The 72,089-nt window shown below is 43.7% G+C and overlaps 1 protein-coding gene across 1 annotated transcript; it reads left to right on the top strand.

The window, feature by feature from the left end:
- Window positions 1-16,430: 16,430 nt before the first annotated feature.
- Window positions 16,431-61,515, top strand: TBC1D2 (TBC1 domain family member 2). Its single transcript, XM_075850010.1, has 13 exons — window positions 16,431-16,859; window positions 21,178-21,319; window positions 23,398-23,530; window positions 25,884-25,975; window positions 28,622-28,794; window positions 38,927-39,307; window positions 39,395-39,505; window positions 39,768-39,958; window positions 41,797-42,267; window positions 49,878-49,998; window positions 50,292-50,477; window positions 55,096-55,217; window positions 60,416-61,515. The coding sequence occupies exons 1-13, from the start codon at window positions 16,431-16,433 to the stop codon at window positions 60,615-60,617; spliced, it is 2,754 nt and encodes a 917-aa protein (XP_075706125.1). The 3' UTR covers window positions 60,618-61,515.
- The last annotated feature ends 10,574 nt before the right edge of the window (window positions 61,516-72,089 follow it).

Here is a 72,089-nt window from a genome sequence, read left to right as displayed (position 1 = left end):
GTAAAAGCCACTTATCGTGTGCACATACCCTAATACTACCCATGTGATATATTTGGTGACATGTTTAACCGCTTCCCGACCGCCCACTGTATATTCACATCGGCGCTTGCTGGGCTCTGTGCAGCGCCAACGTGAATTCCAGGTGGGTGTTAAAAGCGCGATCCGGGTGTCTCAGAGTAGCGCTGACACCCGGATCGCGCTGTTATCACCTGCCTCTGGTCCCGGAGATATGATCGGGACCTGATTAGTTCAGGTCCCGGTCATGTGATCGCAGGGAAAGTGTGTTGTAGCAACGAACTGGAAAGTTTGTTGCTATAACAAACTGGAAAGTTTGTTGCTACAACAAACTTTCCCGGGGACCGATTGCAGGTGCTGCAGTCGGTTATAAGGCAGAACCGGAGGCTATACAACAGCCCCCGGGTCTGCCATGAACAGCAGCCTATGAGAACCAGCCGGAGGCCGGTCCTCATAAGCTTCCTGTCAGTGTGACTCTCAGCGTCACACTGACAGTTTATAATGCGTTACACTACCTAGTAGGTAGTGTAATGTATTATAGCAGCGATCAGTGCTGCAGGTCTTCAAGTAAAACAAGTAAAAAGTAAAAAATAAAGTAATAAAAATGTTTTTATAAAAGTGTAAAAACAAGTTATAAAAGTTACAAAAACAAAAAATGCTTTTTTTCCTATAATAAGTCTTTTAAATGTTAAAAAAAAGTACACATATTTGGTATCACCGCGTTCATAACGACCCAAACTATAAAACTATAATATTATTTTTCCTGCACGGTGAACACCGCAAAAAAAATAATTAAAAAACAATGTCAGAATCACTATTTTTTGGTCATCAACCCTCCCAAAATATAGAATAAAAAGTGATCAAAAAGTCGCATGTACCCCAAAATAGTACCAATAAAAACTACAACCCGTCCCGCAAAAAACAAGCCCTTACACCGCTTTTTTGACTAAAAATAAAAAAATTATGGCTCTCAGAATATGGTGACACAAAAAATAAATAATTTTATCGAAAAGTGATTTTATTCCGGAATCGCCACAAAACATAAAAAACCTATATACATATGGTATCGCCGTAATCGTACCGACCCGCAGAATAAAGTAAAATGTCATTTATAGCGCACGGTGAACACTGAAAAAAAAATGCAAAAAACATTGTCAGAATTTATGTTTCTTTGTCACTTTGCTTGCCAAAAAAATCTAATAAAAGGTGATAAAAAAAATCACATGTACCCTAAAATGGTACTAATGAAAAGTATAGATTGTCCCGCAAGAAATATGCCCTCACACAGCTCCGTTGGAGAAAAAATAAAAAAGTTTTGGCTCTCAGAATATGGCGATGCAAAATGTGCAGAGTGTTCCAAAAGCGGATAAGATCGGGCGCCATTTATCAGTGCGACACCGGCCACATATCTGCGAATTATTATTTATTTACCCCATTATTATACCCTCTTATTATGCCCTGATGTACTCTGCCCAGTTTACACATACCCCCACATTATAAATTGAAATACCAGCAAAACCCCAAACAGAACAGTTACCAAGCAAAATCTGCGCTCCAAAAGCCAAATGGTGTTCCCTCCCTTCTGAGCCCCACAGTGTGCCCAAGCACCAGCTTACGTCCACATATATGATATTTTATATCCGGGAGAACCCGCTCAACATTGTATTCGGTATTTGTCTTCAGTGGCACAAACTGGGCACAATATATTGTGCATTAAAATGGCATATCAGTGGAAAATTTTAATTTTCAATTTTCACCATCCGCTGCGCATTAACGCCTTCGCGCACCACGACTTAATAGCATGTCGTGGTGCGAGGGGTTATATATGGAGCGGGCTCACGCGCTGCGCCCGCTCCATATTCTGCAGGTATCAGCTGTGTATTACAGCTGACACCCGGGACTAACGGACAGGAACAGCGATCGCGCTGTTACAGGAGCCTGTAAAATGACATTATACTGCAATACATTAGTATTGCAGTGTATTGTACCAGCGACCTAATGATCGCTCGTTCCAGTCCCCTAAAGGGACTTTTGGGAGGTTTCCACTGTTTTGGTACCTCAGGGATTTGCAAATGCAACATGACACCCGAAAACCATTCCAGCTAAATTTGAGCTCCAAAAGCCAAATATTGTTCCTTCCCTTCTGAGTCCTGCCGTGGGTCCAAACAGCAGTTTATTACCACATATGGTATATTGCTGTAATCAGGACAAATTGCTTTACAAATTTTGGGGTGATTTTTTCCTTTTATTGATTGTAAAAATTAAACATTTCTATGTTTTTTCAGAAAAAAGTAGATTTTCATTTTCACGGCCTAATTCCACTAAATTCAGCAAAAAAACTGTGGGGTCAAAATGCTAACAATATCCCTAGAAAAATTCCTTGAGGGGTGTAGTCTTCAAAATGGGGTTAGTTTTGGGGGGATTCCACTGTTTTGCTTACTCCAGGGTGTTGCAAACGCGACATGGCACTGAAAAACAATCCAGCAAAATCTGCGCTTCAAAATCCAAATGGCGCTCCTTCCCTTCTGAGCTCTGCCGTAGGTCCAAACAGCAGTTTAGTACCACTTATGGGGTATTGGCGTAATCGGGAGAAGTAGCTTTACAAGTTTTGGGGTGCTTTTTAATCTTTATTCCTTGCAAATTATTTTTTTTAATATTTTTTTTTTTAAAAAAAAGTAAATTTTCACTTTCACAGACAAACTCCAATAAATATAGCAAAAGACCTGTGGGGTCAAGATGCTAACTATACCCCTAGATAAATTCCTTGAGGTGTGTAGTTTCCAAAACCGTCTCACTTTTGGGGGATTTCCACTGTTTTGGCACCACAAGACCTCTTCAAACCTGACATGGTGCCTAAAATATATTCTAAAAAAAGGAGGCCCCAAAATCCACTAGGTGCTCCTTTGCTTCTGAGGCCGGTGTTTCAGTCCATTATCACACTAGAGCCACATGTGGGATATTTCTAAAAACTGCAGAATCTGGGCAATAAATATTGAGTTGCATTTCTCGGGTAAAACCTTCTGTGTTACAGTTTTTTTTTTATTACAAATGAATTTCAGCAAAAAAAATAAAATTTGTAAATGTCACCTCTACTTTGCTTTAATACCTGTGAAGCGCCTAAAGGGTTAAGAAACTTTCTGAATGCTGTTTTTAATACTTTGAGGGGTGCAGTTTTTAATATGGGGTGATTTATGGGGTCTATCTAGTACATAAGGCCCTCAAAGCCACTTCAGAACTGAACTGGTCCCTGTAAAAATAGCCTTTTTAAATTTTCTTGAAAATGTGAGAAATTGCTGCTAAAGTTCTAAGCCTTGTAACGTCCTAGAAAAATAAAATAATGTTCAAAAAACAATGCAAATATAAAGTAGACATATGTAATATGTGAAATAGTAACTATTTTGTGTGGTATTACTATCTGTTTTACAAGCAGATACATTTAAAATGAGAAAAATCATAATTTTTGCAAATTTTCTCTAAATTTTGGTGTTTTTCACAAATAAGCAATGAATTTATTGACCATATTTTTCCACTAACATAAAGTACAATATGTCACGAGAAAACAATCTCAGAATCGCTTGGATAGGCAAAAGTATTCCAGAGTTATTAACGCATAAATTGACACATGTCAGATTTGAGAAAATGGGGCTGGTCATGAAGGCCAAAATGAGCTCGGTCTGGAAAGGGTTAAACTCTAAAGTACGACATGTGGGCTGTACAATACAAAGATTGCAGGACCGTATTTCAGATCTTCTGTCAGATATTTGTCATGACAATACGAGAAATCCATCTTGTTTAACCCCTTGGAGACACAGACAGTTTTGGCCTTGTGGACACAGCCTATTTTTTCAAATCTGACATATGTCAATTTATGTTGTAATAACTTGGGAATGCTTGTTTTATTGTGACACATTGTATTTTATGTTAGTGAAAAAATGTCATTGATGAATTCAATATTTATATGTGAAAAACACCAAAATTTAGGGAAAATTTTGAAAAAGTAGCATTTTTCTAAATTTAAATGTATCTTCTTGTAAGACAGATAGTAATACCACACAAAATACTTACTAGTTTACATTTCTCATATGTCTACTTTATGTTTGCAACATTTTTTGAACGTTCTTTTATTTTTCTAGGATGTTATAAGGCTTAGAACCTTAGCAGCAATTTCTCACATCTTAAAGAAAATGTCAAAAGGCTATTTGTAAGGGACCAGTTCAGTTCTGAAGTGGTTTTGAGGGCTTTATATATTAGAAAGTCCCCATAAATTACCCCATTTTAAAAACTGCACCCCTTAAAGTATTCAAAACAGCATTAAGAAAGTGTCTTAACCCTATAATACTACATTATTATCGTAATGTAGTATTATAGTAATGTAGTATTGTTATAATAATGTAGTATTATGGTATGGTTGAAAATCTCATGCCCACACTACGCAGCGAAAATGTTAATAAATTAAACTGTGCGTTTAAATCCGCAGCATGTCCATTTATGCTGTGTTTTTGTTGTTTAACTATGACCAATTGTTGTCATGGTTGCATTTTTTAGCCAACATTGAGCAACAGCCATTTTAACAATCCAGAGACGTGCAAAAGTATATATTACATACATAATGACTGACTCACTGCCTGATTTTCACAATACCAGAGGTCAGCAGGAATGGGCTTGTAGGAATGGTATACCCTCCCCTGATACTGGGAGTATTTCCTCAAGGAGACGTCATTGTGTGAATGGTTGAGACATACAGCAGCATTGACAGGCAGAAACATGCCAGAACAGGTGGAGGAGACAGTCAGGAAAGTACTGGGGAGGAGAGTGAACTATTGAGGCAAAATAGCTCTCCTGCAGAAGGAAGGAAGGAAATGTGATGAGGTAAATGTGTTCTGTGCTAGCTGGTCCAGGTATTTCACAGCTCATAGCAGGAAGTCTGCATACGCTTCAACCGGGGGAGCTGCCCTGACTCCGATAGGCAAGTACATATCTATCTCCTTCATTATGGCTGTTACAGTCACTGTATACAGAATAGGCCTCTAGTATATTCTACATCCTATATTCTCAACCTGTGATACATCTACCCCAGCCGGTACACCATGCCATGTCTCTAGGTGGTAACGACAATATCCTTACTCCGTACGGAAGAGTATATGATCACAGACTGGGGGTACTTTTAGTCATTTATTTTTTAGTAGGGTTACTTGGATTGGAAACCTCGAGAAACACTGTTCTAGATCATATATTATTATTCATTTTAGTATTGTTTTACTAACCGCTATAGGCTTATTTATGTGTATCTGGATCGAAATCTATCTGAATTGTTTTATTCGGTAGCTATGCTTTCTCTTTTTCCGTTTTGATGTACTCTAACTCAGTTTATATAGGTTTTTAGGTTGAATAGAGTTAAATTAAACATTACAGCTAGTGTAAAACCGGCTGTACAGTCTACTACAATTGTTGTCATTGCTGACATTCACCAGTAGAGGTTACCAAACCTCTATACTTGTAACAACTGAAATGATCTTCAGATTAGGGTCCAACAGCTTATGGTATAGATGACCCCTATGCGTTAAAGTCGGCTGAACGTATTGATTTTGTCTAATGTGTATGGATGTAACATGAGTCAGTGTTTTGCTGCGATTTTTGTAAGTACGGTAAAACAGCAAAAAAAATAAAAAATAATTGAAAAAAATACACAAAACAAAAACATCTGCTGTCAGAGGAGAAGATGAATGGGCATGTTTGATATCAAGGACCCGGATTCTTTGTTCCCTAGAAGATAAGCCACTGCAGACAGCTCTTGCCTTTGAAATAAACGCACACTTGACCAATCTGAATGTTTGCCTACTGCAATAGTTTTCTAAAGGGGGTTTTACACTGGACGATTATCGGGCAGACGAGCGTTCATATAACGCCCGTTGCCGATAATTGCCCTGCGTAAACAGGGGAACGATCAGCAGGTGAACGAGCAAACGCTCGATTATCTTCTGGTTGTACAGTTTTAAAAAAGTTTAATATTATCGTTGTCGGCAGCACACCTCCCTGTGTAAACAGGGAGACACGCTGTCGACATGATGATAATGTATGGGGACGAGCGATCAGAGTAACAAGCGTTCGTCCCCATCCATAGCTCTGTGTGACCGGAGCAAACGATCGCCAATCAATTTATGTCTCGTTGATTGGCACTCGCTGCACCGGCCTATTATCGGCCGGCGTAAAAGGGCCTTCAAGCTGAGAAGATTTAGAAACCACTTGCTTAGCGCTGTGTGAATAAATGACAGGTTACAGCATGACTCGCCGCACAGGAATGAAGTATTATTTGTGCCTGAATAATATTCTTAGCAAAAGAATCTATCGATCCCTCTAGCAAACTGAGGAATCCCAACACAAATCAGATCAACCCCATTATAAGTCGATGGGATCCGTCAGAATCTGTTAGTATCCATTTGAAAAACAAGGAAGCAACGTCGCCAATGTGAACACAGGCTAAGGGTCCATTCTTACTCTGCGGTTCAGGTGCAGTTGGAGCTGCATTAAAAACTGCATCAGAAAAACACATTCGTGTTTACCGCGATTTGGTACGTTTTTCAATGCAGTTGCTGTTTTTCGATGCAGTTCTAACCGTATCTCAACCGCAAAGTGTGAGTTGACCCTTATGCTGATCTGACCAGCTTACCACTATAGCTGTTTTGTTTGTTCTTTTTGGTTTTCTACTTGACCCTTGTACAGACTGAGTCCTTTTACACCGGCCATATATGGACAGTGACCTCTGGAGTTTCCTCCTGGAGCGGAATCCCCAGCCTGATTATCGGCAACGGGGATTCCGCTCAAGGAGTAGCAATTGACGTCACTGTCCATATATGGACAGTGACGTCAAGGGTTTCCCCGAGCTTAGCGCTTAAAGTAGCGCTGTGCTCGGGGAGTCCTCGGCGAGCGGAAGAGCTTCCTCTACTCCTCCGCTCTGAACTAATTCTGAAGCAGGGATTGCTTCAGAATTGAGGTCAACTGTATCTGCGTCCTGAGGATGCATATACAGTTGACAGCGGGACATAATCACGGCCGCCCGGGACACCGCCCGAAATCCGGGACTGTCCCGCTATCCCGCTGGTTGGGAGGTTTGAAGTTGTGCTGCCGACAACAATAATATTTTCTGTTGCAGAAATGATACGATCAGCCGATGAACTTGTTTGATCAGGAAAAAGCTTTCTGTGAACTCTCGTTTGCCTGATTATTGGCCCGTGTAAAATGGTCCTAAGGGTATGTTCACACAGATTATTATCAGGCTTATTTTAGAGAGTAAAAGGCTTGTATTTCGCTCCAAAATACACTCGAAATAAGCCAGCAAACAGTTTCCCATTGATTTCAAAAGCCTCGTAAAAAGAAGTAGCATGTCACCTTTTTGAGTCGTTTTGGTGCTGATTTTTTGTTGACACTACATAAAATACCTCAAAATAAGCTTCAAATGAAAAAAAAAAAGCTTAATTTTCAGCTTCAAAAGCGCCTTGAATTCAGAGGCTGTATTCCCTTAAAAACAGCGCCGTCATTTTCAGCCACTTCTTTTTGTACGTGTGAACATACCCTTAGGGTGTATTTAGACGTTGCTGTTGAGGTGCAGTGAAAACCACATCCAAAAACCACATTTATTTTTACCCCAATTTGATGCGTTTAAAAGGTATCAAAATGCGGTAAAAACACCTGCGGTTTTAAACTCACCTCAACGGAAACGTCTGAATTCACCCTAAGGACATATTCATACATTGCGATTGTTGTCACGTGCTAAAAAATACACGTGTAAATAGCTGGTGTTCTGCAGCTAGCACAGGTCAAGCTCATTAAACACACAGAATCGCAGCATGACCGCACCATCTAAATATACTCTTAGGGTATGTACACACGAGAACTGTCTTTTACGTCTGAAAAGACAGACTGTTTTCAGGAGAAAACAGCTGCGTCGTTTCAGACGTAAAAGCTCCTCGTATTATGCGAGGCGTCTGTGACGCTCGTAAATCTTGAGCTGCTCTTCATTGACTTCAATGAAGAACGGCACAAATTACGTTGCAAAGAAGTGTCCTGCACTTCATTGCCGAGGCAGTCAATTTACGCGTCGTCGTTTGACAGCTGTCAAACGACGACGTGTAAATAACAGGTCGTCGGCACAGTACGTTGGCAAACCCATTGAAATGAATGGGCAGATGTTTGCCAACGTATTGTAGCCGTATTTTCAGACATAAAACGAGCCATAATACGCCTCGTTTACGTCTGAAAATAGGTCGTGTGAACCCAGCCTTAGGGTATGTGCACACAACCTCTTTTCAGAGGTACTAGAGACGTTTTACGCCTCGAATTACGCCTGAAAAGACGGCTCCAATACGTCGGCAAACATCTGCCCATTGCTTGCAATGGGTCTTACGATGTTCTGTGCAGACAAGCCTTTATTTTACGCGTCGCTGTCAAAATACGGCGCGTAAAATGGCGGCTCGTCACAAGAAGTGAAGGACACTTCTTGGGACGTTTTTGGAGCCATTTTCTCATAGATTCTATTGAAAACCGCTCCAAAAACGTCCGTAAAACTCACGACATGTCCGTTATGTGTGCGTTGTTCGCGCATCACTCACCCATTGAAGTCAATGGGTGCGTGAAAATCACGCGCAGCACACGGAAGCACTTCCGTGTGACGCGCGTGATTCGCGCAACAGCAGTAAAAAGTATGAATGAAAACAGAAAAGCACCATGTGCTTTTCTGTTTACAAACATACAAACAGAGTGTCATAATGATGGCGGCTGCGCGAAAATCACGCAGCCGCGCATGATACGAGGGTGACACACGGAGGTGTTAAGTACCTTTTGCGCGCGCAAATCGCTGCATTTTTTGCGCGCGCAAAACGCACACGCTCGTGTAAGTCCGGCCTCAGTGTTACTAACGCCTGTGTTAACTTTTTGACCTGGGATATGATACTCAGGATGTATTCAGACGTTGCAGTTGAGGTGCGGTTAAAACTGTATTTAAAAACTGCTTGTGTTTTTACCGCGATTTCATACATTTTTTAATGCGGTTGCGTTTTCTACCGCATTGAAAAATGTGTCAAATCATGATTTCATCGCATGTGGTTTAAGGGTGCAGTTTTTTAATATGGTTTTAACCGCACCTCCACCACAATTTCTGAATACAACCTAAGGTCTTATTCAGACGAACGTGTATTACGTGCGTGGAAATCACGCTCGTCGCACAGACTTATGTAAGTCAATGGGGCCGTTCTGACAGGTCGTGATTTTCACACAGCGTATGTCCGCTGCATAAAACCCACGACATGTCCCATACTTGCCCGTGTTTCGCGCAGCACGCACCCATTGAAGTCGATGGGTGCGTGCAAATCGCGCTCGGCACACGGAAGCACTTCCGGGTGCCGCGCGTGATTCGCGCTACAGTAGTTAAAAAAATGAATGAACACAGAAAAGCACCTCCTGCTTTTAGGTTTGTAAACATAAAAACAGTGTCATAATGATGCCGGCTGCACGAAAATCATGCAGCCATGCACCATATACAGATGCCACACTGAACTTTTGCGCGAACAAAATGCAGCGTTTTTTGCGCGCGCAAAACGGACACGTTCGTGTGAATAAGGCCTAAGGGTATGTTAACAGGGGTCGGATTTGCTTAGAAAAATTTTGCAGCAAATCCCACCCAGATACCGCAGGGAATTCCAGACGAAAGTCCACACCAAATCATGTTTGATTTGGTGCTGACTTTCGGACGTATTTTCAACTGCGAACACCAGATGAGGGAATAAAGAAAAGTCCATACTTACCCGCACCTATCTCCTGAATTGGGGTCCTGCCTCACCGCTAGTTGCCGGATCCAGACAGAGCATAGATGTACGACAGGACCGAAATCTAGAAACAGCGTAGCTCGCTGAGCTACACTGTTTCCTTAAATCCCATAGAAGTGAATGCGAGTTACGGAAGAAATCTAGCACAGCGAGCTGCGCTGTTTCTGTAACTCCCATTCACTTCTATGGGAGTTACGAAAACAGCGCAGCTCAGCAAGCTACTGTATATGGTTTCCAGATTCCTCTCCTGTCATGCATCTACTGCTCTGCCTAGGTGCGGCAGCTAGCAGTCACCAGGCGGGTTGGGGTACCCCCATACGGAATATAGTGGTGGGACCCGCATATATGAGACATTTATGCCATATCTTGTGCATATGCCATAAATGTTTGTGGTTTCACAACCCGACAATTTTCCTTTTTTTTAAATTTATTTAAGTTTTTCCATTGTCGCATTTCAAGTGCTAAAACATTTTTATTTTTCTGTCAACATATGAGGGCTTGTTTTTTTGCAGGATGAGTTGTAGTTTTTAATGGCACCATTTAATATAATGTAGTGGGAATCAGGGGCGTAACTAGGAAAGACTGGGCCCCATAGCAAACGTTTGACTGGGGCCCCCCCCCTGGGTGTCACACAACCCCCCCTTGTAGATAGTGCCTTTTTTACAGCCCCCCCTGTAGATAACGCCATACAGTCCTCCCTGTAGACTGTATGGCATTATCTACAGGGGGGACTGTATGGCGTTATCTACAGGGGGGACTGTATGGGTGTTATCTACAGGGGGGACTGTATGGCGTTATCTACAGGGGGGACTGTATGGCGTTATCTACAGAGGGGGACTGTATGGCGTTATCTACAGAGGGGGACTGTATGGCGTTCTCTACAGGGGGGACTGTATGGCGTTATCTACAGGGGGGACTGTATGGCGTTATCTACAGAGGGGGACTGTATGGCGTTATCTACAGAGGGGGACTGTATGGCGTTCTCTACAGGGGGGACTGTGTGGCGTTATCTACAGAGGGGGCTGTGGCGTTATCTACAGAGGGGGACTGTATGGCGTTATCTACAGGGGGGACTGTATGGCGTTATCTACAGAGGGGGACTGTATGGCGTTATCTACAGAGGGGGACTGTATGGCGTTATCTACAGAGGGGGACTGTATGGCGTTATCTACAGGGGGGACTGTATGGCGTTATCTACAGAGGGGGACTGTATGGCGTTATCTACAGAGGGGGACTGTATGGCGTTCTCTACAGAGGGGGACTGTATGGCGTTCTCTACAGGGGGGACTGTGTGGCGTTATCTACAGAGGGGGCTGTGGCGTTATCTACAGAGGGGGACTGTATGGCGTTATCTACAGGGGGGACTGTATGGCGTTATCTACAGGGGGGACTGTATGTTGTTATCTACAGGGGGGACTGTATGGCGTTAACGCCATACAGTCCCCCTCTGTAGATAACGCCATACAGTCCCCCCTGTAGATAACAACATACAGTCCCCCCTGTAGATAACGCCATACAGTCCCCCTCTGTAGATAACGCCATACAGTCCCCCTCTGTAGATAACGCCATACAGTCCCCCTCTGTAGATATCTACAGAGGGGGACTGTATGGCGTTATCTACAGAGGGGGACTGTATGGCGTTATCTACAGAGGGGGACTGTATGGCGTTATCTACAGGGGGGACTGTATGGCGTTCTCTACAGGGGGGACTGTGTGGCGTTATCTACAGAGGGGGCTGTGGCGTTATCTACAGAGGGGGTTGTATGGCGTTATCTACAGAGGGGGACTGTATGGCGTTATCTACAGAGGGGGACTGTATGGCGTTCTCTACAGAGGGGGACTGTATGGCGTTCTCTACAGGGGGGACTGTGTGGCGTTATCTACAGAGGGGGCTGTGGCGTTATCTACAGAGGGGGACTGTATGGCGTTATCTACAGGGGGGACTGTATGGCGTTATCTACAGGGGGGACTGTATGTTGTTATCTACAGGGGGGACTGTATGGCGTTAACGCCATACAGTCCCCCTCTGTAGATAACGCCATACAGTCCCCCCTGTAGATAACAACATACAGTCCCCCCTGTAGATAACGCCATACAGTCCCCCTCTGTAGATAACGCCATACAGTCCCCCTCTGTAGATAACGCCATACAGTCCCCCTCTGTAGATATCTACAGAGGGGGACTGTATGGCGTTATCTACAGAGGGGGACTGTATGGCGTTATCTACAGAGGGGGACTGTATGGCGTTATCTACAGGGGGGACTGTATGGCGTTATCTACAGAGGGGGACTGTATGGCGTTATCTACAGAGGGGGACTGTATGGCGTTCTCTACAGAGGGGGACTGTATGGCGTTCTCTACAGGGGGGACTGTGTGGCGTTATCTACAGAGGGGGCTGTGGCGTTATCTACAGAGGGGGTTGTATGGCGTTATCTACAGGGGGACTGTGTGGCGTTATCTACAGGGGGGCTGTATGGCGTTATCTACAGGTGGACTGTGTGGCGTTATCTACAGGGGGGGCTGTGTGGTGTTATCTACAGAGGGGGACTGTATGGCGTTATCTACAGAGGGGGACTGTATGGCGTTATCTACAGAGGGGGACTGTATGGTGTTATCTACAGGGGAACTGTGTGGCGTTATCTACAGGGGGACTGTATGGCGTTATCTACAGAGGGGGACTGTATGGCATTATCTACAGAGGGGGACTGTATGGCGTTATCTACAGAGGGGGACTGTATGGCGTTATCTACAGAGGGGGACTGTATGGCGTTAACTTCAGGGGGGACTGTGTGTCGTTATCTAAAGGGGGGGCTGTGTGGCGTTATCTACAGGGGGGACTGTGTGGCGTTATCTACAGGGGGACTGTGTGGCGTTATCTACAGGGGGACTGTATGGCGTTATCTACAGAGGGGGCTGTATGGCGTTATCTACAGGGGGACTGTATGGCGTTATCTACAGAGGGGGCTGTATGGCGCTAAAGCCATACAGCCCCCACTGTAGAACGCCATACAGCCCCCCCTGTAGAGAACACCATACAGCCCCCCCTGTAGGGAACGCCATACAGCGCCCCCCCTGTAGGGAACGCCATACAGCGCCCCCCTGTTGGAAACGCCATACAGCGCCCCCCCTGTAGGGAACGCCATACAGCGCCCCCCCTGTAGGGAACGCCATACAGCGCCCCCCTGCAGGGAACGCCGTACAGCCCCCCTGCAGGGAACGCCATTCAGCTCCCCCCTGCAGGGAAAGCCATACAGCACCCCCCCTGCAGGGAACGCCATACAGCGCCCCCCCCTGCAGGGAACGCCATACAGCGCCCCCCCTTGCAGGGAACGCCATACAGCGCCCCCCCCTGCAGGGAACGCCATAAAGCACCCCCCCCAGCAGGGAACGCCATACAGCCCCCCCCCTGCAGGGAACGCCATACAGCCCCCCCCTGCAGGGAACGCCATACAGCGCCCCCCCCCCTGCAGGGATCGACATACAGCGCCCCCCCCCCTGTAGGGAACGCCATACAGCGCCCCCCCCTGTAGGGAACGCCATACAGCCCCCCCCCCAAAAAAAATGCGACCTATAGTGTGTCCTACAAATAACATGCATCCCCTATCCACAGGGAATACATGTGTGATCGCTGGCATTGATAGGGAGAACTGAAAGTCCCCTGAAGTTCTCCATGACTAACCACTGACTTCCGGCGTCTGTGTCGGCAGCGCAATAAAAATTAAAGGAGCGCTGGTCACGCATGCGCAGAAGCGTGACCGGCGCTCCATTCATTTCTACGGAGCTGCCGACACAGACCCCGGAAGTCCGAGGTTTGTGATGGAGAACTTCAGGGGACTTTCAGTCCCCCGCTCTCCCTATCGCTGCCAGCGATCACACATGTATCCCCTATCCTGTGGATAGGGGATACATGTCTATTGTTTAATTGCAGAGCGGGGAGATACCTCCCTGCTCTGCCGTAGTGTTCAGTGGCGTCCCGCTGTAGCAGCCATAGCGGCTGCTAGCGGAGCCTGCGGCCATGGTGGGGGCCCGTGCCGGCGGGCGACACGGGCCCCGTAGCAGTCGCTACGGCGGTAGTTACGCCACTGGTGGGAATCTGAAAAACATTGAGTGGAATGGGGACAAAAACAGTGATTCCTCCATTGGTGTTTGGGTTTTGTTTTTACGTTCAGGAGAAACTGTTAAACTGTTAACTTTATTCTGCGGGTCAATGATTACGGCGATACCAAATTTATATATATTTTTTTATGTTTTACTAATTTTACAAAGATTAAACTATTTGTTGAAGAAAAAATGTTTTGTATCGCCATATTCTGAGAACTTTAACTTTTTTTATTTTTCTGTCAATTGAGCGGTGTAAGGACTTTGCGGGGCGAGATGTCGTTTTTATTGGCACCATTTTGAGGTACATATAACTTTTTGATCACTTTTTATTACATTTTTTGGGGGAAACGAGGTGATCTACACCCAACAGGTTAAATAACATAATATTTTAATAGTTTGGACTTTTAGGCTATGTTCACACGGGGTATTTTGCCGAGTTTTTTGACGCGGAAACCGCGTCGCAAAACTCGGCAAAAACGGCCCGAGAACGCCTCCCATTGATTTCAATGGGAGGCGTCGGCGTCTTTTTCCCGCGAGCAGTAAAACTACCTCGCGGGAAAAAGAAGCGACATGCCCTATCTTCGGGCGCTTCCGCCTCTGACCTCCCATTGACTTCAATGGGAGGCAGGAGAAAGCGTATTTCTCGCTGTTTTATGCCCGCGGCGCTCAATGGCTGCGGGCGAAAAACGGCGCGATAATCGCCGCGAAAATCGGCGTGCAGGGAGAGGAATATCTGCCTCAAAGTTCCAAACTGAATTTTGAGGCAGATATTCCTCCCCCAAAATACTCTGTGTGAGACGTGGCAATACCAATTATGTTTCTTTTTTTATATCTTATATAATGTTTTGTGAAAAATTGGAAACTTTGGGCAAATTTTAAATTTTTAGTTAAAAACATTTATTTACTTTTTTTTTGTTCCCCTAGGGGAGCTAAACATGCGATCTATGGTTTATTTATGCTATATACTGCAGTTTTTATCTGTGCTCTACTATTAAACCTGCGATTTTGACATGGGAAGGGCGATCAAGGGACTGATTGCGGCATCTGAGGATTTAAACACCCAGGATCTGAGTAATCTCCGATCCCAGCCATTGCAGAAGGGTATTTGAAACAGCCAGAACCCGCCGCGTATGGTGGAGACTCAGCTCAAGACCCTACCCCATATTGTGATGGCGTATCTCTGTTGTGACAGTGCGTCAGATGTTGCCAAGGGGTTAAAGATAGACAGCATAAAACTAGACCAGATAGGAAGAAACTACCCCAAACTTATCACAGTGACACACTCTGTATGATAAATTTGGCGCATCTTGCTAGTCTTGTTCAGACATGTTTCTCTATTTTACCTGGCTTACTTTACCTCAATATTTTGTGCAAAAAAAAATAAAAAATGGTGAATGCCGTTTTCTACAAACTTTTCAAACTGTCTTTAAAGAGGCTCTGTCACCACATTATAAGTGGCCTATCTTGTACATAATGTGATCGGCGCTGTAATGTAGATTACAGCAGTGGTTTTTATTTAGAAAAACGATCTATCTTCACCAAGTTATTAAGAAAGTCATTAGCATAAAGCTAAAATAGGCCATAACTTGGTGAAAATAGATCGTTTTTCTAAATAAAAAAACACTGCTGTAATCTACGTTACGGCACCAATCACATTATTTACAAGATAGGGCACTTATAATGTGGTGACAGAGCCTCTCTAAAGGTGTAAAAAGTGTCTAAAACACATAAGAAATTGGGCGTCCACTTTTTTGGTGCAATTTTTGCCAGAATTATGGAACATTTTGCTTAGTAAGGGTAAGGCCACACGGTGTGTCGTTGACGCGGTTTTGTTGCTTTTGAAAACCGCACGCGGTCAACTGCATGCGTTTTTTGTCTCTATAATGCTGGAATTCTATTGCGTTTTTAAAGGAAATAATTGATGGACATAGTTTTCACCCGTGTTGAAGTTTGTTAGGTGTTTCCTGTATATAGTTCATTACAATGCATTGCAGAACTGTTAGCAAAAACGCAACCAGTTCAGCAACAACTTTGACGGCACGGTCATTAACTGCATGCGGTCGGACATTATGAAGATTCAGTTAACTGCACAAAAAACACATTGTCATATAATAGCAGCAGTCTGTTCCTAACCAAAATTTCACCATTGACTTCAATTTAAAAATGACTTGCTGAGGATTAAAAACGCAACATAAACGCACCGTGACTGCACCATGTGGCCTTACCCTTACAGTTTTGATAAATGAGACCCTGTATGTTTGTATTCATTCACAAAGATTATTGGATTGTCTCTTGAGGTTACATTTTTAATGCAAATAAATTACTTTAAGAACAGATACATTTTTTGTCATTTTATTTTTATTTGTAAACCTATTTTAATTAAGTCATAAAATAATTTTTTATTTGATGGATAAATACACTAACATATAAAAACCTCATATAGGAGCTTCCAGTTATTTACTTGCTCATTATTTCAGGTATATTTTTTGGGAAAAGATGAATGAAGTAGATGGAAATGACAAGGTAGCTGAAATCCATGAGCAAACACTTCCAGAAATTGGAATTCCAGATAGGCCTTTGAATTATGAGCCAATTGCTGAGACATCTATACATTGTGAAGAACATACCACAGGTGCTGCCATTGATGTTCCTTCCCTTACTCAAAGTAAAGAAAGTGGAGAAGAAAAGCCTAAAAAGCTATGTGGATATCTTTATAAACTTGGAATTAAAGGGCCCCTAAAACCTTGGAAGTACCGCTTTTTTTGTTACGATGAAAAGAAGTGCCATTTACTCTACTATAGAATGGCTACGGATGTTTGTCCGCTTGGAAATATAGATCTGCATGCAGCCACTTTTCATTTCAGCATGGAAGCTGAAGAAGGAATATTTGAAATTAAAACGCCAACAAAAGCCTATATCCTAAAGGTGTGTAACTGTTTCACTTTAGTTTTTCCTATTTTCACTGAAGGCACAACACACACATTGAATAGAAGTAAAATAGGCAGGTCACTTTGCAGGGGAAATGTGGATGTAGCATCTGAGGCCTAGTTCACATCGCCTGCCATCGAAGGTATACATTAACGTATACCTCCTACGGAAACCTGCAACGTACCCCACTGTGTAGGCATGCAGTGGCACACATCGCCATAACCCCCCCCCCCAGGCAGACCGCTGCCTGAAGCACTGTGCCCGAAGAAGCCCTTGACATTACTTTCCATATATGGACAGTGATGTCAGGAGTGTTACAATGCCGGAGTCCCCGGCCAGAGCATCAAAGCCCGTGGGCATATTGCTTCCGATGCTCTGCCCGGAAACTACGTGTCTGGGAAGCTCCTGACACCACTGTCCATATATATAGGAAGCTGACATATATGTTTATTGTATACCTGTGGCACATGCCATACAGTGGCATCCGTCACCGATAGGCTCCCAAATTAAAAAAAAGTATGTTTTTTTTAAAATGTAGTCTTAAGGTAAACTAATGTATACCAGCCCGATGAACACCAAAAGGATACTTATGATCTCCTTCGGACTAATGGAGCCCTATAGTCATGTTTAGCATGTGCATCATGAGCTTTCCTGATGTACGCGCTAAATGCGGGGGGCAAAAAACACAATGTGAACTAGACCTGATTGCTTGAGTTTCCAACAGGCAGAACTGCTTGATCACCAAAATGTCAAAAAAGGGGACTCAGGAAAGGGCAATTGACGAGGTCATACCAGGGGAACTATATAAATAGCAGGTCCCTAATATAGCATAATTATTGAACATTGGCCCATAAAAACATGCAGGTTTCAAGTAATTTAACCCTTTAACGACATGCCACATACATGTAAGTTTTAGCCATTAAGGGCAAGTATGGAGCGGGATCATGGGATGAGCTCGTTTCATACTTTGCAGGTGACGGCTGTGTAATACAGCTGACACCTCACTACAACGGTGAAATCAAAGAGCACCTTAATTCCATCCATTTAACCCCTTAGATGCCATTGTCAATCACGACCGCAGCATCTAAAGCGTTAGAATGAGGGGACTGCCCCCTCCGATGTGCTATCAACCCCCCTCCGCGACGCGATCTTTGTACTCCTATGAAGCTCTGCCTCAGAGACAGTAAGAAGCACGATATACTGCAATACGATCATGTAAGCGATCCAGTGGCGTAACTATAGGGGTCGCAGCGGTCACAATTGGGGGCCCGCCGTCGCCCGCACCACATCAATGAAAAGTTACTATAGTAACTGGGGCCTATGTATAAACTACACGGGCCTCCGTTACTATAGTAACTGACAGTGCTTACCTTGCTTGTTCCGTAGCGCAGCGGAGGTCCTGACGTCACAACGCTATGCACTACGCACAACATACCGACACTGGATGGGGTCAGGACCTTCACTGCGGCCGAAGACGAGGGTAAGTTTAATGCCACTGCTGGAGCTGATAGGTCGGGGTCCAACTCCCGGGACCCCCGCCAATCAGCTGTTTTGAAGGGGGTGCAGCTCTCATACGAGCGCTGCTTCCACTTCATTCCGGTCACTTTCTCACACTGTGAATCGCCGACACAGACGTGTCAGTGATTCACAGTGTGAGCAAGTAAGGGAAATGAAGGGGAAGCAGCGCTTGTACGAGCGCTGCACTCCCTTCAAAACAGCTGATTGGCGGGGGTCCCGGGAGTCGGACCCCGACCCATTAGCTATTGATGGCCTATTTTTAGGATAGGCCATCAATGTTTAGGGACAGGACAACCCCTTTAAGCCATAGGGTATGTTCACACGCTTAGCCAAAAATTTCTGAAAATACGGAGCTGCTTTGAAGGGAAAACAGCTCCTGATTTTCAGACGTTTTTTATTCAAACTCACGTTTTTCACGACCGTTTTTGGAGCTGTTTTTCTATAGAGTTAATGAAAAGCGGCTCCAAAAACATGACATGCACTTCTTTTTCAGGGGCAACTTTTTACGTGCCGTTTTTGAAAAACGAGGCATAAAAAAACGCCCCGTTGGAACGTAAACGTCCTGAAAAACGGCTGAAAACTCTACGTGTGCACATACCCATACTGTATAAGATTACTGTCTGCTGGACCCTGTATCCAAGCCTACCTTGTGGTAGGCTTAGACACAGGATCCAACAAACCGTATCACACATGCACATGGGCCCTGTATCTAAGCCTACTATATTTGTTAGGCTGTGTTCACAACACCGTTGCCCTTCCGTTGAGGGGTTCCGTCTGAGATTTCCGTCAGGTAACCCAGAGGCATAGCTAGGTTCTCCAGCACCCGGAGCAAAGATTAAGTTTGGCGCCCCCCCCCAACCTCTTTCCCAATATCTCCTTCCCCCTCGCCATGTTTGTTTTCTCTACCAATCAATGACGTGTCATTTATTTTCCACATTTCTTTTTATGTAACTCGAGCATAAAAACATTTGTACATTTTACAAGCAATATATTTCTATACACAACACCAGAACCAAGCTCAATACATATATACAGCACCAGCACAAATACAGCTCAATTTAGTGCAACCCCTGCCGTATAGGTTTGCACTAATTTGTTTCCAGCTCCCAGCATGGCCCGAACAATGGTAAGGATATGCCGGGAGATGCTGTTTCACCAAAAATAAATTATATCATAATCATACCACCCATCATCTCGCTGCAGATCATACAGTGACTACATTACTGATTAGAGGCAGAATAAACATTTACATTAAGTGACCCACCGGTGATGTCTCAGATTCTAGTTCTCTTTCTACATCCGGTCCAGACCTCTATGATGACTTCTCCCGGTCACGACCCATTTCTGCAGTTTGCCGCTCAGATGTCTTCAGCTTCTCACTATTCCAACATTTCTACACCTATAAACAAAGATAAAGTTCTCATTATACCACACACTACGTCCCTAAATATAATAGCGTACCATACACCATACACTGTGTCCCACAACCCCCCTCCACACACACACACACCGTGCCCCCTGTAGATAGTGCCTGCCATAAAGCCCCCGGTAGATAGTGCCCACCCCTGTATATAGTGTCCCACAAACAGCTCCCCCTATAGTGCTCCACAGATAGCCCACCCCTGTATATAGTGCTCCACAGATAACCCACCCCTGTATATAGCCCCCCTGTAGATTTAGCCCACCCCTGTATATAGTGCTCCATAGATAACCCACCCCTGTATATAGACCCCTGTAGATATAGCCCACCCCTGTATATAGTGCTCCACATATAGTCCACCCCTTTTATATAGTGCTCCAAAGATAGCCCACCACTGTATATAGCCCCCCTGTAGATATAGACCACCCCTGTATATAGTGCTCCACATATAGTCCACCCCTGTATATAGTGCTCCACAGATAGCCCACCCCTGTATATAGCCCCCTGTAGATATAGCCTACCCCTGTATATAGTGCTCCATAGATAGCCCACCCCTGTATATAGCCCCTCCAGTAGATATAGCCCACCCCTGTATATAGTGCTCCATATATAGCCCACCCCATTATATAGCCCCCCTGTAGCTAAAGCTCCCCCCGTAGATAAAGCCCCCCCTGTAGATAAAGCCACCCCCGTAGATAAAGCCACATACTTTTTTATTACAATAAAATAACAAACTATTTAAACTCACCTTAATCCCATCCGGCAATAGAGACCTGCTCTCTTCTGCGCAGGTCTCCTGGGGTTGAACGAAGCGTCTATGAAAGGCGCTGATTGGCTGGGCAGAACGACTCCCTGTCATTCAGCACCTTTCAACGATGCAAGCGGCGCAAAGTATCACGCCGCTTCACTCGTAGAAAGGCGCTGAATGGCCGGGCACGGAACGTACCCGGCCATTCATTGCTTCTAATTGTACCTGTGTCCTATAGATGCAGGTACAATTATACTGCAGGAGGGGGTGGCGCTGGCGCCCCCCCTCTAAGTTTGCGCCTGGGGTACGTGCCCCGCCTGCCCCCCCTAGCTACGCCCCTGGGGTAACCCCTCAACGGAAAGGCAAACTGAAACCGCAGCTTCTGTTTCCCTCACCATTGATCTCAATGGTGACGGAAAGGTTGATAAAGGTTTCCGTTTGTCACCGCTGTGACAGGGTTCCGTTGTTCTTGACGCAACCATTAGCGCAGTCGACTGCCCTATAGATTCTGTCAAAACAATGGAACCCTGTCACAACGGTGACAAGCGGAAACCTTTAGCAAACTTTCCGTCACCATTGATATCAATTTAGGTTATTGTCCCTCTAATCTAATTTGTATTTTCACTAAGGCAATTAACAATCATGCCAAGATGTACTGGTTGCAGCAACTGCAGCGAAAGAGATGGGAATATTGTAAAAATGCGTTGAAAATCCATACTGGAATTATGTCTTCAGATATTCTTAACAGTGAGGACAATCTTCACAATGCAGGTATGTATGGGATACAGCCTTCATCTTCATTTCAATCTGTTACTGTTTCTATACTTTCATCTTCATACAATTGCATAGGGCAAATATTGGACTAGACTTATAAGGCCTTGTTCATGTCTGCGTCAATGGCTGCACTATTTTGTCCAGCAAAATCCGTCAGGCGAAGCATACGGTACTCTTGTTGTTCTGCACCTACGATAAAGCAGAACAATGGAATTCAAAACACAGATGTGAACACAGACTTAGGCCTGATTCACACGAGCGCTGCGCATCTCGGACATGGAGGGATGCGTGATGCGCGAAAAGAACGGACATGTCCTATTTTCGCACGGACCCTTCACACGGTACGTTGAAACAACGGCTGTGTGAACGGCCACAATGATTTACATAGGTCCGTGGGACGGCCGCTGTTTCAATAGCCGTCCCACGGACGTTTAACACGTTCGTGTAAATAAGGCCTCATTGATCCATTTTGCAATCCACATATTTGAAAACTACATTAAAACTGTTAATTTTTAAAGAAACATTAAAAGCTTTTTCTTTAAAAAAATAATTATATACCCTATTACTTAGATTAATGGAAATAAACTTGGTTGTAAATAAGGTAGTTTTCTTTTTTTTAGTATTTTCTTTACTCTTAATAATATTGATTTCTAGGGAGAGATGGCTGCTTAAATGCGGTTATCTCTTGAAATGAGTGTCGGAATGCGTTTGTTTAGTACATCAGTAAAGATTTCAGCTCCTGCATATATATAATTGCTGTTTTAAAATATTTCTAACATATTTATATATTTATATAAAATGAAAGGGAAGGATTGATTGATTTATCCATTAATTACAATGAGATTTTACAGCATGTTGGATAATATCAAAACGGTCTCACTGAAAACTTAGCTTTTTTGCCCATAGCAACCGATCACAGCGCAGCTTTAATTTTTTTAAGAAGTGAAAGCTGAGCTCTGATTGAGGGTATGTTCACACGCTAGCTGTCATTTACGGCTGAAATGACAGCCTGTTTTCAGAAGAAAACAGCTGCGTCGTTTCAGCCGTAAAAGCAGCTCCTCGTAATATACGAGGCGTCTGTGACGCTCGTATTTCTTGAGCTGCTCTTCATTGAGTTCAATGAAGAACAGCTCAAATTACGTTGCAAAGAAGTGCCCTGCACTTCTTTGCCGAGGCAGACAATTTACGCGTCGTCGTTTGACAGCTGTCAAACGACGACGCGTAAATTACAGGTCGTCTGCACAATACGTCGGCAAACCCATTCAAATGAATGGGCAGATGTTTGCCGACGTATTGTAGCCCTATTTTCAGGCGTAAAACGAGGCATAATACGCCTCGTTTACGCCTGAAAATAGGTTGTGCGAACCCAGCCTGATTGTTTTAGGTAACAGGGCTTTTTCTGTTTTCTGACATTTTTTATAAATGAGACCTAATATCTCCCCAGACACAATGGAGGGCATCTTGATCCGTCCACTCGGGCTATAACTCATAGTGGAGTGGATTTGTGCCATAATTTGCACCAATTTCTGTCATAAATTATAGTAAATTGGTCGGGCTGCTGAAGGCCACATTCTCTTCCATTAACCCCATCCACTTTGTAGTAAAGTGCCGTGAATGGCATAAATGCCTCAAAAGTTTAAATTTTTTGAGCTAATTGCGATTTTTAAGGCATTTGCGCCTTTTGAATGTCATAAAATTAAATATAAATTCCCCCCAATATAATTCTCAGCCCAGTCATTAGTCTATTAGTAAGCTAAAATGGTAAGCAAAGACTGTAGTTTGTTTCCAATTTAAAATTCAGAAACTACATTAATTAAATTTTTGTTTGAAATATCAATAAAAGTAATCCTATTCCTCTGCCGGATCCATTGTGTATGGGGGCAGCTTGGCTGTCTCCTGAGGTCTGCTACCTGGGGAAAGAAAACTTTTTTCTTTCAGTAGATAAGGCGCTGCAGAATTTATTTATTTTTTACATCATCCATTCATTTTATTGAAACTAATGTTGAACTCTGGGTTAATCTGAGTATTTTGTATCTGAGTGTCCTAATAATAAAAAAAAAAAACATTTTTATCAGTAGATGGTGACTTTTTGTCTCCCGTAAAGACACCAACTGAAGTGGTGGGGTTAACTGTGGCTTCAATGCCGGTTCCACAGGAATCCTCATCCCTTCAAAATATTTCCCTCAAACACCCATGGAAAGAAATACAGTAAGTGGAATCCTTAATTGATCTTTTAGTTACTTATAGGCTATACACTTTTCACAAATAGCATTTTGCTATATGAAGTTTAGAGCAGTTTGTAATTCACTTGATATTAAAGGGCTTATCCAGTGACATAAAATTGATGGACTACCCTCAGGATATATCTGATCGGTGGGAGCCTAACTCAGCAAACCTGCTGATCAGGTGTTTGGAGCGGCCACAGCTTCCCTTTTACCACATACACAGCTACATACTGGCCAACGCAGTCACATTTCTGGCGACTATATATAGTATTACAGCTTCCTTCCTTCAAGTGAATGGTAGGAAACTGTAATACTGTGTACTGCAGCTACGAATGTGACGGCGTTGTGCTCACCACTACTGGATGTGCTAATAACACGCACAACTCTGTACAGTAGCTTTGAGCAGTTTAGGACCAGCTGCCGCCCCTCCTCGGTTGTGCATAAAAGCCTCAGCAATAGGTAGTATAAATAAAAACAGCGCCCAGATATCCTTGTTTTTTTACTTTATTTATGCAGATTTTGGTCTGAGTCATGAAGCTCTACAAGCCACGAGCATTTCATTTATGCAAATGGTGTCATTACAGAGATCCCCTACTGACCCCTACTAGGCCGCAGCTGAAGCCTGTACTGACTACGACAATGGAGTATTGTTGTCCTTCGCCGCTTGGGAATCAGTATATAAATATACGAAAGAGCATCATATAATGTTACAATGATGACTACTCTCCTGCAGGATACTAATAGGACACAAGTGATGATGGGGTTTGGATAATTTTAACATGTATAAATCCATACCTCCCAACTGTCCCGGATCCAGCGGGACAGTCCCGGTTTCTCACCGCTGTCCCGCCGTCCCGGGAGGTCTGCAAAATGTCCCGCTGGGCGCTGCATCAAAACAGCTGATCGCTGCTGACTGCAGCAGTGATCAGAAGAAGGCAGGAGTCTTGCGGCGGTGTTCTGACTGGGATCGATGCCAGCACGGGAGTGGACCAGTACAGTCACCTGACCTGTCATCTCACCTCACCGGTCAGGTGACTGGACTGGTTCACTCCCGGGCCAGCATCGACACCAGTGAGAATGCCGCTGCAAGACTCCTGCCTTCTTCTGACGGTGAGTGACGTCAAAGCAGAGCGGAGAGTGGCAGCAGTAGGGCCGGCTACCTCTACCGCTCTCCGCTCTGGCGGCAATGTGGCACAAGGTATTAGGGGGTTGTGTTGCGCTACGTACAGGGGGGCTGTGTTTGGAGCTATGTACAGGGGGGCTGTGTGTGGCGCTATCTACAGGGGGGCTGTGTGTGGAGCTATCTACAGGGGGGCTGTGTGTGGAGCTACCTACAGGAGGGCTGTGTCTGGCGCTTTCTACAGTGGGGGATGTGTCTGGCGCTATCTACAGGGGGGGCTGTGTGTAGAGCTAGCTACAGGGGGGCTGTGTGTGGAGCTATCTACAGGGGGCCTATGTGTGGAGCTATCTACTGGGGGGCTGTGTGTGGAGCTATGTACAGAGGGGCTGTGTGTGGCGCTATGTACAGGGGGCTGTATCTGGCGCTATGTACAGGGGGGCTGTGTGTGGCGCTATCTACAGGGGAGCAGTTTGTGGTGCTATCTACAGGGGGCTGTATCTGACGCTATGTACAGGGGGCTGTGTCTGGAGCTATCTACAGGGGGACTGTATCTGGAGCTATCTACAGGGGGGCTGTGTCTGACGCTATCTACAGGGGGCTGTGTTTGGAGTGATCTACAAGGGGGCTCTGGTGGATGATTTTTCCATTGACCGGTAGCAGAGTTACACATCTGGAAAAAAAAATCCCCATCATGTAACTCTGCTACCTTTCAGTTGAAAAGTCATCAACCACAGGGTCTCACCGGATCCATAATATCTGTTATATCCAGACAGTCCAGAGATCCGCAGTGAGAACGTGCGCTCGTTATTTGCAGAAGGATCTGTCTGTGATTTGATGTGTTTATGCGGGATATTGGACGTGGTTAGGGGCGTGGCTTAAAATGTCCCTCTTGTCTGAATTCAAAAGTTGGGAGGTATCATAAATCTCTCATGTTTTCTGTCAGTCAGGCTCCATGGCACATTGTTTCTGACTGCCAGTTTCATTTTCATAGCTGCACGTGCCCACTGATATCTATGTAAGGAGGGATAATAAATATGCAGCTGACTCAATGTCATGGAGATAGTGGCCCCTTAGTGCTGCAATGTGGAAAATCTATAGTACCAGGAAGTACAAATACTATACAATGTAAAAGTAAGGAAAACCTATATAAACATCATGTGCTGTCTGATTTTTCATTTTTTGACCAGAGTGTTCCTTTAATTCTTTGTTTTTCCAGGAACACAGTTCGTAATATCTGTGGTTCAAAGCCCACTCAAACAATAAGCAGGAGTGTTTTTCATTTTGAAGAAACCGATCCAGCAGCAGAAGGTATTTTTCAGTTTCATATTGTTTTGGTACTTTTTTCTACATATACCATGTTTGACTAAGACCCATTATAAACCACAACTTCAGTTTACCGTATCACAGACCAATATTGTTGGAGCAGATGACCCTACTACCCAACTTAAAGCAGATAATCAGCAACAAGCCTTTTATACGGGCCAATGATAGGGCAAATGAGCGTTCATTGTCCTGGGTGAACAGGACAACGATCAGCCGATGAACTAGAAAACGTTCATTCATTGGCTGATCTGCTCGTTTGTGCAGCATTAAAAATCATCTTTGTCGGCAGCTCATCTCCCTGAGATGTGCTACCGACATGATGGAAATGTATGGGGACAAACCATCGTAGTAACGATTGCTCATCCCCATACATAACCAATCATTGCTCCTTGTGAAAGGAGCAAACGAGCGCCGATCAACGAGCTGCCTCGTTGATTGGCGCTCGTTTCACGGCCCATGCAATAGGACCTTCACTGTCTAGCTCTAGTCTTAAAGGGCAGCTAATTATTTAAATTACTATTACATCTGACTCATGATTGTACTGCTTTTGTTATGTCACCCAGCCTTAGGTGTTTTCCAGGACTGTGAAATAATTACCTCTTGTATTTATTTACACTTGCTGTGTCATTGCTGTGCCACGCTTGTGTATACAGATCTTGGTCAGATCCTCATTTATAATTATCATTGACTTATTGTTTTGATATGTTACAGCTGGGTTAGATCTTCCTGGCACAAGCCGGTTTTCATTTATGCATCCCTACATTCTAAGAGACATAGCTTTTTCATTTTTCCATCAACACAGCCGTATGAGGGATTATTTTTTGCGGGACAAGTTGTCTTTTTAATTGCCAACATTTAATATACCATATAAGGTATTTGAAAACATATTTTGTAGGGTGGAATGGAAAAAAAATAGCAATGCCATTGTTATTTGGGTTATTTGGCCATATTCTGGGTTATTTGGCCATATTCTGAGACGTATAAATTTTTTATTTTGCCTTCAATAGAGCTGTGTGAGGGCTTATTTTGTGGGGCAAGCTGTGGTTTTTATTGGAAATATTTTCGGGCACAAATGACTTTTTGATCACTTTTTACTAAACAATTTTGGCAGGCAAGGGGACCAAACCGCAATTCTGGCATTTTTTAACTTTCTTTTTTAACTTTCTTTTTAACTTATATAAATATATTAATGGCACATACAAAAAATATGGTGAAATCCTGTTCCTTGTAAAACCCCCTCAAAAAACAAGGGGGCACTCCCTCCGTCTGGAGAAAAAAAGGTTCAAGCTGCAGAGGCGACAAGGCTTCTTTACAGTGAGAACTGTGAATCTATGGAATAGTCTACCGCAGGAGCTGGTCACAGCAGGGACAGTAAATGGCTTTAAAAAAGGTTTAGATAATTTCCTAGAACAAAAAAATATTAGCTCCTATGTGTAGAAATTTTTCCTTCCCTTTTCCCTTCCCTTGGTTGAACTTGATGGACATGTGTCTTTTTTCAGCCGTACTAACTATGTAACTATGTAACTATGTAACTATATGTATTTTTTATGACATTCACCATGTGAGATAAATAACTATAAATATCGCTACGGACGCAGTGATACCAATTATATTAATTTTTTATTGTACTTTTAATGTTTTGGAGGTTTTTTTGAAGATTTTTTAAAACTTTTTTGTGTTTATTATTTTTGGTCTCACTAGGGGACTTGAACATGCGATCACTTGTATAATACACTGCAATACTTCTGTATTTCAGTGTATTGTCCTGTCAGCATTATCCTATTAAGGGCCTAAAAGGTGTACTAAGATGGCAGACCTGGTGGGATTCATTTGGCCCTCAGCTGCTGTGACAACCCATTAGCACCCAGTGATCATGCAAGCTCCCTACTCTGTCTAACCGTTGATATGCAGCTATTGACAGCATCATCTAAGAGGCTAAATGGCTGGTAATGGTGTCAGTTGTATAAACAGCTGACACCCCCTATATATGGAACATCTTAGCTCCTGAGCTTGCTCCATACAGCCTCATAAATCTTGTAAAAAAAAAAAAAAAGTAAAAATAGTTGTGATATTCAAAGCGATTTTAAAGATATTATCGTTTAAAGAAGTGCATATCAGAAATTGAAAATTTGACCTGGACACAGGGGCATCAATGACCCTTGGTCATGAAAGGCTTAATAACCCATTGGTCATGAAAGGGTTAATAACCCATTGGGGAACATTTTACATAAAAAAAATAGTAGTAGTCATTACTTAAATGATCTAAATGAAACAAAAAAAAATAAAACAAATAATTGCAGGCACAAATTGTATAATTAATAGTGAGGTCTTAACATCTCTTAGGATAATCTAGATAGTTGAGGCATCGTTTTGACTGTACACTGGCAAATTTTACAAACTGCTGGAGCAAAGATGGACTTGTATTAACATATGCTAGTAATAAGTTATGTATTTATCATACTGGTTTCATTCTTTTTTAATGAAGGTTACTAGAAGTCTCATAAAAATAAATTGCTGTTATTTACAAAGTCCAAAGTGCTCAGTTATTCCAGTAATTCTCTCCGTGACTTGGCTTGGATATAATGTCTTTGCCAGGGTTAGTGTAATCAATTTTGTGTTTTTTTTTTTCAGTGGAAGTAACTGCAAAACAATTTGGAAAATTGTCTCCATCACTGAACTTTGCTTGGAAAGCAAGGAGACAGAATGGGTGCCTCCCGCCCAATCATGAAAACATTTCTCTTGAAAAGAGGAACAATCCGCAGCTCCAAATTCAAGCAGTAACTGAAGAATTGAAGTCTCAAAAGGTATACCTGTATTGTATTATTTTCTGTAAACCTTATTGCTTGCAGCAAAGAATTGCAATAAGTTCATCAATATATTATGCATAATTATATTTGACACCAATTAGCCATAACATAAAACCACATGACTAATATTGTGTGTACCTCTCATGCCACCAAAATAACACTGACCCATGGAGGCATGGACTCCACAAGACCTCTAAAGTGGTCCTGTGGTATCTCGCACCAAAACGATAGCAGCCGATCCTTTAAGTCCTGTATGTTGCAAAGTGGATCAAAATTGTTTTTCGAATTGAGATCTGGGCAATTTTTGCAGTTTGCCAGGGCGCATTATCATGCTGAAAGAGGCCAATGCCACTAGGGAATAATGTTGGCATGAAAGGGTGTACTTGATCTGCAACATAGTTTAGGTAGGTGGTATGTGCCAAAGTAGCTTGGTGCTATCTCTTTCTCAGGTAAGCGAAGGTCCTTCCTGGGACCACATTTGGTAGGTACTAACCACTGTATGCCTGGAACACCACACAAGACCTGCCATTTTGGAGATGCTCTGACTGTCGTACAGCCATCACAATTTGGTCCCTTTTAAAGATCGCTCAGATGCTTGCGCTTGCCCATTTTTTCTGCTTCCAAAACATCAATCTCAAGAACTGACTGCTTACTTGCTGCCTAATATATCACACCCCTTGATAGGAGCCATTGTAACAAGACAATTCATGTTCTTTACATCACCTGTCACTGGTGGTTTCAATGTTATAACTGATCGGTGAATATCTTTACTACCACTTTATTAGGCTTCATTCACATCTGCGCTAGGGCTCCGTTCCGACGTTCTGTTGAAGCTTTCCGTCGGAATAGGAGCCTTGACAGACACAAATTGAAACCAAAGATTTCAATGGTGACCGATCCGGTGCCAATTGTTTCCGTTTGCAAACAGATATACTGTAGACCCTTGGTAGCTGGCGGGCTCAATATATAAACGAACGAACGAACGAACGAACGAACGAACGAACGAACGAACGAACGAACGAACTGATGCCAACAGGCAAGATAGCCCTATTTCCCAGCTACGACTAAAATTCTAAGTCTTTATTATGCTATATTTAGCGAACAGACAAACCAAACATATAGGATTAAAATTATCAATGCCTGAAAAGGGCCAGAGAACCTAGGTAATTGTTGCACAAGTGCACGTGTATATGACACCTATTGGCTAAGGCGTCCGATCTAAGCACAGAGACCGCTGATTATAGTTGCAGCCTCATAAGTAGACTATCAGTGTACCCAGTGTCCAGGCATGTATTAAAATTAGAAGAGCCCTCCCGACATGTTTCGCTACAGATGTAGCGTCCTCAGGGGTTATCGGGGCTAATGACTGCGCGCCGGAAAATTCTCTGTGTTAAGGAAGTCTCCAATGACGTACTAGAGGGTGTGTAACTGTACTGAACCAATAGGATCAGACTAGGCAGGACCAGCCCTCCTCAATTGAGAATGGCAGATAGAGCCACCAGTGAGATGACGAGGAGGTTAACCACTTAGAAGCAAGGGTGCGCTCATGCAAAGAGGAAAGAGTGCCACACAGCCCCCTGTAGAGAGTTCCACACAGCCCCCTGGTAGGGAGTGCCACACAGCCACCTCGTAGGGAGTGCCACACAGCCCCCTCGTAGGGAGTGCCACACAGCACCCTGGTAGGGTGTGCCACACAGATCCCTGGTAGGGAGTGCCACACAGACCCAGCCCCCTTGTTGGTAGTGCCACACAGCCCTCAGCCCCCTTGTGGGTAGTTCCACACAGCCCTCAGCCCCCATATGGGTAGTGTCACACAGCCCAGAGCCCCCTTGTAGATAGCACCCCCCTTCCTGTAGATAGCGCCACTGTAGCTCCCTGAAGAAGCGGAAACCCAGTGTGGCTGGGGATTCCGCTCCTGGAGCGCTCCGCTTGATTTCTCTGTTCATGTATGCCGACGCTGTGACTGGGGATTCCACTCCAGGAGAAGCTCCTGTTGTCTGTGTCCATTTATGGACAGTGACGTCTGTAATGACGGGGTAGGGAGACAGACAGGTGAGCCCTAATCTACCCGCCACTCAGTCCCTGCCTACTTGCACGGCCCGTCCTAGGCGACGGCGTACAACTGGGCGACGGTCCCTACGCTCAATATGTGCACATCAGACAAGGGTACACAGAAGCTAAGGGAAATGGGGCAGTTGCCCATGGCAAAACCGTGAGCAACAAGAGTAGTGAACGAGCCGAGTCAAACCAGGAGTTTACGAGGTACCAAACGCAGAGCAGGAGAGTAGTCAGTAAAGCCAGGGTCAATAAGAAGCAGAAGACAATAGTACAAGCAACAGCAGCAGAGCCAGGAAAAAGGCAGAATCACAGGCAAAGGAGGAGCAGGGAATGAAGGTATAAATAGACAGAGGGCGGGAGCTAGCTCCGTCTGGCCAGGCTGTGATAGGCTCTGCCACTCATCAGCCTCCCAGCCTGAGTGGTAGAAGATCGAGACACACTATCAGACCTAGGAGCAGGTGCAGACTGATTAACCACGGGCGTCGACACAGAAGCTGTGTCTGGCAGATCCTTAACAACGTCATTGTCTTCTCCTGGAGTGGAATCCCTGGTAACAGCGTCGGCAACGCTGTGGACAGGGATTCTGCTTCAGGAGTTTTCCCTGATGTCACTGTCCATATATGGACAGAGATATCAAACGGAGCGCTCCAGGAGCGGCATCCCCGGCCACATGGGTATTCCGCTCCTTCATAGAGCTACAGATAGCAGAGCAGGGAGATACTTCCCTGCTCTGCTATAGTGCTGTCGCTAACGCTGTATCAGCCGCAGCGGCTGCTAGCGGCGCCACCGCCCTCATGCCCGGTGTTGCCGCTAGCAGCCATGGCTGCTACAGCAGTAGCGACGACACTGAGTGAAGAAGCGCCTGAGTGAGTCGCCGAGTCCGGGGGGTTCTAAAACAAGCAGGGGAAGGGAGACAGCGCAGCGCCTCCTTTCACCTGCTGGAGTGATGCGCCCTGTGCGAAGGCACAGGTCGCACACCCCTAAGGCCGGCCCTGCTTACCTGCATTACCATCCCGCCGACTACTAGCTGGGCTGTTCTCCCGGTTCGGGAGATCAGTATCCACTAGGGCTGCCATTTCTGAGACAGAGAACCTCGCATCATGACCCAACTTGGCAATTTTGCTTGGACTATCAGAAACAGGATTGGCCTTCCTTTTCTTGAACCCCTTTCTACTGCCCCTAACTACATTAACCCAGCTACTTGCCTGATCCTGCTTACCGATGTCTTCACCCTCCAGTTCTACCCCACTAACTACTTGCTCAGTGAGCAGCATGCTTCGCTCAAGATTGTCTATCGCCCTCAGTGTTGCATTTTGCTCCTCCAGATCTCTAATGCGAGCTTCCAGGTGAAGAACATGCTCACATCTGCCACAAAGGTATTGACCCTGGAACTCCGGCCCCAGTCGTACATACATATGGCAAACTGTGCACTGAAGAAAACCTCCGATCTTGCTATCCCTTATCCCAGTTACAAAAAAAACAGTGAACAATACAGAGTGTCACGGCGCCTGGTGTGGACCCAGTGGGCCGTACCGCGTAGCGGGTTAGTAGCTGGCCAAACAGGTACAATACAATGTCTATAGTCCAGAAAGTGTACCTGAGGCAATGTAGACAGTAGCAGTCGATTCAGGCTAAGCTGAGGCTTCGACAGTAGACAGACACCCGGCGGGGTGTGACACAATAGATGCAGCGGAAGACACAACGCGACTCTTGACGGCACAGAAGCGCGGTAGCACGGGATACAGGGTACAGGCAGCAGGAACGGGGAACACTGGGAACTGGAAAACACTAGGAAAACACTAGGAGACCATTTGCAATGACAAACTTTAGGTAACACAACAACGCTCAGGCAATGATCAAGAGGGCAGAGCCCCTTTTATAGTCCAGCAGCATTCTGGGCTAATTGCAGATTTTCTGAAACTGTGCATGCACTGGCTCTTTAAGGCCGTGCGCGCGCCCTGCGGGAGACAGTGTCCGGACCAGGAAGTGAGCGCTGGCGTCTCTCAGGAGGGAGATGCCGCCGAGAACTCACACGTCCATGGCCGCGGCCGTCAGAGGGTAAGTCAGGACGACGGTCCGCGGCCATAGACGTTACACAGGGACTTTAACTCCTCTTTTTAACTCAGGTTTAATAACTCCACTTGATCCACAAACCACTTAATTTAGCAAGCACAAAACAGAGCAAGCTCAACTTAGGCCTGCAGGCAAATTTATATCACCTGAGAGCAATTAACCCCTCCCCCTAGTCAGCTACACAGTAGGACAGAAGCTAAGAAGGAAAAAAAGGGTTTTAAATTGTCAGTTTTGCAAACTTCTATTGGCAAGCACTCAATTCTGTCACGAAGGGTCTGTGGACCCACTGGGCCGTACCGCGTTGGCGGTAAGGGAGTTGGCCAACAGGGCGCAGGTCAATATCTATAGTTCGTATAGGTACCTGTGGCAGATCGGACAGCAGCACGGCAGGCTCGGCTTGGACTAAGCAGCAGGTAGACGTCAGGCGAGGTGAAGCAGGTCAGATGTGGGATACAGCACGGCACGACTTTGTCACAGCACAGTGCTCGACCAGGATAGTATGGAATGCTAAGAACAGGTACAGGAACAGGAAAACACTAGGAGGCCATCACATACAAACTTAGGAAACATCAACAATGCTCAGGCATAGAAGCAGGGGGCTCGACCCCTCTTATAGTCCAGGGTACTCATGGGTTCAAAGTTCATCAAAGTTCCCTACGGGATCCAGCTGAGGTGAGTCGAAGCGAGCGCTGGCTTCTCCTGAGGAGGAGGCTGGGGCCAGCGCTTGCCGACTCGTGGCTGTGGCTGTCAGGGGGGGATTGGAGCTGACAGCCTGCAGCCATGGACACTACAGTATTCCCCCTCTTACGCCCCCTCTTCTTGGGACCAGAGCGAGAGAGAAACTTCTTCAGAAGAGTAAGAGCATTGAGGTTCTCCTGTGGCTCCCAAGACCTCTCTTCAGGACCAAACCCCCTCCAATCCACCAAATAAAAAGTCTTTCCTCTTACTTTTTTATTGTCCAAGATCTCCTTAACCTCAAAGGTGTCTGAAGGGCCGCTGGAAGCAACCACAGGGCTAGGAGTTGTGGTATAGCGGTTCAGAACCACCAGCTTCAGGAGGGAGACGTGGAAGGAGTTGGGGATCTTGAGGGTAGGAGGCAGCCGAAGCTTGTAGGCGACAGGGTTGATCTGCTGTAGGATCTCAAAGGATCCGAGGAACCTGAGAGCAAATTTGCATGACGGCACCCTTAGTCGGATATTCCTGGAAGACAGCCAGACCCTCGTGCCAGGAAGAAACTGAGGGGGTTCTCTTCTCCTTGTGTCAGCCTTCCGTTTCATGCGGTCGACTGCCATTAGGATGGAGGATCGAGTCTGCTGGCAGATCTGCAGGAAGTCTCTAAAAGCGGAGTCAGCCGCTGGTACCTCGGAAGTATCGGGCACTGAGAGAGGAATTCGTGGGTGCTGGCCATAGACAATGAAGAACGGTGAATTCCTTGTGGACTCGCTGGTGTGATTATTGTAGGAAAATTCAGCCCATGGGAGCCACTGCACCTAGTCATCATGCTGCTTGGAGATGAAGTGGCGTAGGTAGTTCTCCAAGATCTGATTGATCCTCTCGACCTGACCATTGGACTGAGGATGGTAGGCTGAGGAAAAGTCCAACTTCACACCAAGGAGTCCGCAGAGGGCTCTCCAGAACTTTGAGGTAAACTGAACCCCTCGATCAGACGCAATATGCCACGGCAAGCTGTGCAGGCGGAAGATGTGTTGGATGAACAGCTTGGCCAACTGAGGAGCAGAAGGAAGACCGGTCAGAGGAACGAAGTGGGCCATCTTCTAAAATTGATCCACCACCACCCAGACAGTACTGCATCTGGCAGAGAGAGGCAGATCCGTAATAAAGTCCATAGCTATATGCTGCCAGGGAGCATTGGGCACAGGCAATGGCTGAAGCAGACCAGCAGGTCTGGAGTGAGCGACCTTGTTGGCTGCACATACAGAACAGGAAGAAACAAAGTCCATAATGTCCTTGGGCAGTGTGGGCCACCAGAAATGACGAGCAGTCAGATCCCGGGTCTTATGGACCCCCGCGTGACCTGCCAGTCTAGAGGAGTGTCCCCAGCGGAGGATTCTTCCACGATCAGCCAGGCGCACAAAAGTCCTCCCTGGAGGAATGTCCCCAACTTTCAGGGGATTGACAGAGACAATGCAAGACGGATCAATAATATTCTGTGGAATCTCCATGGTGTCTTCCGTCTCGAAAGACCTGGACAAGGCATCGACCCTCACATTCTTGTCGGCCGGGCGATAATGGATCTCAAACTGGAACCTGGTAAAGAATCAGTGACCACCTGGCCTGACGACGAGGGTTCAGCCGTTGGGCCATCTGGAGGTAGGTCAGATTCTTGTGGTCTGTAAAAATTAGGATCGGATGAGCTGCGCCCTCTAGTAGATGTCTCCGCTCTTCCAGAGCCAATTTTATGGCCAGTAACTCCCGATCCCCAATCGAGTAGTTGCGTTCTGCGGAAGAGAAGAGCTTAGAGAAATATCCACTTACCCTTGACTTGCCCTTGGGACCTCTCGGGAACAGGAGTGCGCCAGCACCGACAGAGGACGCGTCCACCTCCAACGAGAACTGTAAAGAGACATCCGGATGATGGAGGATAGAGGCTGACGTGAAGGCACACTTCAAGCTATTGAATGCGGACTCGGGAGTCCACACCTTGGCGTTCATATCCTTCTTAGTAAGGTTAGAGATGGGAGAAGTCAGTGAGGAAATGTTCGGAATAAACTGTCTGTAAAAATTGGCGAATCCCACAAAGCGCTGTATGGCCATTCCAGGACAGTCTTTAACTTCTCAGGATCCATCTCGAGACCTCGATTCGAGACGGTGTAGCCCAGGAAGGGTAGAGCATCTCTGTCAAACACGCACTTCTACAACTTGGCGTACAGACGATTCTCCCTTAACCGTAGCAGAACTTGACGGACATGTCTCTGATGTGTCATAGGATCTGGAGAAAAAATCAAGATGTCATCAAGGTAGACTACAACACAAACATAGAGGAGGTCACGGAATATGTAATAAACAAACTCCTGGAAGACCGCGGGAGCATTACACAGGCCGAAGGGCATTACTAGATACTCTTAGTATCCATCATGGGTGTTAAATGCAGTCTTCCATTCATCACCCTGGCGAATCCGGACTAGGTTGTAAGCCCCACTCAGGTCTAGTTTAGAAAAAATCTTGGCACCACGTATACGATCAAACAGTTCAGAGATCAGTGGCAACGGATATTTATTCTTCAACGTGATCTGGTTGAGACCTCAGTAGTCGGTACAAGGACGAAGAGAGCCATCTTTCTTTTTGACAAAAAAGAACCTGGCTCCTGCCGGGGAGGAAGCTTTTCGTATGAAGCCCCTCTCCAAGTTATCTTTCATATAAGCGGTCATGGACAGAGTCTCTGGCAAGGAGAAATTATATACCCTACCACGGGGAAGGGATGCACCAGGGTTCAGCTCGATAGGACAGTCAAACCCCCGGTGTGGAGGCAATGTCTCCGCCTCCCTCTCAATGAAAACGTCCGAAAATGCAGCATAATGACTCGGCAATCCTGCCAAGGCAGAGAAGTCTGAACCGAACGAATCTGCACCAGGCAACGGCTTTGACACTCAGGGCCCCACTGGAGAACCTCTCCAGAATTCCAGTCCTGGACTGGGGAATGCAGTTGGAGCCAAGGCAGGTCCAACAACACAGGGTTAACAACTTTGGATAGGACATAGAAGGAAAGGAGTTCGGAGTGACTAGCCCCTAATTGGAGCCTCAGCGGCTTGGTCACAGCTATAACTGGGTCTGGCAGAGGTAGTGCATTTATGGAAGCAACGGTCAACGGGCTCTCCAGAGGGGTGGTTGGTAATTGCAGAAGGTCCACCAGGTCTCTACGGATGAAATTAGCAGCGGATCCAGAGTCCAGATATGCAGAGACCTGATGCATTCTCTCACCGGACACTATGGTCACAGGTATGGACAATTTAGACGGAAGTCCATTCATACCCAAGGTTGTCACTCCTAGCAACCCTAGGCTTTGGTATCTTCGGGGATACAGGCGCACAGGATGGCCACCGAGGCCGCAATAAAGACAGGGTCCAGAAGTGCGTCTGCGTTGTCTCTCCTGGGTGGATAACTTACACTGGTCCATCATCAGAGACTCCTTGGGAGGATCGGCATCTGAGGACAACAGGGGTTGCTGCAAAGTAGGAGCCAGACTGGGGAGGACTCCCTCCCGTCTAACCTCTTGGAGGCGTTTTCGGATCTGTATATCAATCCGGGCGGACAGAAGGATGAGGTCATCCAGGGTAGACGGCAGATCCCAAGCGGCAAGTTCGTCCTTAATTTTAGGAGCCAGTCTATGCCGGAATGCAGCCACCAGGGCCTCATTGTTCCATAACAGCTCTCCCGCCAGGGTGCCAATGTGGATGGCGTACTCACTCACGGAGGTGTCTCCTTGGCGTAGGTTAATCAAAGAAGCCTCTGCAGATGAGACCCGACCAGGCTCCTCAAACACCATACGAAAAGTCCGTAGGAAGGCTTGGAAGTCACGGGTCTCTGGTCCTTGTCTCTCCCAGATAGGGTTCACCCATGCAAGAGTCTTGCCAGTGAGGAGAGACATGATGAAATCGACCCTTGCGCCATCAGACGAAAATGTCCTATTATACAGGCTGAAGTGGATCTGGCACTGATTCAGAAATCCACGACAGGTACTTGCTTCTCCATCACAGTGCTCAGGAAGTGGCAAAGAAACACGCGTAGTAGGAGGAACGACAGCTTGTGCCTCCTGTCGACGTGCAAGAATGTTCAATGCCTGGAGGAGTTGGTCCTGTCGAGACGGGAGGTCTAGCATATCCGCCCGCATTTCTTGAGACGTCGTCATAGTCTTGAATCGGCCAGCGGGGTCCATGGCCTGAGCGTACTGTCAGGAAGGGTCTGTGGACCCACTGGGCCATACTGCCTTGGTGGTAAGGCAGCTGGCCAACAGTGCGCAGGTCAATGTCTATAGTTCGTATAGTTACCTGTGGCAGCTCGGACAGCAGCAAGGCAGGCTCGGCTTGGACTAGGCAGCAGGTAGATGTCAGGCGAGCTGAAGCAGGTCAGACGTGGGATACAGCACGGCACGAATTTGGCACAGCACAGTGCTCGACCAGGATAGTATGGAGTGCTGGGAACAGGTACAGGAACAGGAAAACACTAGGAGGCCATCACATAGACAAACTCCGGAAACATCAACAACGCACAGGCATAGAAGCAGGGGGCTGGACCCCTCTTATAGTCCAGGGTACTCATGGGTTCAAAGTTCATCAAAGGTCCACTGCGCGCGCTGCCCCTTTAAGAGTGCACCCTCCGGGATCAGGCTGAGGTGAGTGGAAGCGAGCACTGGCGTCTCCTGTGGAGGAGGCTGGGGCCAGCACTTGCCGACTCGTAGCTGCGGCTGTCAGGGGGGAATGGAGCTGACAGCCCGCAGCCACAGACATTACAAATTCATATATCAAACACAGTTTCACACACAGTATCACACCCAAGAACACAGCAAGACAATCCGGTTTAATAACTCCACTTGATCCACAAGCCACTTAATTTAGCAAGCACAAAAACAGAGTATTCTAACATAATTTGTACAAAAACATAGTGCATTTTGGTGACAGATATTCTTTAAGAAGTCGTACTGTAGGTGTAGCAATTACCAATACCAATCCTGCTGTAGATAATGATCTGTTATGTCTTTGGTACTAAAACTATTTCAACCTTTCTAAATATGCTTCTTTGGTCATAATATTTAATGGACGGCAATTGTTATTGCTACCATCATATTTTTTATATATGAATCGATGATCCCAATGATGAAAAATATTGGAAGGCGCACTATATCAGGTATAGAAAACGTTACAATTATTCTTAAGCTTGAATGCCCAACATATACTTTATGTGTTATAATGAATATTTAAAATAATCAAAGATTATAATGCCCAGCACGTAACATTGTTCCCTTTATTATTGTTTCCACCAGGATCTTGTGAAGCTGCTTCACCGTGCCCTTGAGTCTGCTCAAGAGGAGAAAAGAGCATGCACTGAGTATTTGAGTGCCCCAGAGGAGCAAGACAGACTGGAATTGATACGACATAAGGTTAGGCAAATTGAGGACCTGAGGCAACGTGTGGAGGTCCTTGAGCAGGAAAAGCAGAACCTGGAACAGAATGTTAGCCTCAAGGATTTCCATATAGGGGAACTAAAGGAGCACGTACAATTGCTAATGGAAAAAAACAGTGCAAAACAACAAGTTATCATAAAGCAGAATGAGCAGCTTCTTAGCCAAATTGATTCAGACAGTAAAAACAGTACTGGAATTGAGACCTTAAAGCAGCAATATAGGAAGATTGACAGTTTAATGGTAAGGAAACTGTAAACTATGATGTATGAGCTCTTACAGTACGTGACCTCCAACAGAGCCTTAACAGTTTTTGTTATCTTTCAAAAGGACGACATTAATGGCTACAAAACACAGAACAATTTCTTAAACTCTGAAATCCATCAGGTGACACAGCTATGGAGAAACACAACTGAAAAGGAGACTGCTCTACTTATGAAGGTAATGATCATGTTTATTGGATGGGTTATTGATCCTACACATGGCCAAAGAAACTATCCCTTTTAATATTTATTGACTGGTTGACTACATTGTATCAACCTGATTTATAAATCCAATTCTGTAAAATAAGTCTCTATAGATTTATAGTGACATTACAGAAACACCACAGTACCTTGGAACCTTCTTGTCTGATTTATAAAACTGAAAGGCATTGCACATACAGTGTTCAACAACCTTTTAAATACGGTTCTTTATTTTACAGTGTTGTTACCTGGAAGCTAGGAATTGTCAGATAGAAAGCAAATATTTAATTGTACTGAGAAAGCTGCAAGAAGCCTTGCCATATCTGGATGCTGAATACTGTGAAGTCATAAAACGTTTAATAGAGGAGGCTTTACAGTCCGATATCAAAGCACCGCTTCAACCGTCCACTGTGCACTTTAGTCCTATCAGGTAAGAAGTTAAATGAGCGAACATAAAGGAGCCTTACACCATACTTTTCATAGAAAAATCAAGAATCCGCATAATCGCCCTGAGATTTTTTTAACATGTTGTAAAATTCCTATGTGTGATATTAAAAACTTCCAACCCTTTTTATCAACATCTAACTGTTCAACAATAAGATGACCAATATTTATCTCCATATGTGTCATTGGTTTCATAGCTCACTTTGAATACAGGTAAAAATTCCAGGCCGGATCGTTTCTCACTTGTCTACAAAGACTATCAGACTTATTCCTAATATCCATCTATTACCCATACTTCTTTGGTCAACTTTGCTGACCTTCTATTATTTTTACAGTCTTTGGATTGCAAGGCACTTTGTATTTGTGTGGGCACAGACACTGGTGAAGTGACTGTTCTACGAACTGAACTAAAACTTTAAGTTCGGGTTCAGTATAACTTTGGAGGTCTCAGTGTTTCGGCCATGATGTAACACTAAAATTCATATAATGGCTGTGTGAAACCAACCTGGTGGCACGCCCCTTGTACCTTTTTAGATTGAAAGATTTTACAGGCGTATTTATTTATCTTTTGTGTGTATATATGGTTTTTAATATGTTATTTTGTATATTTACTGCATATAATGCTCTGCTAAATAAGTTATTAGCATTACTTATTTCTTGACTACATTGACTGGTCTCATTGACTTAGAGGGTAGTTTAAAGGGAACCTGTCACCAGAATTTGACCTATTAAACCAGCAATACCAGGGGGTAGAGGGTGAAAAATCATTTCTATATAACCTATAATTATCTTCTTAGTCGGCTCTGAAGCTTTAGTATTCAGTTTTTAGTGTTCCCACACCGTATGCTAATGAGCATAAAAGAGTCAAATCTTCGTTTGAAAAGAGTCAAATCTTCGTTTGAAAAGAGTCAAATCTTCGTTCCTCAAGTCTTTCCGAGTTTACCCCGCCTCCTTACTTTTGATTGACAGCTCCTCGCCTTCCCCCAGCATACAAAATCCCGCACTTGTGCATTGATGTCCTCTTCTGGTGTGTGTGCACAAAGTGACACCGGACTATTACGATAAAAAGCGTCAAATGTTTGCAGACCGTTATTTACAGTCGGAGGAGGAGTTTAGGAGAAGGGATAATGGCAATGAACTTTTCATAGCAGCGGCCAGTAAGGGATAAGTAAAGTTCAATAGGTGAAATGCTGGTGACAGGTTCCCTTTAAGCTACGTGTACAGCAGTGTCTCACACTGAATTTGAAAAGTGATGGAGGAGATACAGTCGGGAGAGCCTATGGTCTGGTTCCCTAAGCAACTATATGGCGAAAGCCACTTCCACAAAACTCTCCTGCTGTTGCTTTTAAATATCTGTAGAGAGATTCGGACAGACTTTCAGCTGAAATGACCTCTTAGTATAATGCTGATCAGGGCCGGAGCAAGATTGGTAGAAACCTCTAGACAAACATTTGTTGGTTGCCCCTCACCATTTGTAATGTTATCTAGTGCATGAAACTTGTCTGGACTTAAACATTACATAGAAACTGGAGGGAACTGTGTGGGGGAGGCCCCTGTGCAAATGTCCCTTTTGCCCTAAAATTGCTGACCATACATGACCTTATCTGGTGATCCATAAATTCTAAATGTTTGCCAGTGTAGTCTATAGAAAACTTTACATTTCCCCCAATTCTGCCAGTTAACAATTGCATATCTTGTAATCTTCCCCAAAAAAATAATAATGCAAAGGAGGCAACACTTTTTAGGTAGGTGTGGAATGTGGATACAGAGAAATCATTCTGTTTTCCGTTAGAAAGTAATGTTTCCATTATGTGTGTATTCCAGTGAATATGATGATTATGGATTCATGATAATTCCTGAGTATGAGGTCGAACACTTGAAACTTTTAGCCAAAATCCAGGCATTGGAAATTCGCTCTAACAAACTGCTCACTCATGAAGTTGTGGACAAGCCCTTACGAATGAAATGGAACAGCATTGATGACTTGTCCCACTCAATGGAGCTAAAAACCCTGGTGAGATGTGGTATCCCAACAGAACACCGCAAACGTGTCTGGAAATGGCTGACTAGTCAACGTATTCGTATCTTTGCCAATCATTACAAGGACCTTCTGAGAAAGTGTGAGATTGTTCAACATCCAGCCACTCAGCAGATAGAACTTGATATACATCGCACTTTGACCAATAATAAGCACTTTAACAGCCCTACCTCAGAGTTCATTCAGAAGCTAAGAAGGGTCCTGTTTGCTTACTCATGGCAAAACCCCACAATTGGCTACTGTCAAGGACTGAACAGGTAAAAAACTCAATGGTTGTATGCAAAACTCAGAAAGATTCAAAAAAGGTTATTTCCAGAACTATGGCGAGCTCAAACTCCATTTCCAGCCATCTTGCTTGAAATAACCGGATTCAATGCAACCTACATTATATTTAAAAAGAGTGTTATCTGTTGGAGAGGGTTATAAGTATATACTATTGTTTACCAATATGTGTACAGAGGATTTACATACATTATATGATGGTGCCTGCTTGGATTAGTGTAGACCAATATCCAGTGTTGTTATCTTTGTAAGGTAAAGAGGCCCTTTTACACTGGCCAATTATCGGCCAAACGAGCATTCACAGAAAGCTTGTTCCCAATAATTGCCCTGGTCGTATCGTTTTACATATTATCGTTGTCGGCAGCACATCTCTCTGTGTAAACAGGGAGATATGCTGCTGACATGATAATAATGTATGGGGACGAGCGATCAGAGTAACGAGCGCTCTTCCCCATGCTACACCCCTGTGAAAGGAGAAAACGAGCGCCGTCTCGTTGATGGGCACTCGTTTACATGGCGCAGGACAGGCCGTGTAAAAGTACCTTAAGAGTCCTTTTACACGTGAAGATAAATTGCTAAAAACGAACAGCGATTGTCTACATAGCAAGATGTTAACATTCGACAAGCATTTATATGTAGCAATAATCATGTTTTTTTTTCTTTCTTTAATCGCTTTTGAGATCGCTTGTCTTTCCGCCTGTCTTGTCTGCTAACAACTAGCAGATTCCTTTTTGCACAAGGACATATAACGTTGACAAACAATAATTTTTAGGTCATGATAAAAGATTCGATCATGAAAAGTGATCAATTTCTCGATGATCATGCAATCCCTGAACATGTTTACACTAGCTAATGATAGGGAACTTTTAAAGGGGTTGACCACTACCGGACAACTGATGACCTAGATAGGTCATAAGTATATCATCGGTGCGGGTTCGACATTTGAACCCCACACCGATCAGCTGCTCCGGTGGCCTGTGTTCACCGGATATTATGGCACATTATGCAATGTACGGAGCCGGAAGCAGTTGGCTGCGTACATTGCATAACGGCCGTGCTGCCGAACTGCAGCTCTGCTCCTATTCACTTGAATAGGAGTAGAGCTGCAGTACTACAGCTCGGCTGCTATTCCATTACTGGAGCTACCTACTTCTGGCATGGGCATCTGGTGCCCGGAGGCAGCCAGAGTGGCTTAATGGTGCGGGGTCCGGTTGTCGGACCCCCACAGATCATGTACTGATGACCTATCCTGTGGATAGGTCATCAGTTGTCCGGTAGTGGACAACCCTTTTAAGTCTAATCTCCCCATGTAAAAGGCCCTCAAATTACAACTCAGGCCCAGAGAAGTGCTGTAGCTTTTTTTTTTAAATCAGATAATTGTTTACAGTAGCAGAAAAGAAGGAAAAAAGAAAGGAATTCAAGGATGATTATCTCTCTATGTGCAATCAATCACTTCACCCTTTTCCCCCTAGTGATTACCATGTATACATGCAGATACATGGCAGCCCGTCAATCACTGGTGAGAGGAATCTATGGTATTTTTTTATTCGGCTCTATTAGCCAAATGGCACAATATTTTTTTACGTGCCAGTTTGGCTCATAGTAGGGCGGACCAGTCCCCATACTATATATATATATATATATATATATATATATATATATATATATATATATATATATAAAACAGGATGGTGACAGATCCTCTTTAAAGGCTATGTACATCTTTACAACCAATTTTTTTTATTGCTCCAATGATCTAAAATAAAAAGTGAAGCAGCTTTGCAAATAGTCTTGTTTAACCCCTTAAGGACGCAGCCTAGTTTGGGCCTTAAGGCTCAGAGCCCATTTTTCAAATCTGACATATTTCACTTTATGTGGTAATAACGTCGGAATGCTTAAACCTATCCAAGCGATTCTGAGATTGTTTTCTCGTGACACTTTGGGCTTCATGTTCGTGGTAAAATTTGGTCGATATATTCAGTCTTTATTTGTGAAAAATTGCAAAATTTAGAGAAAATTTACAAAAAATAGCATTTTTCAGAATTTAAATGCATCTGCTTGAAAAACAGACGGTTATACCACCCAAAATAGTTACTAGTTCACATTTCCCATATGTCTACTTTAGATTGGCATCGTTTTTTGAACATTATTTTATTTTTCTTGGACGTTACAAGGTTTAGAACATAAACAGCAATTTCTCATATTCTTAAGAAAATTTCAAAAGCCTTTTTTTGAAGGTGCCAGTTCAGTTCTGAAGTGGATTTGAGGGGCCTATGTATTAGAAACCCCCATAAAACACCCCATTTTAAAAACTAGACCCCTCAAAGTATTCAAAACAGCATATAGAAAGTTTTTTAACCCTTCAGGCATTTCACAGGAATTAAAGCAATGTGGAAATGAAATTTGCACATTTCATTTTTTCTGCTGAATTTCAATTTTATTCAATTTTTTTTTAGTAACAGAGAAGGTTTTACCAGAGAAACACTACTAAATATGTATTGTCCAGATTCTGCAGTTTTTAGAAATGTCCCACATGTGGCTCTAGTGCGCTCGTGGACTAAAACACAAGCCCTAGAAGCAAAGAAGCACCTAGTGCATTTTGAGGCCTCTTTTTTTATTAGAATATATTTTAGGCAGCATGCCAGGTTTGAAGAGGCGTTGAGGTATCAAAACAATGGAAACCCACCAGAAGTGACCCCATTTTGGAAATTACACCCCTCAAGGAATTCATTTATGGTTTTTGTTATCATTTTGACCGCACAGTTTTTTCACAGCACCTATTTGAATTGGGCTGTGAAATGAAAAAAATGATATTTTTTCCAATAAAATGTCATTTTTGATCAAATTTTCTTATTTTCACAGGGAACAACATACCCCATTTTGTTGCCCAATTTGTCCTTAGTGCGGCAATACCCCATTTGTGGTGATAAACTGCCGTTTGGGCCCATGGGAGGGCTCAGAAGGAAAGGAGCGCTATGTGTTTGTTGGAGTCCAGATTTTGCTGGATTGGTTTTCGGGTGCCATGTCGCATTTGCAGAGCCCCAGAGGTATCAAAGCAATGGAAACCCACCAGAAGTGACCCCATTTTGGAAACTACACCCCTCAAGGAATTCATTTATGGTTTTTGTTATCATTTTGACCGCACAGGTTTTTCACAGCACCTATTTGAATTGGGCTGTGAAATGAAAAAAATTATATTTTTTCCAATAAGATGTCATTTTTGATCAAAATTTCTTATTTTCACAGGGAACAACATACCCCATTTTGTTGCCCAATTTGTCCTTAGTGCGGCAATACCCCATTTGTGGTGATAAACTGCCGTTTGGGCCCATGGGAGGGCTCAGACGGAAAAGAGCGCTATGTGTTTGTTGGAGTCCAGATTTTGCTGGATTGGTTTTCGGGTGCCATGTCGCATTTGCAGAGCCCCAGAGGTATCAAAGCAATGGAAACCCACCAGAAGTGACCCCATTTTGGAAACTACACCCCTCAAGGAATTCATTTATGGTTTTTGTTATCATTTTGACCGCACAGGTTTTTCACAGCACCTATTTGAATTGGGCTGTGAAATGAAAAAAATGATATTTTTTCCAATAAGATGTCATTTTTGATCAAAATTTCTTATTTTCACAAGGAACAACATACCCCATTTTGTTGCCCAATTTGTCCTTAGTGCGGCAATACCCCATTTGTGGTGATAAACTGCTGTTTGGGCCCATGGGAGGGCTCAGAAGAAAAGGACCACCATTTGGCCTACTGGAGCTTTTCTGGTGCTAAGTCATGTATGCAGAAGCCCCTGAGGTACCAGTACAGTTGAAACCCCCGAGAAGTGACCCCATTTTAAAAACTACACCCCTTAAGACATTCATCTAGAGGTGTAGTGAGCATTTTGACCCCACAGGTACTGTGTAAAAGATAATGCGCAGCAGATGGTGCAGTGTGAGATTTGCAATTTTATATATGTATATGCCATTTCAGTGTCCAATATAGTGTGCCCAGCATGCGCCACCGGAGATATACACCCCTTAAATTGTAATGTGGGTTCTCCTGGGTACGACAATACCCTACATGTGGCTGTTATCAGCTGCCTGGGCATACGGCAGGGCTCAGAAGGGAAAGATGAGGGGGGTAAGCTTTGCGGAGTGCATCAGGGTAAATTAAAAATCAAGGGATGTATGATACATTTTAAAACAATCTTTTATACAGAGCCCTGGTTTTTCGGGACACGTGTCACATTGGTATATTGTGTTCTTCCTTATCCCCCTCTTATAGCAGACTCTGCACCTCTTTTGACTCTTTCCCTTTCCACCGGTTTGGGGAACTTCTCCTGGAAAGTGTTGCCCTGGTACGATGCGTGTGGCCTCGCTTCCAGAAGTACTGGGTGCCCCCCCTTCCTGGTCCCTAAAGATTAGATCTTGAAATTCCAGGAAAGTTCCCCTCTGGCCTGCACATCGACGTAGCACATACGAATTGTACAAAGCCATCTGTATGATGTGCCCGGCCAGCTTCTTATACCACACCGCATGGCGCTGTAGGGCTTCAGGACTTGATTTGACAAGTCCATCCCTCCCATGTACCTATTGTAGTCCAGGATGCAGTCTGGTTTGGGGGTGGCCTTTCCTTCATATATCCTAAACCTGTAGGTATACCCTGATGCACTCTCGCACAGCTTATACATCTTCACGCCATACCTTGCCCTCTTACCTGGCAGGTACTGGCGGAATTGAACCCTCCCTTTAAAATGTACCAGGGACTCATCAATAGAAAAACACTTCTCGGGGGTGTATGCTTGGGAAAACCGGGCACTGGAACGGTCTAATAGGGGTCTCCGTTTATACAAACGGTCAAAACTGGGGTCATCTCGGAGTGGGCACGGCTCATTATCAGTATAATGTAAGAAGCGAAGTATTGCCTCATTTATTTATTTTTTTAGGTTCCAGTTCATTTCTGAAGTTGCTTTGAGGGGCCCATATATTAGAAACCCCTATCAAACACCCCATTTTAGAAACTAGACCCCTCAAAGTATTCACAACAGCATTTAGAAAGTTTATGAACCCTTTAGGTGTTTCACAGAAATTTAGAGCAAAGTAGAGGTGAAATTTACTCTTTTTATACCATTTTTTTTATAACACAAAAGGATTTATCAGAGAAACGCAACTCAATACTTATTGCCCAGATTCTGCAGTTTAGAGAAATATCCCTCATGTGGCCCTCGGGCGGTAATGGACTGAAGCACCGGCCTCCGAAGCAAAGGAGCACCTAGCGGATTTTGAGCCCTCTTTTTTATTAGGCACCATGTCCGGTTTGAAGAGGTCTTGTGGTGCCAAAACATTGGAAACCCCCCAAAAGTGACCCCAATTTGGAAACTAGACCCCTTGAGGAATCCATTGTAGTTTTCATGGGGTGCATGCGGCTTTTTGATCAGTTTTTATTCCATTTTTAGGTGGCGTGGTGACTAAAAAACAGCAATTCTACTATTGTTTTTGTATACTTTTTTTTTTACAGCGTTCACCGTGCGCTATAAATGACACATTCACTTTATTCTGCGGGGCGATACGATTACGGCGATACCAGATGTTTATAGTTTTTTTTTATGTCTTATGGCGTTTGCACAATAAAATACGTTTTGTAAACAATCATTCACTTTTTGTGTTCCCTTATTCTAAGCGCCAGAACTTTTTTATTTTTCAATCAATAAAGCCGTGCGAGGACTTATTTTTTGCGTAACGAACTGTATTTTCCATCAGTACCATTTTTAGGTACATGCGACTTTTTGATCTCTTTTTATTCCATTTTTTGGGAGGTGAAGTGACCAAACAATTGTGATTGTGGTACGGTTTATTAATATTTTTTTTTACGGCGTTCACCGTGCGGGATAAATAACAAAATAATTTTGTAGTTCAGGCCGTTACGGACGCGGCGATACCAATTATGTATAGTTTATTTGTTTGTTTATATATTTTTATTAATAATAAATGACTGATAAGGGAAAAAGTGGGACTTTTACTTTTATTACTTTTAAAACTTTTATTTTCTTATTTTTACACATCTTTTTTTAACTTTTTTTTTACTTTATTACTTTGTCCCACTAGGGGACATGAGGGCAGGAGGCCCTGATCGCTAATCTAATACACTGCACTACATGCGTAGTGCAGTGTATTAGAACTGTCAGCTACTCACTGACAGCAAGCATAGTGGGTCCTGACGTTGTCAGGACCCACTAGGCTTCCGTCTATGGCATAGCCGGACGCCATTGTTTGGTGTCCGGTTGCCATAGTCACCATCGCCGGCCGCTGTCGCGTAGCAGGCCGGCGATGGCAGCTTAACCCCTAAAAAGCCGCGATCTCTAAAGAACGCGGCTTTTTAGGGGTTAATCAGCGGGGACACAGCGATCGGTCCCCGCTGTAGGAGCTGTGACAGCTGCTGAACAAGACAGCAGCGTCACAGCTCCTGTATGTGTCGGGAGGACGGCCGAAACGGCCGTTACTCCTGAGACGTACTATTACGGCATGGAGCGCGAACGATACAGCTGCCATGACGTAATAGTACGTCAAGGAGCGGGAAGGGGTTAAAAATATCTTACGATTTTATGTATACACCTCCTATGCAGACCTAAGAGTCTCTATCGTTGCAGACGATAAACCACCCCTTTGTGTAGTCTGTTCCTGTAGTCATGTGTTACTTTACTCAACTTCCTTCTTTCCACCTGTTCACGTTTACATCTAAGTTATGAACTAAGATGTGTTCCCGCTGACACTGTACCCGTCAGTCCCACTGACCTGACGGATTCAGGTTTCAATGCTAGATACAGCTGCTCTGTATACAGGATACAAAGCAGCTGAATCTCAAAAAGTACAAATAATTTTTAATAAAAAGTAATTAGAAAGTGCCACCAAAACACAGATAGACATATATATATATGTGTGTGTGTGTGTATATATATATATATATATATATATGTATATATATGTAAACTACTTCAAAGGTGTACGTAGCCTTTATGCCCTTTTGTTCTGGAAATCAGTTTCAGTCTAAGATCACAGACAAGAATAAGATTAGACTTCGACTTGCCTTGAGACTAGTCTAAAGGTGGACATACACATTAGATACAATTTGGCCGAACCAGCTGATTTCAGAAAGATCGCGGACAATATAATGTGCATGGAACCTCCTGACTCTTCTCTAATGGCAGAAAGAACAATTGGGCATGTTGGTTTTCATCATACCGAATGCTTTGTTCCAAAGGAGATATTCCTCATTGAAATAAACAGGCACACTAGGCCGAGCCAAGAGTGCATTTCAATGGGGAAGTCGAGACAAATAACTGTTGGCCAAACAAGTGTCTGGCCAACAGCAGTTCAATGAGTATGGCCACCTAAATCATTATTTGCAATGGCAGCAGGAAAGGTTTTGGAGCTCTGCTCTCCTCTACACAGTCATGTGTAAAAGAGATGCCCCATAAAATATATTTTCATTCCTCAATTTACAATTACAGGCAAATAAGTAGGAATTTGGATGTAGAAATTATTATAATGATCACTGGCTTTCTTAAAATGTAATTACAGTGCAGTTTTTAATTCTCATGTAGGTTAGCTGCATTGGCACTTTTAGTCCTGGAAGACGAGGAGAGTGCATTTTATTGTTTAGTTGACATTGTTGAAAATATAATGCCAGCAGGATACTACGGCAATAATCTGTCAGGATCACAGGTAAGATTTTTTGGACAATGAGTTTGGCACAATGTTATATTTTGCCTGCAATGAACCAAAATGATACATTTCAGGATTAATGTCATCATTACATCAAAAGCTCTAGCAGAAGTGTCTCCTGCCTGACCCTATGCCCCACTTCTTAACTGCCAAAAATGCTGAAAATGTATTTTCCTATTGGATTATGTATATTTTTGTACAGTTTAGTATGTTAGTCATTTATAGAGTTTGCTGGAAATGATTGAGTGTTATTTAACTGATATACAATAAAAAAATATGTTTTATGTTTCTAGGTAGATCAAAGAGTATTCAAAGATTTTTTGTCGGAAAAGCTGCCCCGTTTGACTGCACACTTTGAACAATACAAAATTGATCTATCGCTTATCACTTTCAACTGGTTCCTTGTGGTGTTTGTTGACAGCCTGGTTAGTGATATTCTCCTTAGAGTGTGGGATGCCTTCTTGTATGAAGGAACAAAGGTAGGTTTATATTTGGAAATTATACACAGGCATAGAAAGGGCATTACATACAGTGGTATATACTCCTCAGTCTCCTCAGCGTTTTTGCCCCAGCAGACACCACTATAGGAAGCTGACCACATATGTATTTATACAGCTCCTTTTGACTTCAATGATAGTTTTTTAATCTACATGTAGAAAGCTCCCTCTAGTGGCGGCTGTCAGTAGTCAGACTTTTATCATGTAACTGTGATTGTGTTAAGGAAATAGGAGATAGAGTTGTGATCCCTATAAAAAATATATTATAAAACTAATTAGTACATAGTTTTGGATATAGTTAAATGAGTAAAACAAAATGACACTGACACTAACCACTTCACCAACCTAGACTTCCCAAGATCACCACAAATTATACTGCTACACTGTTGGCACTACTATGTATGGGGGGGGGGGGGACGACTATTTATGGAGGGCACTCTGGCTATGATGGCACTATTATTGAGGATATTTTTATGTAATTGGGAGCATTTTAGTTGTGGTTAAATGGTCATGTAAAAGTGGTCTTAATTATTTGTACGGCTTAACAATGTTATTAATGTGTACTGTATTGAGGTTAATTAAGTGCACGGTATGGCAGAATTGTCTATGTACACTGTATGGTGACATTATTTATTGCCTTTATAATGAGTGCATTAAGTGTGCCTATCAAGTGCATGTGCATCTTTTTGTATGTGTTTGCATGGCACATTTGTATAAGCATACCTTTACTTGACAAAAGCCTGCGTACACCCCTAAATACATATATCCCGCATATTGGAAATCATAATGTTGCTTTCAGTTTATGTATGTGGTGGTAAATGAAAAAAATCAAACACAGTAAATATTATATAAAATATGCTAATTTAGTATTGGCTAGATTTCAGACTTTCGCAAGAACACTGTCAAACAGTGCCACCTTGTGATATATACTAAATCAGAAAAACCTACATTTAATAGAGTTAACTAAAGGTAGAGTAAACTTTAGTTCGCTAGGATATGCCATTAATTTATGATTGGTGGAAGTCCGACCTCTGGAATCCCCACTGATCCTGAGAATGAAAGGGTCGCAGTGCTGAGTTAGGATTGTCCTCAGAAACTTTGTCCTAATAGTAGAAAGAACGTGTTCATTAATTGTTTAACATTGTAAGTTCTGATTAATAAAAAAACCAGCAAAATATTTATTTCACTTTTGTAAAATCTTTGCATCTATGTAAGTATTTAACAGTTGGACCTTGTCCACTTAAAGAGAAACTCTAGCAGACACATGAAATAATTTCCACCACCCCTAACCTAGTTGCATTATAACAGTGTTCTGTTTAATCCAGGGGTTTCAAACACGCAGGGCATGGTAGCTCCGTCGGGAGAGGAAAGGGCAGGCCAAAGAAGAAGTGCGCCGGCGCTCCTTCATGACATCCCAGAGCAGAGCTTATACTAGCGCACAGTCAGTGCGCTAGGGACTCTGGCTGCGGAAGCTCCTGACATCACTGTCTATATATGGACAGTAATGTCAGGAGCAGAGATGGAGTCCCAGGCAGAGTGCTAGTAGTGCCCAGTGATGTCAGGGGCTTCCCCAGAGTTCCGGAGCAGAGCCTAAACTAGTGCTCTGCTCTGGGACTCCGGCTCTGGGGTTGTCTCTGACATCACATTCCAGTCCAGGAGGATCCCCTGACATCACTGTCTATGGACAGTGACTTCAGGGGCTCCTCCAGCAGAGGAATCCCCGACCAAAGCGTCCGCAATGCTCTGGCTGGGGATTCCACTCCTAGAGGGAGCCCCAGTGGCGCTATCTATAGGGACGTGTGTGTGTGTGTGTGTCACTATCTATAGGTGGTGTTTGTGTGTGTGTGTGGCACTATCTACATAGGGCACTGTGGAATTATCTACAGAGGGCACTGTGGCATAATTTACAGAGGGCACTGTGGCATAATCTACAGAGGGCACTGTGGCATAATCTACAAAGGGTACTGTGGCATAATCTACAGAGGGCACTGTGGCATTATCTAGGGAGGGTGTGGCATTATATACAGAGGGCACTATGGCAGTATCTACAGATGGCACTGTGGCAGTATCCACGGAGGGCACTGTGGCATTATTTACAGAGGGCACTGTGGCATTATCTACGGGTGGGTGTGTGGCATTATCTACAGAGGGCACTGTGACACTATCTACAGAGGGTACTGTGGCACTATCTAAAAAGGGGCTGCCCAATCTTGATATTCTTGTGTCTGCCAAACGCTGCCAACTGAGCAGCCGGACTGCATTTAGCGACACTTAAACTGGAAAACTGGATTGTTAAAATAAGCACGTGGAGTAGATTCGCAAATTTCCGTTAAGTTTAAACCTAGCGCTATTATTGTAGTAATTTAGTATTGTTATAGTAATGTAGTATTATTATAGTAATGTAGTATTGTTATAGTAGTTCCAATAACTAATTGATTAACAATAATTTTGTATTGTATCAAATTTTAATATAATGCGGCCCGTCAACTTCACATTTTTCCTATGTGCGACCCATTTACCCTGCCGAGTTTGAGACCCCTGATTTAATCCCATGTCACCTCTATCTTGCTTTCTAGAAGAAAATAATTTATATTCTGTCTGCAATCTTGACTGTAGAATTTGCTATAAGCAGGCAGTAGCTCTAGTAATTACGTACATCATCTACATGAAGAAAGCAGCCTGGAGGAGATTTAGTGACAATACAGAATAGATAGGATTAAGAAGATCAGCAGTTGTCACCCAGTGCATTCTTGGATTGTTGCTATGCAACAGCTCAAAGCAAATTCTGTCAGACATACTACTATACATACTATGTATGTAACTATGTATGTAACTATGTATCATGATTACTGTTGGAAATTTACATGGGAAACTATGGTCTTTACAGGACTTTCCCGGTTCTACAGACTTAAAGAGGCTCTGTCACCAGATTTTGCAACCCCTATCTGCTATTGCAGCAGATAGGCGCTGCAATGTAGATTACAGTAACGTTTTTATTTTTAAAAAACGAGCATTTTTGGCCAAGTTATGACCATTTTTGTAGTTATGCAAATGAGGCGTGCAAAAGTCCAAGTGGGTGTGTTTAAAAGTAAAAGTCCAAGTGGGTGTGTATTATGTGCGTACATCGGGGCGTTTTTAATACTTTTACTAGCTGGGCGCTCTGATGAGAAGTAACATCCTCTTCTCTTCAGAACGCCCAGCTTCTGACAGTGCAGATCTGTGACGTCACTCACAGGTCCTGCATCGTGACGGCCACATCGGCACCAGAGGCTACAGTTGATTCTGCAGCAGCATCAGCGTTTGCAGGTAAGTCGATCTTACCTGCAAACGCTGATGCTGCTGCAGAATCAACTGTAGCCTCTGGTGCCGATGTGGCCGTCACGATGCAGGACCTGTGAGTGACGTCACAGATCTGCACTGTCAGAAGCTGGGCGTTCTGAAGAGAAGAGGATGTTACTTCTCTTCAGAGCGCCCAGCTAGTGAAAGTATTAAAAACGCCCCGATGTACGCACATAATACACACCCACTTGGACTTTTACTTTTAAACACACCCACTTGGACTTTTGCAAGCCTCATTTGCATAACTACAAAAATGGTCATAACTTGGCCAAAAATGCTCGTTTTTTAAAAATAAAAACGTTACTGTAATCTACATTGCAGCGCCTATCTGCTGCAATAGCAGATAGGGGTTGCAAAATCTGGTGACAGAGCCTCTTTAAGGATAAGCCATCAATGTGGAATCAGTAGAAGCTAAATGCCAGGACCCCCACAGATAATCAAAACAGAGGGACCACAAAGTTTGCAGGAGTCATGTCTCCTTCACTACAACAACTAACACTGCGCTGTCAACATAATTGGCCTTGGCTACAATACGACATCCAGCCACATCGATGAGAACAGTGCTCTGTCAGGTGCTCTGTCAGGTTCTACATTGACTTATTCTCCTGCGGTCTTCTGCACTCATAGTCTTATTTTCCTGTCTCAGGCACTTAAAGAGTGACTGCAATTTTATCAAACTTTTTAAATGTCATAGAGACATATCAAAAGTCTGGATCGGTTTGGGTCTGGGTGCTAAGACCCCACCATCGCTGAAACAAAGGTTCAAAAGCGCTCAGCTGAGTGCCCTGCACCTTCGGCTTTGATCAGTGCTCATCGTCAGCCTGAAGACGACTTGCCCAGACCCCCACTGAACCAAACTTTTGATATGTCTCTATGACATATCAAAAGTTTGATGAAAGTGCAGTCACTCTTTAAACAAAATTAGGTTTAAAACATGTCCTTCAATTCCACAAACCCATACATTTGTTTCGAGCCAACAACATCATCAAGTACATTGCAGGTGATTTACCACTTTAGTACAAAGGGATTAATGAATAGTCCATCCCATTGTAACAGTAAATATCGATCTCTTTGCACAGTTGCTATAAAAATGTTTTTTAGCCACAGTCGTCCATTTTGATCATGTAGATTGGAATACTTGAGGGGAAAATAGAAGGGAACAATTGTGGACTACTATACTAGGATCATGATCACAAGCATAAACAATGACACATGTTTTACTTTAAGTCTTGAAGTTATAAACTCTTGCTCTCTTTGACAGGTTATCTTTCGTTATGCTCTTGCAATATTTAAATACAACGAAGAAGAGATCTTAAAATTGACTGAGGAAACAGAAATCTACCAGTATCTTTCATTTTTCACCAAGACCATTTGTGATGGCAGGTAAATGCCTTTCATAATCTGACATTGATTCGTTTATGTATGCTGATACAAGACTGGAAATAATGTTAACACTCCTGTTTTTCTATACTGTATGTTAACCTCTTCCGTGATTTTTAAAGAAAAATATAGAGAGATGTTTCCGTTCTCATTGACTTCAATGGGGTTTTTCCATTGACTTGAGCTAGGTTATGCTGGTTTATACATGACCGAGAATTCAACATTTGTTCTTAGCACCAGGGTCTCTGAGGTGGCCCCTTGATGTGCAAGTGCTCCTGGCTTGTTCTTCGAGGAAAAACGCCGGCCCCTTGTCTCTGCTCTTATTGGACGCTAGAACCGTCATTCAAAAAGAGGGTGGCACTAGCGACTGTGGCATATGGGAACTAAACATAGATTTCTCGGTCATGCAACTTGCATGAACGAGTGAACAGGCATCGTTACTTTGCCCTCCCCTATATAGCGTTGTCAGCAGTTTTAAGGCCTCAAAACTGCTGACAGATTTCCTTTAACCCCTTTAGGACACAGCCTGTTTTGGCCTTGTGGACACAGATGATTTTTTCAAATCTGACATGTGTCACTTTATGTGGTAATAACTCTGGAACGCTTTTACCTATCCAAGCGATTCTGAGAATGTTTTCTCGTGACATATTGTACTTTATGTTAGTGAAAAAATTGGTCGATAATTTCAATATTTATTTGTGAAAAACTTCAAATTTTAGCAAAAATGTGCAAAAATTCAAATTTTTCTAAATTTAAATGTGTTTGCTTGTAAAACAGATAGTAATACCACACAAAATAGTTACTAGTTAACATCCCGCATATGTCTACTTCATGTTTGCATAACTTTTTTTCACGTACTTTTATTTTTCTAGGACGTTACAAGGCTTAGAACTTTAGCAGCAATTTCTCATATTTTCAAGAAAATTTCAATAGGCCATTTTTCCAGGGACCAGTTCAGTTCTGAAGTGGTTTTGAGGGCCTTCTATATTAGAAAGTCCCAATAAATCACCCCATTTTGAAAACTGCACCCCTCAAGGTATTCAAAACCACATTCAGAAAGTATTTTAACCCTTTAGGCGTTTCACAGGAATTAAGGCAAAGTAGAGGTGAAATTTACAAATTTCATTTTTTTTGCCGAAATTCATTTGTAATAAAAAAAAATCTGGAACACAGAAGGTTTTACCAGAGAAACGCAACTCAATATTTATTGCCCAGATTCTGCAGATTTTAGAAATATCCAACATATGGCCCTAGTGTCCTAATGGACTGAAGCACAGGTCTCAGAAGCAAAGGAGCACCCAGTGGATTTTGGGGCCTCCTTTTTTAGGAATATATTTTAGGCACCATGTCAGGTTTGAGGAGGTCTTGTGGTACCTAAACAGTCGAAACCCCCCAAAAGTGACCCCATTTTGGAAACTACACCCCTCAAGGCAATATCCCATATGTGGTCATAAACTGATGTTTGGACCCACAGCAGGGCTCAGGAGGGAAGGAGCGCCTTTTGGATTTTGAAACGCAGATTTTGCTGGATTGGTTTTCAGTGGCGTCGGGTTTGCAACGCCTCGGAGGGACCAAAACAGTGGAAACCCCCCAAAAGTGACCCTATTTTGGAAACTACACCCCTCAAGGAATTTTTCTAGGGGTATAGTGAGCATTTGGACCCCACAGGATCTTTTTTTAGAGCTAATGGTGACCAAAAAACAACGATTTTGGCGCTTTAAATTCTTTATTTCTTACAGCGTTCACCGTGCAAAATAAATTACGTTTTAGTTTATTCTGCGGGTCGGTACGATTACGCCGATACCATATGTGTATAGTTTTTTTTAAAATTTTGCAGCGTTTGCACAATAAAATTACGTTTCTATAAAATAATATATTTTCTGAGACACGCTATTCTGAGCCGTAACTTTTTTATTTTTTCGTCAAAAAAGCTGTGGGAGGTCTTGTTTTTGCGGTACGGGTTGTAGTTTTTATTGGTACTATTTTGGGGTAAATGCGACTTTTTGATCACTTTTTATTCTATATCTTGGGAGGGGTGGTGACCAAAAAATAGCGATGCTGACATAGTTTTCCGTTTATTTTGTTTGCGGCGTTCACCGTGCAGAAATATTAACATTATAGTTTCATAGTTTGGGTCGTTACGAACACGGTGATACCACATATGTGTACTTTTTTTTTTAACGTTTTCATTTTTTACCTATAATTGACTTATTATAGGAAAATAAAAACTTATTTTTACACTTTTATAAAACATTTTTATTAACTTTTTTTACTTTTTACACTTTATTTTTTTGTTTGTTAACTTTTCTTTTACTTTTTACACTTTATTTTTTTGATCTGCAGCTCTGATCGCTGCTAGAATACATTACACTACCTAGGTAGTGTAATGTATTCCAACTGTCAGTGTGACGTCACTCTGACAGTTGGTCTACGAGGATCAGCAGAGGCTGATCCTCATAGGCTTCCATACATGGCAGACCCGGAGGCCGTTGCCTGGCCTCCGGATGCCATCACAAGCATCAGCAGCCCCCACGATTGCATGGGGGCTGCTGATGTGCTACAAACCCCCTACATGCGGAGATCGCAATCGAGCCCCGCATGTAACGGGTTAATTGCCAAAATCAGCGGCGATGAGCCGCTGATCGGCAACACTGGAGTGTCAGCTGTCTGGGACAGCTGATCTCCAAGTTCCCGATGCACACCTTGTCGCCGACAGTGTGCATCGGGAAAGACACAGTGACTTCCTGTCACTCTGACAGGAAGCCTATCAGGACCAGCCGAAGGTTGGTTCTGATGGGCTTCCGTCCATGGCAGACACGGAAGCCATTGTTTGGCTTCCGTTTGCCATACTAACTATCGGCAAACCCCGCGATTTCGGACCGGGGTCTGCCGATATGTTAGAAACCCCCAAAATTCGGCGATTGCAACCGAGGGCAATTTAAGGGGTTAATTTGCCAAAATCAGCGTCAAAGGACCGCTGGTTGGCAAGAGTGGAGTGTCAGCTGTCGGTGACAGCTGACCTCCCGGTTCCCGTTGCACACTGTTGCCGACAGTGTGCACCGGGAAAAACTCAGTAACTGTACGTCCTCGTGTGGGAAGTAACCTCCCGCAACGACGTACAGTTACTTCCTCGTGCGGATAGGGGTTAAACAGGCTAATATGTTTTTTGGAGAAAAAAAAACAAACAAAAAAAACATATTTTACCAAATAAAATTTTTATGATAAATGCGTATATTTTTTTGTTACTTTTTTCTTTCTTTGGAAATATTTCAGTTTTCACACTGGACATTAGAGCAGTTACTATAGGCTGACACTTCCTGTTTTCTGTGGATCACTATCATTATAGGGTTGGTGAGTTAGGCTGTCATCCAAACGATAGCTATTACTCCTGACTCCCCCTTACAAATGTTTTCAAAGGGGAGAAAGCCGCTGCCAGGAGTTTGGCAGAGGCTTTTCCACTAATGAACCGAAGTCTGGCAGGGCTTTTCCACTAATGAACCGAAGGAATGGGCATGTTGAAAATAAACATGCCTGATCCTTCTCTCTCCCAGTATCTGCCGTCGGAGTAGAGTCGAAATGCCACCATACACATTACACGGTCAGCGGGTTCAGCTGACATACATCTAATGTGTATGGCCAGTCTTAAAGGCTATGGAAACCTTTTGAATATTTTTTAAAAATGTTGTTAAATCAATGTATTTTTTGATTCTAAGCACTTTTTTAATTGACTGCTTCTTTAACTTTTTAATGTTACAGCTTCTATGTTTCCTGTATACAGAGAAGCTGTATCGTTCTCTCTCGGCCGAATCTGTCAGTTCAGCTAAAATGACCAACTGAGAGTGGGTCCTGTCTGTCTCTGACACACTGGATCCACCTAATATCGACAACATATATGTCAGGGGTCTCAAACTTGGCTGGGTAATCGCTTGACAATAAGCTAGTAACAGGGTATCCCACTGATAGAACACCCAGCGATTCAAATGAAGAGGGAAGCTTTTAAGAGGAATATCTGTGATGTTGGGTGTTTCTGAGTCTCGGCTTGTCATGTCCATGTTATCCTGAGGCCCTGTATGTCTTTTGTTCCCCCTTCCATATCATATGTGTCCATCCTAGGGTGCTTCTTGTTGGTGGTGATGGGAGAGGACTCAGCACGGCTCTGTCAGCAGGAAGGCAGAGGGAGCAGGGGGAGGAGTCTGAAGGGGACAGAGCTAGAAAGGAGTGGACAAACGGTAGTTTCTGTTCTGTGAGGGAGAGGTGACACACTGCTGAGTGACTCTGCCCTCTGAGGTGATTTGAGGCAGAAGTTAGGAAATTCACCAATTTTATTATTATCAACTGCCTTGTTTGGTCCATCACTTCTTCTACCCTAAATTATCCTAAATAATCGGTGAAATTTTGCCTCCTAAAACAAGTCCTATAAGGGGCACTCACCTCGTGCTGAGGTTTTGATTCCATTACTACCAACTATCAGTTACTGTGAATTGTGCTCATGAAGGGTTTGTTGTGGTAACATTTATTAATCACAAAATAGAACCTGAGGTGGAGGAGAGAAAATATTACAAGAACCCAGACTGATGTTCATTCATTGTGATGACAGACTATACTAATAACTCAGTGTGTACACACAAGTGTTCCTATAGGAGACAGTGTTTAACAGTAGAACTGTATGTCACTTATCGAGCGTTGAGACCCGTGCCTTACAGTTGTGGTCGCCGAAGTGTTTGGAAGCCAAAGGTAGTTGTTGGTCTCCGCTAGGACCCGCTGTGCGCTAGAAGGTAGCAGGGCAACAAACAAAGCAAGTACAGGGTAAAGGGAGTGGAGGTCCCATCAAACTTTAGTACAAGTATTCTTTGGATAATACACACAGAGATTTTTTTTTAATATACTAACATCACAGCATTATAACTTGCCTTCTGTGTGGCTGAGTTAAAGTTTTCAATAAATAATACGTTGTTGGATATTTGCATAAGAGTAGTAATTTACTTAGGCTCCTCCCATTTATAGACCCAGATCTCGATTGAAGGCTGATTTAAAAAATTTTCTCCTGTGAAACTGGAGGGGGGCAATACATTTTTTGTTTTTTTTTTTAATGCATTTTTCTTATTTTACAAATCATGCAAAGTTTATGACAATCATGATTATCTTTACTTCAACTGTTTTTTAATAAAAAAAGCTGTTTTTTCTTTACTTCACCTTCTCAGGAAATTAATGAATATTGCCTTTAATGAGATGAATCCTTTTCCGATGAAGCTTGTAAGGAATCGTCGTGCAGCACATATGGAAAAATTCAAAGCAGAACTTGTTGAACTTGAAAATATAAAACAAGCGTATGTGAAGAGTAAAGAGGAACTTAGAAGTAGAGACAATGACGTGGGAGTTAGTGATGACGAAGAAGATACATGAAAACTTGCAACATAAGAGACACAGTCCTTAAGAGAGTGCTCCATTAATCACCAAGTTTCAATTGTCTGTAATAGGACCACTTCATGGATGAAGGTCACATCCAAGGAAGCTTCATAGCAAGCAGGCCAGAATTATGTTTCAGTGGCCACAAATCCTATGTTGTACGCAAAAAAATGTAATCTTGAAAAAAACAGACCTACTAATACTGTTCTCTTTAAATGGTTAGGTAGAGAAGAGAGCAAAACCCGCTATCAGGTATAATCTTTAATATCAAGAGGCCAATTCATTTTGCTTTGCGTTGTCTTTATGAATATTGTCCTGTCTAGGAAATAATACTTTACACCTTTGTAAGGTGAAAACAAGTATATATATGAGGATAGAACAAATTGTACAAATCTATCCTATTGGATTATTGTATTTAAGGGACCATTTGCCTTGGCATCGGTTTGCCATCTCAGTTTTTATTTTTCCTGAACAATTTAGCTAGTGAGCTCTACGAATTTTTTTTACAGACCAATTAGAAAACCAAAAAGGAATTAAAATTCAGCTTTTAATCAAGACAATAGTAACATTTAGCGTTGTAAAATGATTGTTACAATCATAACACTGGGGTCATGTCACCACTGAAGGACAGCGCACAGGCACTGCAGGGCAGATGTAGTACCCTCCAAAGTCAGTCCAGTGTGAGTGTGAATCTGCAAATGTACCCCAGAGGCATCTCCCCTCTCAAAAAAAAAAATCACGGATGCATCCTTTTTATTCAGGACAGCGCTGCGGACACTGGCAGAAATGGATGGTTATCGGCCATGCTTGGCCATTATTTATTCAATCTATCTACAGTGCAAATCTTGTAAAATTATTGAAATGTCTCATTTAGCCAAGCTTTTGTTTCACAAAGTATTACACTATTTCTTATTTCACAATTACTCGGCTACCAGATTCATCTGTTCTACCCATTAGCTGATGTTCTCTTTGCTGAATTGAGCCTAAAATGTAAAAAAATTCCATCCAGAAAAATCGTGGCAATTTCGGAACATGCGGACGAGCCCTGCTGCCTGTCTACCTCAAATTCTTGGATCTAACCACTGGCCCGATATAATCGAACAGCCAAACCGCGTACACACTGTGAAATACTGCTGCCTCCTCCCAGGGCCGCCATCAGGGGGGTATTAGGGGTAGTAGTGTAGGGGGCCCGGCCAAACTTAATTGAAAGGGGGGCCCGGCAACTGCCGCGACTTGCCTTTGGTAGAAAAAAACAGGCCCCTGCAATGGGGCCTGTTTTTTTCACCAAAACAATGTCGTGAGCTGCGGGCCCACCTCTCGTTTAACACCGCCGTGAGCTGCGGGCCCCCCTCTTATCACCGCCGCGAAACACCGCCCGCTTGCGCGCGTACGAGCGAGCGCGCGAACGACCGCGAGCGCGCGAACGACCGCAAGCGCGCGCGTCCAGGCGCGCCGCCGAGAGGGAGGCGGTGCGCCCGCAACACAAGATCCAGGGGGAAGGACAGGACAGCACAGCCACACTGGACAGCGGCGCAGTCTACTTACCTGCTGGCCCGCCTCTGACTCGTCCTCCTCCTCGTCCGACTCCGCCTCCTCGTCCGACTCCGCCTCCTCCTCCTTCTCCAGAGCGTGGCTGCGTAAGGAGAGGGGGAGGAGTCTAGTTGTTGCGCGGCGGCAGTTCTACGATCCCCGCCATTTTCTGGAGCCTGGAGGTGAAGGTGAAGGATGACATCTGGACCGAAGACATCGCCTGAAGAGGACTGGAGTGGGAGCAGCTCTTCTGACACGGTGAGTAAAGTGTCTCAAAGTGCTGTTTATGTATGGCCCTGTTCACACAGAGTATTTTGCAGGCCGAAAAAATCTGCCTCAAAATTCCTTAAAGAATTTTGAGGCAGATTTTGAGGCAGATTTTGACCTGCCCACACTATCTTGCCGCGTTTTTTGCTGCGTTTTTTGCCCGCTGCGATTGAGGACAGCAGACAAACGCAGCAAAAAATGCATTTTCTGCCTCCCATTGATTTCGATGGGAGGTCAGAGGCGGAACCGCGGCAAGAAAGGACGTGCTGCTTTTTCTTTTTTCCGCGACTGGCTCCCATTGATTTCAGATTAAATCAATGGGAGGCAGTTTTGGAAGTTTTTTGGTGCTGATTCTGACGCAGTGTCCGAGTCAATATCAAGGCCCAAAAACTGTGTGAACTGGGCCTTATTGTTAGGGCTTATTCAGACGAACGTGTAATACGTCCGTGCAACGTGTGTGATTTTCACGCGCCTCGCACGGACCTGTGTTACTCTATGGGGTCGTGCAGACGGTCAGTGATTTTCACGCAGCGTGTGTCCGTGTGTCCGCTGCGTAAGACTCACGACATGTCCGATATTTGTGCATTGTTCGCGCATCACGCACCCATTGAAGTCAATGGGTGCGTGAAAATCACGCCCAGCACTTCCACAGCCGTATAAACTATGAATGAAAACAGAAAAGCACCGCGTGCTACAAACATACAAACAGAGTGTCATAATGATGGCGGCTGCGCGAAAATCACGCAGCCGCGCATCATACGCTGCTGACACACGGAGCGGTTATGACCTTTTGCATGCACAAAACGCCACGTTTTTGCGCACACAAAAAGCACACGCTCGTGTAAATCCGGCCTTAGGGTAGGAACACACTAGGCATGAACACTGCAGATTTTATGCAACACATTTTATTGTGGAAAATCCGCAGCGTATCACAGTCGCAGCAGAGTGGATGAGGTTTAAACAAATCTCATCCACACGCTGCAAAAAAAATGGACCTGCAGTGTGGCTTTTGGCTTTTTAAGCCGCAGCATGTCAATTTATTCTGTGGAATCGCCGCTGCTCTGTTGCGGAAATGCTGCGGTTCTGCCGCAAAAATCACACATGAGAAAAAAAAAAGGTACTTTTTTACATTTATAAAAAAGTTTAGACTTACCCCGGCCGTAGTCCTGGTGACGCGATCCTCTATTCTTAGCGCAGCTCGGCCTCCTGTCATGACGTTTCATCCCATGTGACTGCTGGTCCAGTAGAATTTGGAATTATTTTTTTTTGTGAACCAGCTTAAAAAAACACAAAACTTTTGTGTTAGGGCCTGTTCACATCACCGTTCGCTTCCGCTCCGGGGTTCCGTCTGAGGTTTCTGTCGGGTGAACCCCGCAACGGAAAGTGAAAGTGACAGCACAGCTTCTGTTTCAGTCACCATTGATCTCAATGGTGACGGAAACATCGCTAATGGTTTCCGTTCGTCACCGTTCCGGCAGGTTTTCGGACGGAATCAATAGCGTAGTCGACTGCGCTAATGGTGACGGAAACGGAAGCTTTCACTTTCCGTTGCGGGGTTCACCCGACGGAAACCTCAGACGGAACAGAAGCGAACGGTGATGTGAACAGGCCCTAACACAAAAGTTTTGTATTTTTTTAAGCTGGTTCACAAAAAAAAATAATTCCAAATTCTACTGGACCAACTGCCTATTTAGAGACCGGCAGCAGCTCCAGGAGCGACATCATAAGGGACACACTAGGCGGATATGCTGAGTAAAACTACACAGCTTATCCGCCCCAGTAGCCGCAGGGAATTCCGCCAGCAAAACCGCACCAAATAGTGGCGCAGGTTTCGTGAGGCGTGTCCGCTGCGGGAATCCTGCAGGGAATCCTGCAGGGAAATAAAAGTTTCGACTTGCCCCGGCCGTAGTTTAGGTGACGCATCTCTCTCTTCTGAACGTAGCCCCGCCTCCTGGGACGACGCTGTAGACCATGTGACCTGCAGCAGTCACATGGGATGAAACGTCATGACAGGAGGCGGGGCTGCGCTAAGAATAGAGGATCGCGTCACCAGGACTACGGCCGGGGCAAGTCTAAAATTTGTATAAATTTAAAAAAGTGCCTTTTTTATTTTTTCTCATTTGTGATTTTTGCGGCAGAAACGCAGCATTTCCGCAACAGAGGAGCAGCGATTCCACAGAATACATTGACATGCTGCGGCTTAAAAAGTCACACTGCAGGTCCATTTTTTTTGCAGCGTGTGGATGAGATTTGTTTAAACCTCATCCACTCTGCTGCGACTGTGATACGCTGCGGATTTTCCACAATAAAACGTGTTGCATAAAAACTGCAGCGTTAATGCCTAGTGTGTTCCTACCCTGAGGCCAGATTCACACAAGCGTGTGCTTTTTGTGTGCGCCAAAACGTGGCGTTTTGTGCATGCAAAAGGTTATAACCGCTCCGTGTGTCAGCAGCGTATGATGCGCGGCTGCGTGATTTTCGCGCAGCCGCCATCATTATGACACTCTGTTTGTATGTTTGTAGCACGTGGTGCTTTTCTGTTTTCATTCATAGTTTATACTGCTGCGGAAGTGCTGGGCGTAATTTTCACGCACCCATTGACTTCAATGGGTGCGTGATGCGCGAACAATGCACAAATATCGGACATGTCGTGAGTTTTACGCAGCGGACACACGGACACACGCTGCATGAAAATCACTGACCGTCTGAACGGCCCCATAGAGTAACATAGGTCCGTGCGAGCCACGTGAAAATCACGCGCGTTGCACGGATGTATTACACGTTAGTCTGAATGAGCCCTAACAATAAGGCCCAGTTCACAGAGTTTTTGGCCCTTGATATTGACTCGGACACTGTGTCAGAATCAGCACCAAAAAACTTCCAAAACCGCCTCCCATTGATTTAGTCTGAAATCAATGGGAGCCAGTCGCGGAAAAAAGAAAAAGCAGCACGTCCTTTCATGCCGCGGTTCCGCCTCTGACCTCCCATCGAAATCAATGGGAGGCAGAAAATGCATTTTTCCCTGCGTTTTTTGTCTGCTGTCATCAATCGCCGCGGGCAAAAAACGTGGCAAGATAGTGTGGGCAGGTCAAAATCTGCCTCAAAATTCGGTGCGCGGTTCCAGGCGGTCGCGGGTGCGCATGCGCGGGAGTTTGCGGGTGCGCGCGATCGGTCGCACGGGCGGCAGTGTTTGACGGCCCCCATGACGACCCCAATGCTACCCAGGGCCGCCATCAGGGGGGGTATTATGGGTACTGATGTGAGAGGCCCGGCCAAACCTAATTGAAAGGGGGGCCCGCAGCTCACGACATTCTTTTGGTGAAAAAAACGGGCCCCATTGCAGGGGCCTGTTTTTTTTCTACCAAAGGCAAGTCGCGGCAGTTGCCGGGCCCCCCTTTCAATTAGGTTTGGCCGGGCCTCTCACATCAGTACCCATAATACCCCCCCTCATGGCGGCCCTGGGTACCATGATATAGTGCTGGACGGAGTACCGTCAACAGGCGGTGCCACGGTAGGGGGGCCCAGAAAATTTAGCTGTAGGGGGCCCTGAAATTCCTGATGGCGGCCCTGCCTCCTCCTGCAGATATTTCTGTGCCAGTGGGACTAAGTGGAGCAGATAATATTCTGCATTGTGCATACTGATGTAGTTTGACATGTGTATTGAAGAGCATCTTTACCCATGGGTAAGTAGGTCGCTGAGTGCAGTGGGCCCTAGCATCAGCCCAACTTTGTTCACTGCTAGCACTGGTTGTGGTTTACCCAGGGAAGTCAAAAGCATTTGTATTTTGCTATTTTTTCTTAGTAAGTCCTCCTAGTTTATAGAATGTGATAGGTTGCAGTAATAGTAGATATTTGTGAGATGTATTGTCAGATATGCTAATGTGATACTTTTTGTTGGAAGATTATTTCTACGAACTTCAAGTATAATCAATCACTGCTGAGTCATACATAGCATGACATTATGAAATATTTGAAATGATATCTCACTATAATATTATTTCCTTTTTTTGCAGATTTATAGAACTAATCTAGTAACCTAGATGATCTGCTTAAATATATTTTTATTTTATAAGTAATAATTTGATTAAACCACTTTAAGACCCTGTTTACACGGCAACATTTTTGCAGCAGAACCCGTCTCAAACTTCCGCCTAGCATTCGTTTGAATGGGAGTCGGACGCTTCTTTTTCCTGCTAACTGAAGCGTCCTGCCTGATCTTCTGGCGGATTCTGCCTGAACCTCCCATTGAAGTCAATGGGAGGAGGAATCTTCCTGCCGACAGCAGGAATAATTCCGCAGCGGATTTTGCGGTGGACCCGTGATGCAAAATCTGCCATGTGAACTGACCCTTAGGTATTTGAGACAGAACACACTCCCATTTGTTCCCCTGGCAGAGGTGTCTCTCTCTTGCCACTAAAATAAACATTCACGAACAATACGTACATGTTTATGGGGAGCTGAGAGAGATAGCTGACAACCGAACAAATGTTTGGCCGACATTGATCTAATGTGTATAGCCAGATTGTGTATCAGTTGCCAGCAGCCTCTACCGAATGAATTACACCTGGATACGTGTCACACAGAAGGCTACTGATGCTACTGGTGGTCATACAGACAGATGCCACATTCTTCTGAAAATCATAAGAGTGCCATCAATTGAATACAGCTGTGTTCTCTGTTTTCTTTCCTCTCGCTGCTCAGATTTAACTTCCGACCTGTTGTGAAGAGTTACATACTAGTACGGTTGTAGTATGTAGTGTAGTATGTGATTATATACTGTAAAATGGGGTATTCTTGCTGGTATTCATGGGTAGATTATTGTGGGTGCCACTAATGGAAGCACTGTTGCTGGAACTCATGAGGGGCATTATAGCTGTCAATGGGAAAATGACTGGCAATGTTCTGGGCTTTGGGGCTAGCTAAGTTATGGGAGCACTGTGGCTGGCAATGTTATGCAGGCACTGTGGCTGACACTCTTGTGAAGTAACTGCAGCTCGATGATGGATAGATTTTCATCCCACATTGAAAATGGTTCCAAGTCTTTTTTGAGATCTTCCCTAGGATACACTGAGACTTTTCTCAAAGCATTTTGCTATCTTGAAAACAAGCAGAAGGGCTATTTGGATCAAGCCCTTGGCCAGAGAGGTGACATCCAAGTGACATTTTTTTATGCTCTCTTTTTGGATCTCAATGAAATAAAAAAATTAAAGAGGCTCTGTCACCAGATTATAAATGCCCTATCTCCTACATAATGTGATCGGCGCTGTAATGTAGATAACTACAGTGGTTTTTATTTTGAAAAACTATAATTTTTGAGCAAGTTATGAGCAATTTTAGATTTATGCTAATTAGTTTCTTAATAGACTTCTCTGTACAACGCCCAGTTGGTAAAAAGTAAAAACACGCCCAGTTGTCTATTAAGAAACTAATTAGCATAAATCTAAACTTGCTCATAACGTGCTCAAAAATGATCATTTTTCAAAATAAAAACCACTGTTGTTATCTACATTACAGCGCCGATCAGATTATGTAGGAGATAGGCCACTTATAATGTGGTGACAGAGCCTCTTTAAGTCTCTTAGTGATGGGAAAGGAGTATCCTTTGAACAGCCTACAAGAAAAAACAAGATTTAGAACGTGTCATTCCAATGAAGACATTTTCCCAGAAGTTGGAAGAGTAGTGACAAACAGCAAGCATGTCTGATATAGGCATTGTTGTTTTTAAGAAAGAAACCACATCTAAAGCTTAGTGCCCCAGAGTTTGCATGGTTGGATGTTTTGTGATGCTTGCAAGGGATGGTGCGGCTTGCCTTAAATTGCATGGTACTCCATTTTGCTGTGGAGCCATCACCTTATGCTGCAGGATCTTGAATTTGCAAGCTGATTTGTTTATTTACCAATCTTGTTTCCTTTTGTCCTAGTTAGGGCATTTTTTATGACTCCAGTAATTACAGAAAAATGCCATATTAACTGATACAATGGAGGTTAAAATGCCACTTCCCAGCGGGGAGAGGGTTGGCTGCTTGATATTCTAATTGCACACAAATAAGGCCGGATTCAAACGAGTGTGTTTTGGGCTGCGGGAAAACTGTCCCGTATTGTAATCATGTTTTCAGCACGGGACAGTTTTCCGCAGCGTAGCAGGGACTCCGAGCGTCATAGATAACTATGACGATAGGAGCCCAGCTCCCTGCAGTGTGTTCGGTCTGGGAAATACTGCCGGCATATGGTCCATATATCACAGACCGAACACGCTCTCGTGTGAATCCGGCCTAAGGCTTCTATAATGTGCCAGTCACAGAGTTGTGTAGTGCACCATGATGACTACAAGACTATTAGTCATGCCCATTTTATTAACAAAATAAGGCAAACCATGGTGGTGCTTCTCACAACATTTATTTTTATTTTAATTAATATCTTTTATTCCACAAAATATATAAATACAGAAAAAAAAACACATACTAAGGCATCATGTACACGACCGTGCTCGTAATTACGACTTGTAATTACGAGCACGGCCGGGCACGGCCGGGCACGGGCAGCCGGCCACTTTTCCGAGCCGTGCTGCCATTATAAAGTATAGCAGCACGGCCCGTAAAATAGAAAAATAGAACATGTTCTATTTTTTTAACGGCACGGGCACCTTCCCGTGAGAAAACGGGAAGGTACCCGTGGCTAACAGAAGTCTATGAGCCCGTTATTGCGGGTCGTAATTACGACCCGCAATAACGGGTGTTTTTACGGTCGTGTGCATGAGGCCTAAATATTTAAAATACCAAGAATATCGCATAACCCCCCCACGACAAAGTGAAAAAATAAATAAAACAAAATTAGGATTTCCTCAAACCGCTTAATTAGCAATCCCACAGTTCCAGTAATTATATTTATGTTTTCACTCACATCGAGACTATGATACCAGATCCTCCAAACGTCGTTCCCCTCTCCATCCCTCCCTCTGGACTTGTAGACACGAAGTTCATAAAAAAGATTTTTAGAAACATCTCTTCTCCACAGAGTAAAGATTGTTGAAGTGGTCGACATCCAGAGTCTTGCAATCTAACGTCGAGTCATAAATATTAGCTTATAGATACATGCCTGCTGTCACATTCTGTGGGTATGTGGACCCACTGGGCCATACCGCCATAGTGGGATAGCAGCTGGCCAAACCGTGTACCACATCAATGTCTATAGTCCGAGTAAGGGTACCTGTGGTTGTTCAGACAGTAGCTATGGTTAGGCTCAAATGGGACCTTGGCAGCAGACACCAGGCATGGTGTAACACAGCAGACGAGATCGGTGGCACAACACGACTCCAACTCTCTAAGGCACAGGAACAAGGTAGCATGGGATACAGGTAGCAGGTACGGGAACACTGGGAACTGGAAAACACTAAGGGACCATTTACAAAGACTAACACGGGTAAACACAACAACGCTCAGGCACTGAAAGAAGGGCAGGGCACTTCTTATAGTCCAGGGGGAGTATGTGCTAATTACGGATTTTCTTTATGTGCGCACGCTGGCCCTTTAAGGCCGGGCACGAGTGTGTGGCCATGGGCGTTACACCTGCTTTGGGGAAGTCAAACGTAGGTTTGGAAGATCGCTTAACACACACATTTTCGATTCAGCTTTCAATACAATTTTTATACAATTTAGTTATATATTGTAATATCTTATCCAAATATCGAAAAACCTTTGGACAACGCCAAATAAGATGAATCCAATCTGTATCTGTAGCTCCACATTTAGGGCACCGATCTGTTTCCCTTCTACCAATTTTATACAGAAATTTAGGTGTCAAATTGCGAATTGCTCAATAGAAACTTTTTGGGATATAAATATATCTGATTCCAATCTTTTTTAGATACGTACCCCAGCTCAATGGTCCATTTTTGCTGGGACCGAGGTGTCACTGTGTTTGTTCCTTTCCTTAAAAATAAATCATAAGTTTTAGATATAATCCCCTTAAGTGAAACAGAAAATAAGGGCTCCAGGTAGCTATCAATTTCTACCCGTAGCCTACACACATTTTAAGATTTACTATGAGCATAATATAGTTGCATATACCGTATTTTTTGGACTATAAGATGCACCTAGGTTTTAGACAACAGAAAAAAGGAAAAAATTATTTCATATTTTACAAAGAAAAAACTATGTGTTAAAAAAAAAATTGTTCAGTTTCCCCACTTTCTGAGAGGCATAACTTTTATATTTTTTCATCGATTGAGCAGTGTGAGAGCTTATTTTTTGCGGGAAGAGCTGTAGTTTTTATTGGCACCTTTTTTTGATATATTAGATTCTTTGATAACTTTTTGTTGCATTTTTTTTTAGCTCTAAGGTGACCAAAAAAAATGATTCTGGTGTTTTAAATTATTTTTTTTACACCGTTCACCGTGCGAGATAAACAATGGTATATGGTAATAATTAGGACTTTTATGGACGCAACGATACCAGTTTTTTGTTTTGTTTTTTTTACATTGTGCTTGGGGGAAAAAAGGGAAAAGCGTTTTTTTTGTTTTTTTTTTTTATACTCCTGAAAATTTATCTAACTGGGCTGTCAGAAGGGGCCGTCCCCTCCTAACGGTTTAAATGCTGCGGCCGCGATTGACCGCTCCAAACATCATGTCCCCACTCCATTACGTGCCGGCACATCATGAGTCGGGAAGGGGTTAAGGAATCGGTCAGGGGGTCTGGCGTAGCCGGGCCCCCTGACTGCCGACTATAAAACGCAGGGACTTTTTAGCAAGATTTATTCTTGCTAAAAAGTGTGTCTTATAGTCCGAAAAATATGGGTAATTGAAAAAATGTGTGACTGTAACATCAAAGTACATAGAAATATGTTCAAATGAGACAATGGATCCCTCCTCATCTGTTGAGATACCAGGAGAAGTCCTTTCTCTTTCCAAAATTCCTGACAATCCAAATTAAATAAGTTATTTAAGAATTATCCCAAATAGTAGTGCAATTAATAGAACCATGAATGTCCCCTAATTTTCTCACAGAATCCCAAATTTTGTTTAACATAGAGCAGGTTTTAAACGCAGAATATGGTGTTTTTTTAAAATTGCCCAGAGCAGGATTTTTGTAAACACTTGAAATTCATTCTAGCTGGCTTTCCCTTCCATATTAAGTTCCCCATTTTTGTATTTACAAGTTTAAATATATAATCGCCAATTCAAATAGGAGCATTCAGCAGCACATGAGGTAACCTTGGCAAAAGCGACATCTTAGAGCAATTCTATCTGCCATATCCAAAGGTAATTTTTTCCACATAGTAACTTTTCTCCAGTAACAGGTGAGAGACATTTAATGAGACAAATTGATAAACAGCCTTAGATATATTCAGGCCCAAATATTTAAATTAAATACTCTCAGGTACAACCAAAAGATCAGTTCTTAAAGTCGTCTTGTTATGTAGAGGCATCAGCACTGACTTACTTTTGTTAATTTTTAACCTAAAGAAGAACCCAAATTCATCTATCACTGATCGGGAGGATTCTCTCGATTATACTCCATCATTGACATATAGCAGAATGTCATCTCAATACAAGAACCATTATTAAATCCCTGGATCATCTCATGATCCCTCATTAGAATAGCTAAGGGTTCCATCACCACCGAGAACAGCAGGGGCAATAAAGGATAGGCTTGTCCAGTCCCACGTTCCAAAAAG

This window comes from Rhinoderma darwinii, chromosome 1, assembly GCF_050947455.1.
Source record: "Rhinoderma darwinii isolate aRhiDar2 chromosome 1, aRhiDar2.hap1, whole genome shotgun sequence".
NCBI classification, from domain to species: Eukaryota; Metazoa; Chordata; class Amphibia; order Anura; family Rhinodermatidae; genus Rhinoderma; species Rhinoderma darwinii.
The sequence above is the reverse complement of the archived record's forward strand: the minus strand, read 5'-3'. Positions and strand labels throughout refer to the sequence as shown.

Coding starts and splice junctions, on each gene's coding strand:
- TBC1D2 (XM_075850010.1), top strand. CDS start 16,431: ATGAATGAAGTAGATGGAAATGACAAGGTAGCTGAAATCCATGAGCAA. Junction 39,959..41,796: donor GTGCACTTTAGTCCTATCAG/GTAAGAAGTTAA, acceptor TGTGTATTCCAG/TGAATATGATGATTATGGAT. Junction 50,478..55,095: donor TCTTGTATGAAGGAACAAAG/GTAGGTTTATAT, acceptor TCTCTTTGACAG/GTTATCTTTCGTTATGCTCT.